Genomic DNA, 64158 nt, shown 5'->3' with positions numbered 1-64158 from the left:
CTGTTTCATTGAAAAGTCTGTCAGACACTCTAGGAGTATAGGCTGAAGATGGATGCCCCAATGTTACAAAAGAACATTGGGTGAGTGTCCAGCCAGACAGCTGCCGGTCATTACTTGCATTTTTCAGAAGTTGCTTACAATGCGTTTCCTGTTTACTTAGGTAATATTATAATACTGTGGGATCTTTGATGGAGTTGAAGACTAGATAGTCATAATTACAGATTTCCTTAATTATGATAAAAGGTAAATTAGAAATAAAACTTTAGACTCACAAAAATAAAATGAATGATAGAATATTTTCTTTAAATTTGCCAAATACAAATAGACTTTAGATATTGTAACTGTAATTCCTGTTGATAACTGTTTTGTTATATGTAGTTTTATTATATTAAAATGAAAATCTTCCTATGTGATTAGACAGAGAAGGAGAAGTGTGGTGGGATGGTCTTTCTGTAGGCTGTGATTGTATGTTGCTACCATTGGTTAATAAAGAAGCTGCTATGGCCTATGGCAAGGCAGAATAAAGGCATGTAGGGAATCCAAGCAAGAGACAATGCAAATCACAGCAGAGAGAAATGCAAATCAAAACGACTCTGAGATATCATCTTACACATGTCAGAATTGCTAAGTTCAAAAACAATGGTAACAGCTTATGTTGGAGAGGATTTGGAGCAAGGGGGATACTCCTACACTGTTGGTGGGAATGCAAGCCAGTACCGCTGTTTTAGAAATCAGTATGGTGCATTCTCAGAAAATTGGGAATCAATCTCCCTCAAGATCCAGCTATAACACTCTTGGACATATACCCAAGGAATGCTCAATCATAATATAAGGATACATGCTCAACTAAGCTCATAGCAGCATTATTTGTAATAGCCAGAAACTAGGAACAACCTATATGCCCTTCAACTGAAGAATGGATAAAGAAAATGTGGTATATATGCATAATGGAGTACTACTCAGCAGAAAAGAAAACAATGACATCATGAGGTTTGCAGGCAAAGGGATGGACTTAGGAAATATCATCCTGAGTGAGGTAACCCAGACTCAGAAAAACAAACATGGTATGTACTCACTCATAAGTGGATACTAGATGTAAAGCAAAGGGTAACCAGATCACAACTCACAACTCCAAAGAAGCTAGCTAGTAAAGAGAACACTAGGAAAGACACAGGGATCACCCAACAACAGAGAAATGGCTGAGATCTACATGAGCAAACTGGGGCTGAGGGGGGCTAATGGAGGGAATGGGTTGGGAGAAAGAGAGCATAGGGGAGCCTGATGAACTAGCTGGATCAGGAAGAGAGTGGGAGAACAAGGAAAGAGAGACCACGATAAATGAAGACACCATGGGAATAGGAAGAAGCAGAGTGCTAGGGAGGTGCCCAGGAATCCACAAAGTTGACTCCACCATGGACTACTGGCAATGGTCGAGAGGGTGCCTGAGCTGACCTACTCTGGTGATCAGATGGGCGAACACCCTAACTGTCATGATAGAACCCTCATGCAGTGACTTATGGAAGCAGATACAGAGATCCACGGCCAAGTCCCAGGCGGAGCTCCAAGAGTCCAGTCAACCAGAGAAAGGAGGGATCATATGAGCAAGAGGTATCAAGATCGTGAATGGAAAAAGTACAGAGACAACTAGCCAAACTAGTGGAAACACATGAACTGTGAACCAATAGCTGAGAAACCCCCATGGAACTGGACTAGGCCTTCTGAATAAGTGAGACAGTATTTTAGCTTGAACTGTTTAGGGGGCCCCCAAGCAGTGAGAACAGGACCTGTCCTTAGTGCATGAGCCAGCTTATTGAAACCTACTACCTGTCCTGAGACACTTTGCTCAGCCTTGGTACAAGAGAGGAGGGGACTGGACCTGCCTCAGCTGAATGTACCAGGCTCTACTGACTCCCTAGGGGAGATTTTACAATGGAGAAGGTGGGAATGGGGGGTGACTTTGGAAGGAAGACTGGAGGTGGTGGTGGGAGGAGTGTGGACAGGGGAATCCATGGTTGATATGTAAAACGAATAGAAAAATCTCTTAATAAAAAGAAAAAAAATTATTCATTTTACATACCAACCATAGATCCTCTCTTCCCTTCTTCCCCTCCAGTTCCTGCCCCCCCAAGACCAACCATCCCATCCCTTCCTCTAAAAGGGTGAGACATCCCATGGGGAGTCAGCGAGGCCTGGTACATTCAGTTGAAGCAAGACTAAGAACCTTCCCACTGCGTCAATGGTATGCAGAAAGCCAGCTCATGCACCATGAACAGAGCCTGATCCCACCACCAGGAGCCCCTCAAACAGACCAAGCTACGTAACTGTTTCCCATATGCAAAAGGCCTAGTCCAGTCACTGTCATTATAGAGCCTTCATCTAGTAACTGATGGAAGCAGATGCAGAGGGCAACAGCCAAGCATCAGGCTGAGCTACAGGAGTCCAGTTGTAAAGAAAGAAGAGGGATAATATGAGCGGGGTGGGGGGTGGGTGTCCAGATCATTACAGGGAAATCCAACTCACAAACTTTAGACTGACAGCTGTGGAATCCATCAATTTTTTTTGACATTTTTTTTTAGGTTGAATTTTTTTTTATTTTTTTATTTTACAACACCATTCAGTTCAAACTAATAGCCACAGATTCCCTGTTCTCTCCTTCTTGCCCCCTCCCCCTCCCCCCAGCCCACCCCCCATTCCCACCTCCTCCAGACATTTTATTTTATTTTATTTTATTTTACAATACTATTCAGTTCTACATAGCAGCCACAGATTCTTTCCCCCCCCTTTCCTGCCCCCCTCCCCTTCCCCCCAGCCCACCCCCCCATTCCCACCAACTCCAGATCAAGGCCTTCCCCCGAGGACTGAGATCGACCTGATAGACTCAGTCCAGGCAGGTCCAGTCCCCTCCTCCCAGATTGAGGCAAGCGTCCCTGTATAAGTCCCAGGTTTCAAACAGCTATCTCATACAATGAGCCCAGGACCTGGTACCACTGCGTAGATGCCTCCCAAACACATCAAGCCAATCAAATGTCTCACCTCTTCAGAGGGCCTGATCCAGTTGGGGGCCCCTCAGCCATTGGTTCATAGTTCATGTGTTTCCATTCATTTGGCTATTTGTCCCTATGCTTTATCCAACCTTGGTTTCAACAATTCTCACTCATATAAACCATCCTCTTTCTCACTACTTAGACTCCCGGAGCTCCACCTGGGGCCTAGTCGTGGATGTCTGCATCCAGATTCCTCAGTCCTTGGATGGGGTTTCTGGCACAACTATTAGGGTGTTTGGCCATCCCATCGCCAGAGTAGGTAAGTCCTGGCTGTCTCTCGGCCATTGCCAGCAGTCTATTGTGGGGGTATCTTTGTGGATTTCTGTGGGCCTCTTTAGCACTTTGTTTCTTCCTTTTCTCATGTGGTCTTCATTTACCATGGTCTCCTATTCCTTGTTCTCCCTCTCTGTTCTTGATCCAGCTGGGATCTCCCGCTCTCTTTCCCTCGACCCTTGCCCTTCATTGCTCGCACGCATGTCCACGCTGTTCATGTAGATCTCATCCATTTCTCCATCATTGTGTGATTCCCCGTGTCTTTCTTGGGGTCCTGTTTTCCAGGAAGCCTCAGTGGTGATGTGAGTAGCAGTCCAGTCATCCTTGTTCCACATCTAGTATCCTCCTATGAGTGAGTACATACCATACATGTTTTTCTGAGTCTGGGTTGCCTCACTCAGGATGATTTTTTCTAGATCCATCCATTTGCCTGCAAACCTCATGATGTCATTGTTTTTCTCTGCTAAGTAGTATTCCATTGTGTATATGTGCCACAATTTATTTATCCATTCTTCAGTTGAAGGGCATCTAGGTTGTTTCCAGGTTTTGGCTATTACAAACAATGCTGATATAAACATAGCTGAGCAAGTGCTCTTGTGGTATGATTGAGCATTTCTTGGGTATATGCCCAAGAGTGGTGTAGCTGGATCTTGGGGGAGTTTGATTCCCAATTTTCTAAGAAAGTGCCATAGTGATTTCCAAAGTGGTTGTACAAGCTTGCATTCCCACCAGCAGTGGAGGAGAGTTCCCCTAGCTCCACATCCTCTCCAGCATAAAGTGTCTTCAGTGTTTTTGATCTTAGCCATTCTGACAGGTATAAGATGGTATCTCAGAGTTGTTTTGATTTGCATTTCCCTGATGATTAGGGATGTTGAGCAATTCCTTAAATGTCTTTCAGCCATTTGAGTTTCCTTTGTTTAGAATTCTCTGTTTAGTTCTATAGCCCATTTCTTAATTGGACTGTTGGTCATTTTGATGTCTCATTTCTTGTGTTCCTTATATATTCTGGATATCAGTCCTCTGTCACATGTGGGGTTGGTGAAGATCTTTTCCCATTCTGTAGGCTGTCGCTTTGCCTAGTTGACTGTATATCCTTTGCTCTACAAAAGCTTCTCAGTTTCAAGAGGTCCCATTGATTGATTGTTTCTCTCAGTGTCTGTGCTACTGGTGTTATATTTAGGAAGTGATCTTCTATGCCAATGTGTTCAAGAATATTTCCTACTTTCTCTTCTAGCAGGTTCAGGGTAGCTGGATTTATGTTGAGGTCCTTGATCCACTTGGACTTAAGTTTTGTGCACGCTGACAGGTATGGATCTATTTGCAGCCTTCTACACGTTGATATCCAGTTATGCCAGCACCATTTGTTGAAGATTCTTTCTTTTTTCCATTGTATACTCTTGGCTTCTTTGTCAAAAATTATATGTTCATAGGTGTGTGGGTTAATGTCAGGGTCTTCAATTTGATTCCATTGGTCCACATATCGTTTTTATGCAAATACCAAGCTGCTTTTATTACTGTAGCTCTATAGTAGAGCTTGAAGTCAGGGATTGTGATGACTCCAGAGGTTGTTTTATTGTACAGGATTCTTTTGGCTATCCTGGTTTTTTGTTTTTCCATATGAAGTTGAGTATTATTCTTTCCAGGTCTGTGAAGAATTGTGTTGGTATTTTGATGGGGATTGCATTGAATCTGTAGATTGCTTTTGGTAAAATTGCCATTTTTACTATATTGGTCCTGCCTATTCATGAGCATGGGAGATCTCTCCATTTTCTGACATCTTCAATTTCTTTTTTCAGGGACTTAAAGTTCTTGTCTTATAGGTTCTTCACTTGCTTAGTTAGTGTTACCGCAAGGTATTTTATGTCATTTGTGGCTATTGTAAAGGGTGATGTATCTCTGATTTCCTTCTCAGCTTCTTTGTCCATTGTAAATAGGAGGGCTACTGATTTTTTTGAGTTGATCTTGTATCCTGCTATGTTGCTAAAGGTGTTTATAAGCTTTATCAGTTTCTGGGTGGAATCTTTGGGGTCACTCAAGTATACTATCATGTCATCTGCAAATAGGGAAAGCTTGACTTCTTCCTTTCCAATTTGTATTCCCTTAATCTCCTTATGTTGCCTTATTGCTCTGGCTAGAACTTCAAGTACCATATTGAATAAGTATGGGGAGAGTGGAAAGCCTTGCCTCGTTCCTGATTTTAGTGGAATTGCTTTGAGTTTCTCTCCATTTAATTTGATGTTGGCTGTTGGCTTGCTGTAAATTGCCTTAATTAGGCTAGGTATGTTCCCTGTATTCCTGATCGCTCCAAGACTTTTATCATGAAAGGGTGTTGGATTTTGTCAAATGCCTTTTCTGCATCTAGTGAGATGATCATGTGTTTTTTTTCTTTGAGTTTGTTTATATGGTGTATTTCATTGACAGACATTCGTATGTTGAACCACCCTTGCATCCCTGGGATGAAGCCTACTTGATCATGGTGAATAATTGTTCTGATGTGTTCTTGGAGTCTGTTTGCCAGTATTTTATTGAATATTTTTGCATCAATGTTCATGAGGGAGATCGGTCTGTAGTTCTCTTTCTTTGTTGTATCCTTGCTTGGTTTGGGAATCAGGTTTATTTTAGCCTCATAGAAGGAGTTTGGTAATGTCCCTTCTGTTTCTATTATGTGGAACAATTTAGAGAGTATTGGTATTAACTCTTCTTTGAAGATCTGGTAGAATTCTGTGCTGAAACCATCTGGTCCTGGGCATTTTTTGGTTGGGAGACTTTTAATGACTGTTTCTATTTCCTTAGGGGTTATTGGACTATTTAAATAGTTCATCTGGTCTTGATTTAACTTGGGTATGTGGTACCTATCCAGAAAATTGTCCATTTCTTTTCGGTTTTCCAGTTTTGTGGAGTAGAGTTTTTTGAAATATGACCTGATAATTCTCTGGATTTCCTCAATGTCTATTGTTATATCCCCCTTTTCATTTCTGATTTTGTTGATTTGGATTCTCTCTCTCTGTCTTTTGGTTAGTTTGGATATGGGCTTGTCTATCTTGTTGATTTTCTCAAAGAATCAACTCTTTGTTTCATTAATTTTTTGTATTATTCTCTTAGTTTCTATTTTATTAATTTCACCTCTCACTTTGATAATTTCCTGGCATCTATTCTTCCTGGGATACTTTGCTTCTTCTTGTTCTAGAGCTTTCAGGTGTGCTGTTAAGTCACTAGTGTGAGATTTCTCCAACTTCTTTATGTGGGCATTTAGTGCTATGAATTTCCCTCTTAGCACTGATTTCATAGTGTTCCATAAGTTTGGGTATGTGGTGTATTCATTTTCGTTGATCTCTAGGAAGTCTTTAATTTCTTTCTTTATTTCTTCCTTAACCCATTGGTGATTCAGTTGAGCATTATTCAGTTTCCATGAGATTTTAGGGTTTCTGTAGTGTTTGTTGTTGCTGAAATCTAACTTTAAACCATGGTGGTCTGATAGAACACAGGAGATTATTCCAATTGTTTTGTATCTGTTGAGGTTTGCTTTTTGGCCAAGTATGTGGTCGATTTTAGAGAAAGTTTCATGGGGTGCTGAGAAGAAGGTATATTCTTTTTTGTTAGGATGGAATGTTCTGTAGATATCTATTAGGTCCAATTGGGTCATGACATCAGTTATGTCTTTTATTTCTCTGTTAAGTTTCGATTTGGGAGATCTGTCCAGTGGTGAAAGTGGGGTGTTGAGATCTCCCACTATTAATGTTTGGGGTTTTATATGGGGTTTAAGCTTTAGTAATGTTTCTTTTACTTATGTGGGTGCCCTTGTGTTTGGGGCATAAATGTTCAGAACTGAAACTTCATCTTGGTGGATCTTTCCTGTGATGAGGATGTAATGCCCTTCTTGATCTCTTCTGATTGATTTTAGTTTGAAGTCTATTTTGTTGGATATCAGGATGGCTACACCTGCTTGTTTCTTAAGACCATTTGATTGGAAAGACTTTTCCCAGCCTTTTATTCTTAGGTAGTTTCTGTCTTTGAATTTGAGATGTGTTTCTTGTATGCAGCAGAAAGATGGGTCCTGCTTTCGTATCCATTCTGTAAGCCTATGTCTTTTTATAGGTGAATTAAGTTCATTGATATTAAGGGATATTAATGACCAGTGATTGTTCATCCCTGTTATTTTTGGTGGTAGCGTGTGTTTACTTCTCTTCTTTGGGGTTTACTGCTGTGGCTTTATCTATTGCCACTGTTTTTGAGTATTTATCTGACTTCCTTCGGTTGGAATTTTCCTTCTAGTGCTTTCTGTAGGGCTGGGTTTGTGGATAAGTATTGCTTAAATCTGGCTTTGTCTTGGAATATCTTGTTCATTCTGTCTATGATGATTGAAAGTTTTGCTGGGTATATTGGTCTGGGCTGACATCTATGGTCTCTTAGTGTCTGCATTACATCTGTCCAGGTCCTTCTGGCTTTCAAAGTCTCCATTGAGAAATCGGGTTTTAATCTGATGGGCTTGCCTTTATCAGTCACTTGGCCTTTTTCCTTTGCTGCTCTTAATATTCTTTCTTTATTCTGTACATTTAGTTGTTTAATTATTATGTGTCTAGGGGACTTTTTTGGGGGTCTAGTCTGTTTGGTATTCTATAGGCTTCTTGTATCTTCATAGGCATTTCCTTCTTTAAGTTGGGAAAGTTTTCTTCTATGATTTTGTTGAATATATTTTCTGTACCTTTGAGTTGGTATTCTTCACCTTCTTCTATCCCCATAATTCATAGGTTTGGTCTTTTCATGGTGTCCCAAATTTCTTGGACATTTTGGTTCATGACTTTGTTGGCTTTAGTGTTTTCTTTGACTAATGAAACTATTTCTTCTACTGTATCTTCAATGCCAGAGATCCTCTCTTCCATCTCTTGCATTCTGTTGGTTATACTTGCATCTGAAGTTCCCGATCTTTTACTCAGATTTTCTATTTCAAGCATTCCCTCTGTTTGTGTCTTCATTTTTTCTATTTCCCTTTTCAGGTCTTGGACTGTTTCCTTTATTTGTTTCATTGCTTTTTCATGATTTTCTTTCAGTACTTTATTATTTTCTTCCAGTACTTTATTGTTTTCTTCCAGGACTTTATTGTTTTCTTCTAATTTGTTTGCCCTTTCCTCTAGTTGTTTACAGCGTTCTTCCCATTTTCTTGTCTTTTCCTCTACACAAGCCTCTACCTTCTTCATGATGTTATTCATAAGGCTGTTTTCTTCTGCTTCTTCCAATTTTTGATGTTCAGGTCTAGATGTTGGAGGCGGGCTAGGTTCTGGTGATGCTGTATTGCTCTTCATTTTGTTGTATGTACTTCTGCCTTGACGTCTGCCCATCTCCTTGTGGTTCGTTCTTGGCCTTATCAGTGCACTTGGTTCAGACAGAGCTGACAAAATCAGGAAGTCTCTCTCTCTTGTCCAGACAGGAGCTCTCTTGTACAAATGGGAACTCTGGGGCAGGATGGAAGCTCTTTTCTGGATGGGAAGTCTGGGGCAGGATGGGAGCTTTTGTCCAGACAGGAAGTCAGTGGTAGGATGGGCGCTCTTGTCCTGAAGGGAAGTCCAGGGCAGGATGTGAGCTCTTGTCCAGAAGGGAAGTCCGGGGCAGGATGGGAGCCCTCTCTGGTCCAGAAGGGAAGTCCAGGGCAGGATGGGAGCTGGGGGCCGGTCTCTAAGTCTCAGGAAGTGGCTGGGGTCTCGGGCAGATGGCGAGGGGGCAGGGCATGGAGATTGCAGGGGCTGCTGGGGGCTTGGAGAAGGGGATCCGTGTGGCTAGAAGGGGACCTGCCCGGTGGCCAGAACCTGGGCCAAGTTGGGCAGGTGTTCCCAGGAGTGGCTGGTGCCCAGGGATGGGGTCCAGGATGGTCCCGGATACTCACCTCTGGTCCAGAAGGGAAGTGGGTGGAATCCTTCAATTTTAATAAAACAATTACTGATCATGAAGTTCAGATGATAAAATCTGTAAGTGTGAATTGCAGTACAGTTTATTTTCTGTATTCACCCTTATTCACTTCTCATTGGAACTATATAAAAAGCTCTAGCATGTTAAACTATTTCATATGAAAGTGGAGTGCAGTCTCATAAGCCCAAGTGTTGTGGACTGATCATCCAGAAAATAAAAAAAGAACAAAGATTATGAAAGCACTGATGGCTGTGGGATGTCTTGCTGTATACTGTGAATGTGTTGCTATGATTGGCTAATAAAGACATTATAGCCAGGCAGGAAATCTGAGCGACACAGGAAGAAGAAAGGCAGAAGTGGAGGAGACATGGCAAAATATAGATTAAGAATTAATTATGGCATAATTTAAGTATAAGGGCTAGTCAGAATTAAGCCTGAGCAAATGGCCCAGCAGTTATAATTAATATAAGCTTTTGAGTAATTATTTTATAAGTGGCTATGGGACCATGGGGGACTGGGTGGGACACAGGAAAACTTGTGGTTACAACTGACACCTGAAAAGTTCTTAATACATCAGATTTCACTCCCCTATTTCTTTTCAGAAAAGCACAGGTATCCCAGGAATATCAATCGAACATGTCCTATCATGTTGTAATAAGACTAAGTACATCTCCTTAAGTTAAGGCTGTGTGAGGCAACCCAGTAGGAAGAAAGGTGTCCCCAAAGCAGGCAAAAGAGTCAGAAAAAGGCCCTATTCCCACTGTTAGGAGTCCCACAATAAGACTAAATGACACAACTGTAACATGTGCAGAGAGCCTAGGTCAGTCCCATGCAAGTTCTCTGGTTGTCACAGTTCAATCTCTGTGAGCTCCAGTGATTCCAGGTTAACTGATTCTGTAGGTTTTCTTGTGGTGTCATTGACCCCTCTGCCTCCTGCAATCCTTTCTCCCTATTGAATTCTCTCTCCACAGGTGCCTGCCCTGAGGAGATTTCTACCAGGGTCCAGAACAGAAACTACAAGAGGCTAGGATACTGATCTGAAGCATATCAAATGAATCTAAGCACAATGAGTACTTTAGTCCATTTGCTTTATTCTTCTCAGTCAATTATATCTACACAGCTTCTTTTCTGTTTTTATACTTAGCTTCTCTCATTCCCTCCTGCTGTTTTCTCATATCTATCTAGTTCTTTCCATTTCTTGTCCCTCTTTGATCCTCCAAGAATGTGTGTGTGTGTATATATGTGTGTGTGTGTGTGTGTGTGTGATATACACATATATAAATGTGTATATATATATATATATATATATATATATATATACATATATATATTCATTAACAACTTGTTAGTAAAAACTACAAAGTAAACTCTCAGGGACAAGTATTCTGATATGAGTCACACTTGGCAAAGACTTGATCAGCTTAATTTGTGACTGACAATAACTGTAAGTTGTAAAAAGTTCTGGCTATCTCTTAAAGGGATAGCTACAAGGGTTACAAGGAAAAGAATTAAACCAATGAGAGATTTAGGAAAAGGGAAAAGAATATATGTACTCTTATGTGATTAATAATATCCAGACATGGTTAGTCAGATAACAGCCTTTTCTGTTAATCACCTGAATCTCAGGACTTACACATAAATAGTCTACTGAGCCTAAAATCTTGCAGAAAAATGGTATAGAAATAAGTTCAAAGTGTATATAGTTTTTTTGATCAGAGTGAGGAGTTGCCAGTGGAGGAAGCTTAGAGCAACACAAATGCTATCGATCTCTTGAAGGACTAAGATATACCAAGGCCAGACACCTGCACTATCACTTCTAGTTCAATAATTGTTCTGAAGGGTTTTGGTCTAACAACGCCAGGCATTTGCAATTCTACTCTGTGAAAGTTCTATGAGGCCAGTGTTTACCTTGTCCGTGGATAAGGATGGAGAACAAGACCTCTAAGTGTCTACAGTCCATATGGCAAAATAGATCCAGTTATGAAGCATATTTAGTATGATTCTAGTCATAAAAATTGTACAGTTAAATAAGAAACCATCTTCTAGACTATCCACAATTATGTGTGCCCATAAGATTAAGACAAGTCATGAGATTACATATACACATAACATGGAAATGCACAATAAAAGAGGCGGTATCACGGTTGTTATTGCACAAAGAGTTTACAATAAGAAATAGCCAATTTATTGAAAGGGAGTAATTCCATAATACCTTGCATGATAGTTTCCTCCAACAGAACCCTTTTTTTTGATAGGTTGACCTTCTGAACTCTAGTTGTCACCTGCTGTATACTCCCATGCTCTTTTGCTGGAAGCAGCTCTCAATACCTACCTGTCTCCTGAAAGATTTCATGAGCTCTAACTAGTATTTCACTGTGGGTCTCTGCATCTGCTTCCATCAGTTGCTGGAGGAAGCCTCTCTGATGACAATTATGCTAGGCTCCAGGCTGCAAGAAAAGCAAAGTATCACTAGGAATCATTTCATGAACTCTCTCACACCCCACATGTTTGTTTCTATCCTAGGTCTCAGGGCTATCAAGCCTCTGGTTCCTGGTTTCCAGACTGTGTTAGGTATGGGCTCCCTCTGGTGGCAAGGGTCTCAAGTAGGACCAGTCATTGCATGGCCACTCCCACAAGCTCTGTGGTAACTACCTTTCTTTACTCAGGACAACTTGCAGGCATGACAAATTGTAGGTCAAAGGTATTATGACTGGACCTGTGTCTCAATGCCTCCACTGGAAACCTTGCATGGTTACAGAAGATTTCCTGTTCAGGTTATGTATCCCTCATTACTATAATTTTCAATAGCTTCACCCTTGTAAATTCCTGGGAGTTCCTACTGTACTAGGTTTCTACCCCAGCAAATTCCCTCTAGTTCCACCATCTCTCCCAGGACTCTCTCCTTCCATCCCCCTGTTCCCTCCTGTTCCTATCTCCACCTGCCTCAAGTCCACCTGTGAAATCTATTCTATTTGCCCTTCCCAAAGAGATCCATGTAACCTGCCTTGAGTCTTCCTGGGTCTGTAGATTGTAGCATGCTTATCCATTATTTTACAGCTCATATCCACCTATAAGTGAGTACATAGCATGTTTGTCTTTATGAGTATGTGTTACCTCACTCAGACATCTGGTAATTTTAAATATAGAATCAGTTAGTAGTGACAGATGGAAGAACTTCCTTAGCAAGAGATATCCCATAGTCACACTGGTTAATGGTAATGTTGTTGATGGAGGGCAAGTGTGAGCATGTTGTCCTCACATCCACAATACCCAATGCTCCGAGTCCCTGTTCCCAGAATTCACTCTCTGTGTAATATACACCTAACATTTGATTTACTATGCACTAAGAAATTATTTTATATGCATGGGTGTGATGCCTGCATTTCTGTCTGTGTAACATGCCATGATTATTGTCCATGAATGGCAGATAGAGTGTCAGATCCCCTGGGACTAGAGTTACAGGTGATTGTGAGCTTCCATGTGGGTATTGGGAAATGAACCTAGGATCTCTCCATGAGCAGCCAGTGCTCCTAACTACTGAGCTATCTCTCTATCCTCAAGCATGTGCATTGTGTGTTACTGGAATCAGAAGAGTGATGTTTAGAAATGCTAAAAAAAAAATACACTAATCCTCTCTTCTCTTCTCTGAAGCATGAGGGTTAATGCTTCATTAATTGACTAAGTAACTCACTGTTGCTAGTCTGAGTTTTCATGCACTTTTCAATGTCTTTAACAAATAGGAAAAAGTGGAATATTTAATAGGGAATGATCAAATAAATCTAATGTTTGGTTTAGCAGTAATTTCTTCTATGGTAAGTAATAAGTACTGACAGTTGTGATTATGTGCAACCTGGTGAATTTAGATGATAAACAAATACTTATTTTAAATATATGTTTATGGTTTTTTATGAAAACAATTGGCTAAAAGGGTCAATGTAGTTGTGAAAAATATTTCAGGTGCATTTGTGTAAAATAAAAAACAGCCTAAAATGGAGATGACATTTTAAAAGAGTAAAAAAAAAATAAATAACTCCCAAGAAGGGGACTGAAGACAGATATGTCTAGAGAATAACTATATATTTTCAACTACTGGAAGGGACAATAGGAAAATTGTATTCTTCTGTCCCTTATAATTTGATGCCAGCTAGGGGACATTAGAGATACTTCACTGCATCCAGCAAATCTCAAGCTTTGTTTACGTAACAAATTTGATTTACAGTGGATACTCTGTTCTTTCCTAAGTGACAGAATTTCAGGAGAAGGAGGATGTGTTAGCTGGAGGAGGTCATGACCCCCCGCCCCCAGTTGTTTCCTAGCTCTATTTGACAATGATTAACATAAAGCTTCCTTTGGGCACTGAAGACAGTAAAGACATCATGGGTATTAGATTTGCTCATCTATCCCAACAGATTCTTGCTTTGCGAGAGCCCACTGAATATCTTCTCGAGGGCCCACAGTTTTATCTGCTAATTTGGTGGAGAACCTTGTCTCATACTGATCTTAGAGGACCAAGGCTCTTCTATGGTATTAAAATACCAAGTGGACAGAATCCTTTTATTTTGTCAACATTTATACATGTTCTCTAAGCACCTTGATAAGTTACATTCTTTTGTGTAAGCAAATTCCTTCTACACCTCACCTGCTTGAATAGCTTACAAGTGCAGAGCAGTCTTGTTTTGTATCTGTGTTATAAGGAGGAAAAATGGTGAAATGCTTATAAAACCAGCTCCTTGGGGAACTGCTATAATATAGTTATTTTAATACAGTAGCTGTATGGGTTGTGTTACTATGAAGAATATGGGATGGGATGTATTCTGCCAGCCTTGATATAGAAGTGGAAAATGTAAAATTTTTTGAATGTTTGATACACAAGTAAGGCATCTTGTTTCTTTTTTTCTGCAGTAGCAGTGTTAAGGTTACATGAGACTTGCATTTTAAACATATTTACTGCTTACATAATAATAGATCTACTAATTCTATTTATGTACTGAGGAAATAGCAAAGATAAGCATATAGTTGTGAATATTAAGTTCTTATTTATCTCATTGATTCACAGTCCATTAAAGGTGGAAACCCTGATTGCAAATTTAGAGTAGTAGCTCACTCAGACAAGGTGCTTTAGCTCCTGCTTGTGACCGTGACTCCCTATTCATTTGACGTGGAACTACAATGTAAATGGAATGAATATTTGTGAATCTGAGTCATAACACAGGCTGCATACTGCTTGTGCTTTGAAGCAGGGGACATTGCCATTTTATGTTATCCTAGTGGTCTATAGGCTACTTTCCACAGCATGGGATGCCTTGGTTATAAATTTGCTCCTGGATTTGTTGCTATTATATCCAACCCTAGTCCTCTATATACACCCACCATATTCACTGCATGCTTTTCTGGGTATTGTTCTTGTCACACTGCCAGGCCATCGGGTTGAAACTGGCTTCATCCTTGGGTCATATTGAGGATTCTAGGCATAGAATTGTGTCTGCAGGGACAGACATGTGACCAACCCAAGGAGGTCATATCGATACTGGAGACTAATTGGAAACCCATAGCAGAGTCGGTAATTCTCTCCCTCTTGAGTTCCTTGATGCACATACAGGGTGAAGCCACCCCCACTGTAGTGTTAGGTTTTATCTTTGTCCAGATGAGGGTAATCTTTGGTGAAAGAATGCTTGCTGCCTCCTGCAGGAGACTAGCACAGGATACTAGCAAAGAGAACATCACATCCTTTTCAGGAGTTATGATATTGTCCCTTTTCTTTTTTCCTTCTTTCCTTGACTTACTTCTTGCATAATTTATAAATCAAGTACTTCTTGAGTTGGAACTTTCTACCAAAATTGAAAATGAGTAAAAAAAAATTTCAAAAATATATTTATAAATGTTGGTTGAGTGGTGAAACTAGTATGAATGATATCTCTCTAGGCTGCTCTTTTTGTTCAGGATTGCTTGGGCTGTCTGGGGTCTTTGGAGTTTCCACATGTATTTTTGGAGGTTTATTCTTCTGTTTCTGTGATGACAGTTGTGTAGGATTGCTTTGAAACTGTGAATCATTTTAGGTAGGTTGACCAGATTCACAATATTATTTATACAAAACTGCAAAAGTGTTTGTGTGGAGGGGCGTGTTTACACATTCTAGTGTCTTCCCCCGTCTCTTTTAGCGATGTAAAGCTTTCATTCTCAAGGTCTTTCACTTTCTTAGTTTCCTCCCACAATTTTGTTTGCTTTTTGAGGCTATTGTGAATGAGAGTGTTCCCTCTTCCCATGATCTCTTTCTCAGGATGTTTGTAACAGCAATATGGAAATCTACTAATATTTGTAAGGTAACTTTGTGTCCTACTTTTCTCAAATGTTGATAGTTTCTAATTTTTTCTGCTGGAATTTACTGCATCTTATATATAATATAATCTCATCAAAAAAGTAATAATTTGAGCTCTTTTCCTATCTGTATCTTTTATTTTACTTCTTTTATCTTATTGTTCTAACTACCCCTTCAAGCACTATGTTGCAAAAGTGTGAGGATAGTGGACAACCCTGCCTTATTCCCAATGTAACCAAATAACTGAGTTTTTCTCCATTTAGGGTAATGTTGGCTGTGGGTTTGTCATATAGAATCTTTATTATATTGAGGTATGTTCCCTCCCATCCAAGTTTACTTAGGACTTTTATCATAAAGCCAGTCAGTTCCCAAATAACCACTGAGAGACATTATTAATTAGAAATGATAAACATATAGCTTAGGCTCATTTTTTTAGCTAGCTCTTATAACTTAAATTAACTTATTTTTATTAATGTATGTGATGCCCTGAGGCTTGTTTACCTCATGTACATACTTCACATCCTGCCTGCTCTGTGTCTCATGGCATCTCCTCATGACTCTTCAGACACTGCTCTTCTTCTCCCTAGCATTCTCTCTGCCCCAAATACTATCTAGTCATTAGCAAGTCAGCATTTTATTAACAATAAGAACAACACATTTTCATCGTCTACAGAAGGATTATTCCACAGCACTTCCCCTGATTTGTCTAATTACAAAGGAAGGTTTTTATTTTAACAGAGTAAATTTATATACCACAAAAACAGTTGTCAATTAAGAATTATAATTACAATATCCAGTCCTTTTGTCTTAGGGAAAATAGAGAAAATACTCCATCAGCTGTCTTCTGAAGAGTCCAGAGTTTCGTACCTAATTTACTTTCTGCAATGATTAGGAAGAACAGTAACAGTAACTATCTAGTCTTCAACCACATCAAAGACATAAAAAGGATAAAATAGTACTTCTGAGTAAACAGGAAGTGCAGAGCAAGCAATTTCCAAATTAAGACACCCTAGTTTCTTCTGTAACATTGAGGCATCCAACTTTGTCCTACAGGCCTAGTAATCTGCCAGACATTTTTGAGATGCAGGGAGTTTTGAAGGACTGTTCTAACCATGTCTTGGCCAAGCTTGGCAGCCACTCTTTTGTACATCTTGCTGGTCCAGTTTGAAATGAATACTGTCAGAAATTGAGGCAAGTTTTCTTTGCCCAAATGACTAGTTTTTGCCATAAAGAAAGCAAAATACGAATAGAGGTTATTTGAGGCCCATGATTCTCTTTTGAAGTAAATTGGTACTGTCTGGAGCAGACATGACTCACTGTCATGAATAGCCTTTGGTTATTAAACATCCTGAATGCCATATTCTGTAGATCTTTGAAGTGTTTGAAGACATCTACCTAAACATATCTGTTTAACCTTGAAAACATTCTAATATGACAATTTTGGTTATTATAGAAGACTAATTACTTACTGTATATTTAATTTTAGCTAATTATAGTATAGCAAAAATAACTTATATTTCTATAAATAAACCAAATCCATACCAATGTAAAATATTTTGAGATTAATATTTGTTTTATGGATTAAAGTATATTCAATAATTTACCATTTTCCTATCATTTCTATATCTATATCTATATAATGCACTTGTTTTTTCCTTTAGAAAGAGATCCTTGAATTTAAGTCTTTGTTTAGCATTTTCTCTGACTATGATCAATAACAATTTGTAACCAACTTTCATAAACAATGAGTAACATCCACAATCCATTGAATTACCACACCCAATTATACTCCATCTCTTGGGAATTTAGGCATCATTTTTTAGACTACCTTCTGTTATTTGTAGGTGATGATATCTTTGGAAAAAAATTGAGAAAATCAGGATAATTGTTAAGTTTTGACTAGAGAAATTTGTGAGGTTGGACCATTCAGCAAGCAGCCTTGAGGCTGTTTGAGATGCAGAATTCTGAGAAGACTGTAACAGAGGCATTTTGAGATGCTTGTTCACCTGGGCCAAATATTTTCATTGGTGTCTGGTCTGCATGTTCTGATAATACACAAACTTTTAAAGATAACCTGCATGTCTGTATTAATGCAGTATAGACTGTATGTTTTACATAAGTTATCCAAAGATTACTTTTTTGGTTTTATATTTGAGCAGATAAAATATACATTACATGCTTTGTAGTTTTTCTAGATTTGTTTCTTTATGTATGTAGTGAGGATTTTCAGGGAGACCTGCCTCTATCAAACCTGATCCATATTAACCTGGAACAAATCCACAGCATCTCATTTCCTGTGGAAATAAAAGCATAACCTCTTTCCCAAAGCAACATATATCTAACTTCTATTTTGAAGTCAAGATATTTTTAAATACATAGGTTGTTTTAATATGACAGCTTTCATAATCAAATGTCTCTTAAGTGCTATTGCCTCTTCATCAGTAGTCAAAAAATTATTTAAAGACAACACCATAGCATATAGGATCCAGACTACCTGTTTATTTTCTATCTTGCATGGCTTTTTCCTTCATATTACTTTATTCTTTCTTTAAAGACTTTACTTTATTTTTAAACTCTTTTTATGACTGTCTATACCATTTCTCTTTTCTCTCCCAAGCCTATGTACATTTTTAAACACACTTAAGAGACTTTTTTCATCTTAATTTGTCTCTAATGCATATCTGTAAACTTTTCTGTGTGCATGAGCAAAACTTAAATTCACCAGGCATTTTAGTTCATAGTGTTCTGGTGGAGCTCTCTCTGGCAGCGCTTACACTGGCAGCTCAAGCCAGAAGGCAGCAGCTGGGAGATGTATCTCTGTACTGAAGTTGGCATGAGAGACATGAGACAAGGAAGCCATGTTTGGCTCTAATTTTGTGTTTAGGATCTTTTTTTTAAAGCTGTTTTCAGGTCTTATGGGGATGTAGGTACCCTAATTTGGGTGCCACATGTAGGCAGACTTATCTGTTTTCCAAGTCAGTTGCCAAATAACCACACAGAGACTTATTATTAATTGTAAATGCTTTTTCAATTGCTTAGGCTTATTTTTTGCTAGCTCTAATAACTTAAATTAGCCCATTTTTATTCATGTATGTGCTGCCCTGAGGCTCATTTACTTCATACACATACTTGCCATCCTGCTCACTCTGCATCTCATGGCAACTGCTCACGACTCCTCAGACCCCATCCTTCCTCTCCCCAGTATACTCTCTGCACCAAATATCCCACCTAGCCATTGGCCAGTCAGCTTTTATTAAGAATGAGAGCAACGTATCTTCACAATGTTCAAAAGGTTTATCCTGCAACAATGTTGGATTTTGTCAAAGGTCTTTTCTGCATATATTGAGCAGATTATATTATTTCTTATCATTTGTATGACTTATTGTGTTTATTGGCCTATGTATTGAACCACCTGTGAATCTCCTACATGAATCCAACTTGATCCAGGTAGATGACTTTTTTATATATATATATGACCATATGCAGTTTAGAAGTATTTATTGAAGTGATTTCCCTCTATGTTTATTAGGGATATTGGCCAGAATTATCATAATCATCCATATCATTAATGTTATTCTCCTTTTCTTTTGCTTTCTCCCTCCCTCTCTCTTCTTCTGTTTCTCTTTCTCCTCTTCCTCCTCTTCCTCTTGATATTGTTTCTTTTTTATTTTATTTTATAATTTGATTTAATTTTACATATCAGCCACGGATTCCCCTGTCCTCCCCCCTTCCCCCACTGCCTTCCTCCCAGCCCACCCCCCATTTTCATCTCCTCCAGGGCAAAGACTCCCCTGAGGATTCAGCTCAACCTGGTAGATTCAGTCCAGTCAGGTCCAGTCCCCTCCTCCCAGGCTGAGAGAAGTGTCCCTGCATAAGCCCCAGGTTCCAAACAGCCAGCTCATGCACTAAGGACAGGTCCTGGTCCCACTGCCTGGATGCCTCCCAAACAGATCAAGCCAATCAACTATCTCACTTATCCAGAGGACCTGAACCAGTTGGGGGTTCCTCAGCTATTGGTTCATAGTTCATGTGTTTCCATTAGTTTGGCTATTAGTCCCTTTGCTTTTTCCAATCTTGGTCTCAACAATTCTTGCTCATACAATCCCTCATCTTTCTCACCAATTGGACTCCTGGAGCTCCACCTAGGGCCTGGCCATGGATCTCTGTATTGCTTCCCTCACTCATTGGATGAGATTTCTAGAACAACAGTTAGGGTGCTTGGCCATCCTATCACAAGAGTAGGTCATTTCGGGCTTTCTCTCTACCATTGCCAGTAGTCTAGTGTGGAGGTATCTTTGTGGATTTCTGGAAGACACAGGGATTGCCCAATGACAGAGAAATGGATGAGATCTACATGAGCAACCTGGACGTGAGTAGTGGTAATGGAGGGCAAGGGTCGAGGGAAAGAGAGCTTAGGGGAGCAGGAGATCACAGCTGGATCTAGAACAGAGAGAGAGAACAAGGAATAAGAGACCACAATAAATGAAGACCACATGGGAATAGGATGAAGCCAAGTTGATGTTTCTTTACCTGGTTTCTGTTTTAGGCAATACCAGCTTTGTAGATGATGTTTTATAGTGAAGTTTCTGTTCGAATGTTTTATTATTAATTTTTACTTCCTAGCTACTGTTTCTTCTTCTCCATCTCCTCCCAGTCCTTTCCCTACCTCTCTTCTGCCCCAATATCCACTATTCCTCTCTTTCTCTCAAGAAAAAGGGAGATTTCTCATGGATATCAACCAAACATGGCATATCAAGTTGCAGTAAGTCTATACATCTACCTTTGTATTAAGGCTGGATGAGGTGATCTGATAGAGGGGAAATGGTCAGAAAAGCAGGTAAAAGAGTCAGAGACAGCTGCCGCTCCCATTCATAGGAGTCCCACAGGAAGACCAAACTAAAGGGTTTATAAAGATTGACAGTTCAGTCTCTGTGGGCCCCTATGAGCCCAGGTTAATGGATTCTGTGGGTTTTCTTGTGGTGTCCTTGACCCCTCTGGGTACTATAATCCTTCCTCCCCCTCTCCCACGGAGTCGCTGATCTCAGCTTAATGTTGGCTGTTGGTCTGCATCTGTTTCCGTCAGTTGCTGGATGAATCCTCTCTAATAATCATTGGCATCAATCTATGTGCATAATATAATATCATTATGAATAACACAATATTATGTCATTTAATATCCATGAGTTTATATAATTACTAGAGCATTGCTTGCTGTTGAATTTAAGCTTGTAATTCATGTGATATGTAAAAGACATGAAGTTATTTCAGTTTGTTTGAACCTGTTAAAATTTGTTTTGTGTCCCAAGCTGTTGTCTATTGCAGAGAAGATAAATAAAATGTGCATTTTTTGTTTTTAGTGATTCTACAGAAATCCATTAGGTCTACTTGATATTTGATATTTGATGCCATTTAATTCTGATGTTTCTTTTTTTTTTTCTACCTGACTTTTCTATTGGAGAAAGTATGGTATTGAAATCACCTCTTATTATTAGGCTTGTGTTAATCTATGCCTTTATTTCAACTAGTACATTATAAAAAGATTTTATGTAATTTTCTATTATCATTATTATTAACCAACTGTTTATGCTTTAATAAAAAATGTATTTAAAATATAGACACAACAGGGGGTTTGATCATTTTTCTAGTAGAATGTGTTTTCAAAACAATAACTCAAGTTTCAGGAGATTTAGGTCTTCATCAGAGTAACTTATACATACATTCAGTATGAAGTTTTCTGTACCTTAAGTATAAGGTAATCTATAAAAAAGAGTATGTTCTGAAGGGATTTTTTTATTTATTTATTTGTTGGTTTGTTTGTTTATTGAAAGCAAGAAAGTGGACAGAACATAGGAGGTGCTTGGTCAGGTGGAAGGTTAGGGAAGGAAGAATAATCCAGTTCAATGGCCTAGACCATATTTCCAAAAAGATGATAGAAAACTTTTGCCAAATTGAGGGTAGACATACTCAAACAAATGGAGAAGCACACAGAACTCCAAATAGACAAGACTAGAAAAGAGACACTTATAAAGTAATATATTTAAAACACTAAATAAATAGAACAAAGTGAGGATCCCAAGAGCTGCATAATATAACCACAGGTCAGTATAAAAGAAAGTCCATCAGATTAACAGCTGATTTCTGAATGGAAACTGTAAAAAGCAGAAGAGCCTAGAACAATGTATTTCACATTCTAAAAGACCATGAATGCCAACCTAGACTACTGTTCCCAGTGAAACAATCTGAATAGCTGAAGGAGAATAGAATATTTTCCCTTTTCTATGCCTAAAAGCCCAAGATTCAGTGCTTCCATGGTATACCACAGTTTTGCACATTGCTTTTCTGTATGTGCCTACTTACATTTTATATTCTTTACTTGATTGGCCCAGTTCTTTTGACTTTTCTTCAAGTCCTGATATTCTATCATCTGCTTCATCCATTCATCTGTCCTTCACCTGATCTTTCGTTAACTTTCAATCCCATCTTCATTTCAGCTGGAGTTCCTTTAAACATTTCTTTCTCTTCCTGAATATTGTCTTCAAATTCTGAATTGTCTTCATCATCATCATTTGGCAATATATATATATACCTAACATCATTCAAGAACTACTTTATGTTATTTCAGATGTTTGTTCATGTCTTCTTTAAACTCTTCATATTTATTGATAAAATTTTGAGATGTTTTAAAGTTTTTGTGTCCTGAGGTTCATTCTCAATGTAAAATATTTCTGTAAATGAAGTGTATTTGGTGGGATGTGGTCACACTGCTAGGCTGTACAAATCATGTTTTAGCAATGAGACCAGGGAATGTGGGTTTCTTTCATTGATTGTATGTCTGATGTTAGATTCTAGGGTGCCTCAGAGTTATACCAGCAGATAAGATGTCTTATAGTTAGGATAATACAGGTGATCTAGGTTCCACTGCACTCACCAGTCTGTGAGGGCATAATGGATATATGATCTGGGCTAGGCCTGAAGGTTGAATATGGCTTGCCAGGGTAGGGTAAGGAATATTTATGAAACTGGGCTCCACTATTACTTATTAATTGAAGTGTGTACTGCTTACTGCAAACTCTTGTGAAGGTTAAGAACATGAATGTAAATAAAAATTAAGTAAATGGTATCATAAATATTGTAATACCATACTAGAATAAACAAACTCCAAATCAGAAATTCAAACAAATACTAGGGGAGGATTAATATGCAAATAATAAGATTTATTTAAATTTTTTTAAAACAATCAAGGTCAGTGCAATCACTTGGACATGCAAATTCTATTCATTAAGTTAAATTTCTATAAGGTGCTTGAAAAACCCAAAAACTAAAATGTAAATTGAAGTTTAAAATTTGAACCACTAATTCCGGTGCATGTGAAGAAGAGCAAACGGTGAGAAAAAATCAAAGAAAGCTAATGTGGACGTGGTTACAGATATAGTTAGCTAGGTAGAGCTAGGAAAGATGACTGACAGTTACAGTGGAAGTATATGCTGTTCCTTTACTCCACTGTGCTCTGGGAACCTGATTCTTATTTTCAGGATGGAGTTTCAGTGACCTTAGTCATACAGATATTGTATAACCTTAGGCTTGACTCAACTCCATAAATGTATCATAGAATTCAGAGGTCAAGGTCCAAAGGTATTATTGATTATGTTATTTCAAAATCTTTGGATGTAAAATATTTTTACTAAATAGAATGATACAGAAGAAAGGAATGTTTACTGTGTGGAATCATTTCATTGTATCTATACCTCTAATTCCTAGTGGAATATGACTAGCCTAAGTAGAGGAGGTGCTCTTTCTTCACATGACCCTGTTCATTTGTACTGGAAATTTAATGAATTTTGCCTTCACAGTTGCATGTAGCTTTGCATTCTTGTTTAATCTTTGGATATTCACAGGTTGGTGAAGCCTTCAATTCTGCACAGATAGAAAACTTGTCTTCATATTCACATTTACTACATATTCAAGTATTCATAGTTGCTGAAAGAAAGAAACAAAGATATTCCTCACTTTGTTATTATTTTCCTCTATTAGCAGTGAAAAAATAAAACAAATGAAATAGGAGGGGATTGAGCAAATGTATGAATATCCTTTAAAATTAGAGCTTTATGAAATATCTTTGATATGAATTAATGTATTTCTTCACTCAAAAAAGCTTGAGAAAATTAACTTCGTTGGTTCTTTGAGGAACTAAACTATCTAGAGGCTAAAAAAACAGCTCAGTTATTAAGAGTCCTTGCTCTTGCAGAGAACTGGTTTTGATTTTCAGAATCCACATTGTGGCTTAGGACCACCTGTAACTGCAGTTCCATGGGACCCAGTGCTCTCTCCTGTCCTCCATGGTCACTGGGTTAAAATGTATGTGCATAAATACCTACATGCACATCAACATTTATAAACATAAAATAAAGATAAATACTAAATAAGAACCTCACTATTTAAAATGTCAGCCATTATACAAGTACTTTCTAAACTTGAGTATGGTTAATATTTCAACTCTATATTCTCAGCAAACAAGATTCATTGATATGTTGTATAGCTACTGTGCCTTGCAGCTAGCCTCTTTATGTAAAAATACTGACCATTAAATCAATCTAGAATATTCTATTGTCCAAGATTGCCCTAAACTCTGATTCTGTTTTTCATACCAGAGGAGATAATTTTATGAATACAAAGATTTGGGAAAGTAGATAGTAGAGAGTTTTCCTCTGATAATTAAATATTTATATTAAAATGTCCAGCAGTGGCCACAAACTCAAGAAAACTCATTTGAATTTCATGACCCTACAGTCTTTGTCATGTCTTTGATGTATATCGACAGCTCATGAACCTCCATTCAGCTCACCCAGTCTCAGTGAATTGTAAACTCATAATTACCAAATCATTCAAAATAACTTGTTTTTACCCTGTACTTTTGTTCCTGTTTATTGAGACAGAGTCCTATTTGTTGCCTAGGCTAGAATCTAGCTCTTACAATAATGTACCTCTGCTAATTTCACCTCCAGAGAAGCACCACTCAGGCACATGGCTAGTCCTCTTTCACTTTGTGTGGTAGTTCTCTGCAGGCTTTACAGCTAGCAGGAGGAAAAATAACATGATCCATGATGAGATAAGAATGAAAGTCAGCCCAGACCATGTCACATTAGCCATGTTTAAGTACAGCATAACTTTGGGGAAAAAAAGTTTTCTGATAGCAATTAACTCAGTCACGTGTACACAGCAATTGAAGACATGTTTACATTGAGGATCTTTACAAAGTACCTGAGTCTTCCTTCATAAGAGTAGGTACTGTTGACTCAGAGATAGTACCCAGGATTTAAGGTCTAGGAAGATGACTGATGTAATATAATCCCAGCGGGTGTCAGGATTAGCCAGTCTCTAAGATAACATAGAAGTCACTAAGGCTGTTGAAATGCACAAGTGACATCATTTGTAAGAATGGGTTTGATGACCTAATATCACTGCTGAAGATTTACAGATAAAGGGTCTAGGAAAAGTAAAACAAATTCTGGGAGATACGATGGAGCCTGTCTCATCAGACAGCAAAAGATCACCAGGATGTAAAACCTTGTAATTCCTGACATTCCAGAAAGAGCAGATATGCATCTCATTCCACTGAAGAGATAAACTCTATGTTTAACTTTCCTGACTTCCCTGTTTCTTATCTGTGTTCACAAGGCCTTTTTGCCCTTTACACTTGTCCGTGTACATGCCTATGTATATCAGCCCTGAAAAAACACAATTAGCAAAAAAATATTTTTATTCTACCTTCTCTCTCTGCAAGCCATTTTCATAACTTTTAGAGCAGTAACACAAAAATAACTAGTTCTGTATCTATATTTCCTAGCTGGCTCTTTCAATATGCTTTTTCTAAGAGCTATTTGGAGGATACAATTTCTGTAACGCGTGGGAAATGATCGCTGGAAGTTCCAGACGATTGGGATCAGACTAGACTACATAGTGAGTTCTGGGTCAGCTTTGGTTATGTAGTGAGACTCTATTTCAAACTGAAAATGGCCTAAACCACAAATAAGTAAATTTAAAAACTACAAAAATAAAAATAAAGATAATTTTCTTTCTATTCTGTTTAAGTCTTTCTATTTGTTGTTTGTTCCTGCTAGGATAGATCAATATTTCAAACTGGTTATGAACTTCTGATGCTCCTTCCTCTGCCCTTGGAAAGTTGGGATTATATTTATTTTTATATTTATATTCATAATAATACTAAAAACAAGATACTATGACATTCATTTCACTCCCTGTGATGAAATACTAACATTTTTAAAGTACTCATAATATGTATAGACTTGATTTAGACTCTAATAATGCACAGAAAATGGCTTAAAAATCATGTAACTGATGACTGAATGGAAGGATATTCAAATAACAATCTAGGACCAGTGAGATGGATCAAGGTAATAGAACTTGCCACGAAGCCACTTGAAATCGATCTCTCATACCTTTATCGTGGAAGGAGAGAACTAATTCACACATGTTGTCCTCTAATCTCAACACACAATCACACACAGAAGCCATTTCACACATTCGTGTGTCTGTATATATAAAGAGAGACATAAATACCCATTCACAAATAAATAAAAATGTAATACAAAATTCAAAAGATGCTCTAGAGGAGCTTGAGAATTTACTGTGCTAAGCTCCTTAGTGGGTGAAGAATTGTATATTTCTTAAATCTCTGGGCTGACCTGTGTACTGCTGTCTCAACCACTTAGATTTATAGTGATTACTCTTCTTAAAATGCCAATCTTAAGTTCCTAAAGTCATTGATAATAAGAAAATTCACTTTAAATTTAGTGAATTATAGCCACAGAAATATTTCTGTAGACTCCAATAGCAATAATAATAATATAGTTACAAGCATGCACTGATTTTAAGTGTTTCCTTAGACAACATAAATTATCATGTTTTTCAATTTCAAAAGTACATACATCCTAAACAAAGGAAAATATGTAATTCCAAAAATTATATTAAGTACATATTTGTCTCTTGATAATAAAGCCATGCTATTAAATCTTAAAACAGATTGATATTTTATATTATTATATTAGTATGTTAATAAAACTTACTGCATAGTCCATCATCACAGTGATCAGAACAAAGGGCACACGGTTGTCCTATTGTGTAAGGTATGTATTGCCTTCTTATAAAATTACCACTGAAATTGAAATGCAAAAATCAAATACTTTTAATTTTTCTCTGTACACTCTAATGCTTGCATATATCACCAATATAAATTTTCATATACATATGGATTCTTATTAAAAGCTTTAGCTATGCCATAAAAAAAACCTAACATTTCCTAAGAGTATTCAGACAGAGATGTGAAAAAATGGGATAATTAACCCATTCACTCTTTCCCTCAACCATCATCTCAGAACCTGAGCAACTGAAATAGAGTAAATAAGAGTCTAAAGGTTATAAACGTTTTAATGTTGAAACACTCTCTTTATTTCTTGATAAACCTGAAAAATAATTATGTCAGGAATGCTCCTTAGGTATAAAAGCTATTTCCTATAGAGAAAAATAGATACAGGTATATGCTGTGATTCCTATAGTGTGGAGGAGGTCCCATTGATGATGTACTGAGTTTCAGGTATTTAAGTGTATAATTGGGAAAGTCCTAATGCTTAGGAATGTTTGGGGTCTTTTGAAGGTAGGAAGTGGGTTTGAGACTTCTATGCTTATCAAAATGAGAATATCAATGAGAAAAACCTTTATACAAACTATCTGAAGGGTGCAGTACTCTGAAGGTGCCAAGCCTACCCCTCAGTAGGAGCATCACTTCCCTGATCTTCCCAGGAAATTAGAAAAGTCAGACTCTCCTTTGCACTAAGGGTGGCAAGGGTGTGTGTGCAATGCCCAAGGGCTTGCAGCAGAACCTCTCCTCTATATGCAGAACACAGCTCTAAGTGTATGAACAATGTTAAGAATGAAAAATCAGAAAGCAGTGTAAAAAATCTGTCACTTGCTCCTCTTCATTACTCATCTGACATTTCTAGGTGCAAGGCTCCAGATGCCTACTTGACCAGGTAGCTGGATGGAGTCCAGTGCCTTCCTTCTTTGTATTACTTAATGCCAACAGAAACATGCTTGAAAATTCTTTGAGGATCCTACTATTCAACCCACAAACAGATTAGAAATGAATCATTTAAAAGACTTGATTTGAAGACCCTCAGCCTCTTGTTGTATATGTTTCTTGTATTAAAAGGATAATAGAGGTAGAGAGATGTCTCAGTACTTAAGAGGACATTCCCCTTTAATAGACTTGGGTTTGGTTCCCAGCTTCCACTTCTGGTGGCTTGCAACTGTCTATGACTCCAATTACACAGAATTTGATGACTTTGGTGTCCACAAGTGTTTAGGGTTGACAACCTGGCACTGGATAACTTATCAGGAGTCTACTCCCTGAAGAAACTGATCCTTTCTCAACACCCATAGCTTACCCATAGCTCCTTATCCAGGGCAATACAACCTTTTGTTATCACTCTTGGTTACGTCCCCAAATCAAAGATAAGAGCCTATTGTTAAAAACATCACCAACTTCAGACACAGGAGTTGGAGAAATTGAGCTGGAATTGACCTGGAAAACTCTTTCTTCCAGATTAGCTCTCATAGTATTAGAAGATGCTATGTAAGCTGCCAAGGGAGATAATAACCAATAGTTTTATCTTTCTGCAAAAATGTAACAATGACTAGCCTGGTTGCTATTTTTCCAAGCTTAATTTTTGTTGCCTTAGTTATGCATGTGAACACCCACACACCCACAAAGGCCAGAAAAGGTCCTTAGTCCTAACATTAAAAATAGATATGACCTACTTGACATTGTAAGGAACCAATCATGGATCCTCAAGAACAGCAACAATTCTACACCACTGAGTCATTTATCAGCCCTGTGTTGCTACATTATACTTCTAAGAATTTACTAAGTCTTAAACTTCAAAGGCTCTTTGAGAGGTCCTTAATGTATTTCAAATAGTTTAGAAAGCTAAAATCTTAAATCTTTCTCCTAAGAATTTACTAAAAATTCTGAAAAACTCATTCTCTAAATCTTGATTTTAAAGCCAGAAATTCACTTCCTTTGTATGCTGTGTTTGAGCTCTTAAAAAATTTTCATGAGAAAAAAAAAGAATGTATTTTCATAATTTGTTAACTTAATTTGTTTTTTAAAATATTTTAATTAAATCTGCATCTACATTTGCCCATGTGTGGCTTTGTGCATGTACAATAAGAAAACTGAGATCATGAATTTGCCAGGGAGTGTGAGGTATGAAGGTTTTGAGTAGAGGGAAGTGTGGAAATAATGGAAATACAGTACTCCTATATGAAATTCACAAAAAAATCAAACAAACTTTTTTTGGATATTTGAGACAACGGTTCTCTGTGTTGCCCTGACTGGCCCCAAACTCACAGAGATTGCCTGACTCTGCCTCCCAAGTCCTTGGATTAAAGGTGTGAACCACTACTGGGCCTTAACAATTAAATTTGAAAACAGATACAACAACCTATCAGGGGTAGGATCAAATAATTAGAAGCCCCACAATCACTAACCTATGTCATTCACTCATGTTTACTCCTGGTCTACTATTAAAAGTTTGCTTTATAGCCTACAAACATAGCATGAACAGAAAATATGAATTCACAATCTTTATACTTGGGTCTTTATGAGGTCAACATTAGTCCAGAAAACAGCAATGGAGGATGGAAGAGAAATCATTTTTAAAGATAAGGAAAATGTGGCCGGGCGATGGTGGTGCACGCCTTTAATCCCAGCACTGGGGAGGCAGAGCTAGGTGGATCTCTGTGAGTTCGAGGCCAGCCTGGTCTACAAAGTAAGTTCCAGGAAAGGCGCAAAACTACACAGAGAAACCCTGTCTTGAAAAACAAAAAAAACAAAAACAAAAAGATAAGGAAAATGCTTCTGAGGGTGATTCATGGAAGTGATTCAAAGATTTAGGTAAATAAGTTTCATCTCTAGGGAATATTTAGAAGTTTTTTTATTTTTCTCTCCATGTGTAAAATATATCTTTAATTTGTTTTTATACCATGATAATTTTAAAATGTCAAGTTTCATTTGACGTTGTTGAAAATGAACTTTGAAATGGATACTTACGGAGGACAGTAGTGACAAACATACATGAACTTCATTAATTCCCCATAGCACTTAGCAACTCCACAGGCAACTTGGTAAGATGTATTCCAAACAACCTATACACCCAGAGAAGAAGACAGGGCACAGGTCAGAAAGGAAAATAATGCAGAAAAACAATTTCAAAATTTAAAACACTACTGGTAACTTTGTTTATATATATCTTATAGATATATTTATGATTGAATCAAGGTACAGATGTGAGAACCTCCCTCAGGGGTGGCTGTTGGTCAGGTAGTCTGGCAAATCTTTCAGGAAGTAGAGTTCATGAAGGCTGAGAGTGGCTTCAGCCCCATCTCAGAGAAGCTTTCTTCTTCTTTGTCATCTTTGACAGTTTCCAAGATGAGCAAGATGCAGAAGCCTGGGCTGAGGCCAAGGTGCTTCATGTCAAAATGAAAGGCAGCATCAAAGAATCTATGGACACCAGGAGGATCCTGGTGTGATGTAGAATTTCAATGCTTCCAATTCTACAGGCATGTGACCATAAACAGCTAGAAGGTAACCTGGATATCAGGTCAATTCCTGGTCAGACATCAAACTGACCAAGATGTTCCTGGTGACTATTCTGAAGTGCTTTTATGAACCTTGGCTTGAGAAGGTGAGCCAGAACTTCCTCCCTGCATCTCAGAAAAGACTTTCCAGTTTGATACTAAGCTGTGATCATGAGTATCTTCTTTTCTAGGTGGGCAGGGATCAGGAGTGGCTGCAAGCCTTGCTTGGTGGAAAGCTGATACTCAGCATATTTCTTTTTCTTTTTTTTTTTTTTTTTTTTTTTTTTTTTGGTTTTTCGAGACAGGGTTTCTCTGTGTAGCTTTGCGCCTTTCTTGGAACTCACTTGGTAGCCCAGGCTGGCCTCGAACTCACAGAGATCCGCCTGGCTCTGCCTCCCGAGTGCTGGGATTAAAGGCGTGCGCCACCACCGCCCGGCCAGCATATTTCTTAGAAGTTGTATGTGGTAGTTGTTTCTGTGTGGAGCTTTGGGCTTGAATATCCTGGTTCCCTGCTGAAACTGTGTTTCAGCTCAAGTCTCTCAGACTGCAGGATATGATCAGGCCAGTGATTTGGAGCTGCTGCATGCCTGTACCACAACTGGATCTTCTCTCCATACTGCCAAGCAGGAATCCCCACATCACCTTCTTCCTAGGTTTGGAAGGCCCTCTTGACAGTGAACAGGATGGAGCCACAATCTTATAATTCTTGCTAAAAGAGTCATTTGTTTGATAGGAAAGGACCCAAGGCCCTGGCCTTTAGATCTTGCAGGAAGGTAGCTGTCAGGGTTTCTGAAATTCTTTATTGAAATCAGTCAAGTAATTAAAAATATTTCCTTGCCTAGAACTTACAGAGTGTATTTTTTCTTACCTGAGTATAATGTCCAATTAATGCATTAGGTGATTTCGGGCCTGAATTAAACCTGAAATCTTTGGCTTCATCATACCAGGTTTGGATTGCACGAGACCATGATGCTGGGTAACTTGACATGAAGATATTCTCACCACATATTAAGTCTAAGGAAAAAGACAGAAAACTCTAAAAGACAGTAATAAAAAAAGAGGAATGCACACACACACACACACACACACGCACACACACACACACACACACACACACATCCACGCACGCACACAAATCCCTACTTTTTAAAGTCATTGCTCACAGTTTCTTTTGTTTGTTTGGGGTTTTTTCTTTTCTTTTTTCTTTTCTGTTATTTTGTCTTTTTGTTTCAGAGCTGAGGAATGAACCCAGGGCCTTGCAGTTGCTAGGCAAGCACTCTACCACTGAGCTAAATCCCCAACCCCTCACAGTTCCTTTTGAATATTGCATAAGAAACATGATTCAGACCTGACGAACCTTTAGCTGCAGAGTAGCCATAGGTATTCAACATGTGTGCTAAACACCATGAGCACTAAGTAGATAGAGAAGTCTTTTTTTCAGTAGCTTCTCTCCTTGAACTCATTCATCCACACATTAAATTCTCCACATCTGTGTGCACATGTGTATGTGTGTGTGCATGCCCGTGTCTCATGTGTACCAAATGTGGATTTGCAGTCTTAAGACCAAGACGAACTTCATTCATGCCTTTCCTGAGTAGCTAGATATTTTTTATAACAATTTTACATATTTCCGATTATTGTTCTGTGTGAGCCTTTTTATAGTCATCCTTTAAAAACTACAAGTACAGAGCAAACAAAACAGAAGGGATTATATTTTCAAAGTTTATAGGTCATGTATGGTGATATTTTATTTGTGCTCTAATAAATAAAGCTTTCATGGAGATCAGAGGAAAAAGATAACCGCTATGTTAAACATAGAGGCTAGGCAGTGGTAGCACATGCCTTTAATCCTAGCTTTCTGGAGGCCAAGATTTATCCAGATCCCTGTGAGTTCAAGGTCCCACTGGGAACAGAGCCAGGCCTGGTGCCACACACCTTTAAGACCAGCACTAGTTAACCATAGAAATCTAGAGGATTATACACACAGACAGGAAGTGATAGAATAGGACGGGAAGAGGAAGTGATGTAGCTGGGTGGAGAGAAGAGGTAAGATGGCTGGGCTCAGAAAGTTATATAGTCATTAGTGTACAAGAAGTAGTTCTCTCTTTGCCTGAGGATTTCCTAGAGGTAAGACATGGCTGGATCCAGATATTTTATTAATAAGACCATTTAACAATTCATGTTACAGTCATGTCTTAACTAGAAAATTAAAACTCCAAGGGCCAAATTTTCTTCAGAGAATGGGAAAAAAGCATCTTTTAACCCACCCAAAATAGCTTATTATTTTTATCAAGCTCTGTAAATAAAAAATTACTATAAAGTGTAAGTGAATATTGTAGCCTTTTTAATGAATTTTTAGTCATTTTATTATTAAATTAGAAGTGTCTAAGAAGTAAATCTTTAAAAGAGGTTATTAATTTATTAGGTTCAAATTGAGCCAAAGGTGATCATTTTTAATATTTCAGGAAATATTTTGTCTCATGGCCCATTTATTAATTTTGTTATAATTTTACACTTCTCTATGTCAATATTGTTTCATAGATTATTTTTAATTTAACATAATATGTTCTTTCAGGCACTCAAAGTGTACAAAAGTTGATCTCACAAAAAATGAAGGAAGAGCTGGGTGTACACTTAATGGTGGCTTACACATAAAATCCCAGTACTTAGGAAGCTAAGGCAGGAAGGTCAGAAATTTGAAGATGTCCTGGGCTATACAATGGGACCTGTCTCCTCCCCACCAAAAGTAATAAACTAAGTAGTAAAGGTAAATGCCAAAATATTTGGTATTTCTTAACAAAAATGAAGAATTAGTCGATCAAATTAAATATATTTTGTATAATTAAAAATATAGTTTGGAAACACAACAAGCCACATCATTAATAATTGGGTTAAAGATAGAAATTCTAATTTCAGAGTGCTGGAGAAATGGCTGAGCATGTAAGAGTATACCTTGCTATTTCAGAAGACTTGAATCCAACTCCTAACATCCATATAGTGTGGCATACCACCGCCTGTGACAACACTGTGACAACCACCAGTAACCTGTAAGCTCCCGATGGTCTGTTGCATCCTTCTGCCCTCTAGAAGCATTCTTAGATACATGCACACATGCATAAATATGCAGAGACACACAAACACTAAATAAAACCATTATAGAATAAAATAAAATAAAGATTCTAATTTCAAATTTCCTTTGTAAGGCCATAATTAGTAATTATTTTCATCCAGACATCAGTTTCTAATTTTCAAAGCAGAGAAAGAGATGATTCATACCTTGCTTCACTTGTAAATCTGATTGTAAAGCACAAAACTGGCATCAGGAAAGACAGTTTGTGTAAAATATAAAACATTCAATAAGCACAAAGTGGAGCCTTTCAGAGCCATTTCTGTCCCACAGATATTTAACATTTTAAAAAGGCAGTATCAAAATACGTATTCATTTACGACATTTTGTCGACATAGTATGAGAAAATGACTTTCTTTTGTAAGTCTCCATTCCTTTGCAAGTAATTTTGAGTTTACATACTGGTGGTCCTGGCTTCTAGAGCACTGTGTTCATAAGTGCACTGGCTTGCCCATCTCTGTGCATTCACTCTGGCATCATTGCTCCATTGCTAAAGAGAAAAAGAAGAAGATAGTCATAGAATAACTCAAACATCAGAGCCACATGATCTTTGCAGACAGGCTAATATCATTGCAAAATATCTGTAGGCGTCTTCTGATTTTCATCATAATCAATATATAATATGGTATATGTCTATATTTTTGTGTTCACATATATATTATCAACATTTATATTGGCATTTATAAATAAGTTTATTTTTGCATATTTTCTCCCCCTATCTTCCTGTTCCTGCCCATCCATCCATGCATGGCCCACCCACAGCCTCTATTTGATGTCACACATATTCTCTTTTTTTTGGGGGGGGGGGGTCGAGACAGGGTTTCCTTATGTAGCTTTGCACCTTTTCCTGGAACTCACTTGGTAGCCGAGACTGGCCTCAAACTCACAGAGATCTGCCTGTACACATGTTCTATTTCCTTCTACTTCCCATGCCTTCTATAATCCCTTGCCATCCCCCAACATTGATCTTCTTACTAGTTTCATAACCTATGTTCAAAGTTAATCCAACTTGTATATGGCCTCTTCTGTACCAAATAAATACAAATAGTCTATCTTCCCAAGGCCACCAAAAATGCTAAACCTTTAATGGTCTAATGTCTTAGTGAAATCACAATAGGAATCCTTAAAAATTGAGTAATTGCTGTAGAGTGAGTAGCATTAACCATGTTGATGTACTAAGACTATTTTTACACCTGAAAGAAGTTGCCTCATTAATCCTAGCTTCATTTTTTTCCCTCATTAAATGAATTTAAGAGACACAAGGATGTTGATTCTGGATCCAGAGAGTAGACTATTTAGTTGAAAGCTCACTGGACCTTAAAGGGGAAATGTTCTGACCCTGATTAGAAGAGAGAAGAGTGAGCCAAAATAACTTCGTGGCATTTCACTGGAGACCAAACTCAAAAGATTTGATTTTAGTTCAGTCACTATAATTGATATAGCTCCCTAATACCAATAAGTCACTGTTATAGAAGAAATTTAATAAATTCTACTCTGATCATTGCACAGCTAAAGACATAGAAGTAGAGAACCAACTCTGATATAATGGGCACACACCCACGCACATGCACATAAACAAAACAAATACATTTGTATATTTTTTTAAGAGAAGCTAGAATAGAGGCAGACACTCTTAAAGCACACAGGAGAAGCCAGATACTATCCTCAGGCTCCAAACACAGCACTCCAAATGCACTGTCCTGTTGTGAGCCCTCACCATCTTTAGTAAGTCACTACCAGGTGGAGAAACCATTCTTCTCAGTTGGTTGTGCTTGTTTACAATCTCTTCTTGGACTGACAATTTAGTGGTTGCTAAATCCTCAAAATTTTTATTCTGAAAGAAAATAAAATTAAAGTCATGTTAGTGTACATTAATGGCACAGCCATATCTGAATGGAATGACAGAAGTCATAAAGCCAGCACAGCTGCTTGACAAAGATCTAGCAAAGCTGAGCTGCATGATGGCTGTCATGCCACTTTTGGTTTTCATCTCCACCTGTTATGTACTTGGGGCACTTTAAATATTTCTACAACTTGAGGATATTGGGTTGATGGAAAATTCCTTATGAATTATTTATGCCTTCTCCCAGGAATTCTGCTTCTAAGCTTATCCAGGAAAGTCCTTAACATTCCCCGCACACAATTTGAGGGAGATACCCTTATCTACTTGAATGTGTTCCTTATGCCTTGGAGGTTGTGACACATAAAGAAGAATCCAGAGGTCACTTCATGAGGCATTCTTGAAACATCTGTTCCTGCACTTACACTGAAAAAAGATATTCAAAACAAAGTAAAATTAGAAAGGTCAAGAAGATTTAGTGGGCTAGAGGAATTGCCCACAGTTCAGATTACAAGCTTCTTCCCACTGTACACTCAGACAATTATGTCACATACAACTCTGCCCTACATAGAGACATGCTGATGAACAAAGTATGAAGTGGAAAGAGTATAAAAGAATGAGATATTAGGACCTCCCTGTGTTAGAAGTTAGCTCATGTAGAACCACCATAATGTCATATGACCAAGAAACAACAGAATGCCAGGATTAGACATATAGACCAATTCTATAAGGATATTAATGTGAACATTGATTGTATTATGCCAGAATTTAAATAATAACTGCAGCAGTTTTAGCCTGAGGAATTTTCCTGGGCACTCTGATCATTAAAAGTTAATAATACATTGATTGAAACATGGCAAAATGCCCAGGGTGTTTGAAGATTTTGTTTTGGTCTAGTGTCCTTGAAGCAACCAAAACAACCAACCTGAGCACAAATTCTCAAAAATTGGGTTATGGAGTTAATGATTAAGAATGATAACTCTGCTTATTAATGATATCAAAACTTGAGGGGAAATGACTGGAAATGATAACTCTGTTCTGTCATAGTTTATTAATGATAACAAAAAGATGAGCAAAAGAAAGTGAAACACATGTCCAAAAACAAAAATGATATGATCTATGTTTTGGAACATCATGACTGTATCCCTGCTAAGTAAATTCTGTATAAATAAACACTCTGGCTGCTAGTCAGTCAGGCTGCAATTTTCTCCTGACCAACATGGCCTGACTGACTTCTTTCCCCGCTGACTCTTTACACCATCTCCAGGACCCAAGCATCCCTGGGGATGGCTCCCAGCACATTAAGATATATAAAAAGGTGAATAAGCTGTCTAAAGTAAATGAAAGTCATTTTAAAGTATTCAGACTAATGTTAGTCATTAAGACTTGATAATTAAGAAAATCTATGCCTTTTTATTAGAAACACTTTAAATAAAAATTTGGAGAATAGAATGAATGTCTGACATGTCAAAGTAAAAACTCTTCTGAGGCTACAAATGTCAATTTTGATTTAAGAGAGATCTATAATAATAGCCATGAATGGTAGAGAGCCTTAAGTCATTCACACTCAGTTAAGCTGTAGTAAGGAAGTGCTAAGGATGAAGAAATATAATTTATGATAGATCTTAAGAGGCAATAGCCATCTGACCAGGAGTTTGAAAGCTTGTGAGATAACGTGTAGGCCCTTAGCCAATACATGTGTGCATTAGAGAATTTTATATGTAACACGGTTTTGTGATCACTCTGAAGACAGCTTTATCTAATAGAACATACAAGTCAATTTGGAGACAATGAGTTCTTGAAATAGGTTAGCATTACTGACTTTACATTTCACTGCACAGCAATAAGCCTGCTAAATTAACTCAGATGCTGATATTTAAATTTACCTTTTTCATTTGTGTGGCACAGGTGGATGGAGTGATATTATGTGAATTGGCAGAGATATAAGAGCCACTTGCTGATATAAACATATTCAAAAATGTGCTGTTTTATAGTGTAGAGCAAGATGTTACAGCATAAGTATTCATGGACTGACTCTCACATACATATCTCAGTGCTGGGATCAGTTTCTCCATCCTGCAGTCTTACTTCCCTCAAGTCTCTGTGGACATTGCATTCATGGATCTAATCACACTGCATTGCCAGTGGCTGCGACATGTCCATCTCTCCCTGTTTTATGTTCTGTAGGCACTATGAAAGCCTTGTGCAAAGAAATCTCTCACAGCTAGTGGTTTCTAAGGCAGAAAGGATATACATGTTAAAGTCATTGATTGAAAATCCTCACATTTTATTTTAATGTAAAGTAACAATATCCCAAGATGTTTATTTATTGAGGAAATGGCATCATTTTCTAAATTTTTTTGAAGTTAAGGGTATATGTTTGAGTTGAATATGGGTTTGTGGAGAAAAGTGCAGTGCTAGTGGAAGTATTAAGAGAATATCAGATGCCCTGGGGTGTGTGTTACATGTGGATGTAAGCCACCTGAGGTGGATGCTGGAAACCAAAGGGTCCTCTTCAAGAGCAGTAGATGCTCTTATCCACAAGCCATCTCTCCAAGCTCCACCCCCAGATGTTTCATTTTAACCGGAAAACTCTACCTAAGAAGGTTTTGTTTCCAAAGACAAAATATATGACTTCTGAGAAAGCCGTTATTATTTTCTGCTTGTTATGCTACCTTGCGTGGTAGCTAAAAATTCCATGAGACAACAGTGTGCTTATATTTTCTTAGCAGGAATTTGTGCAGATTTAAACTAAATCACACTAGGAACACTGAAATGTGAGAATAAAATGTTTAAGGGTTTGTTTTGGATAGAAATGTGACCTAATAATTACAACACCACAGAGTAAAATGAAAGAAACAACAATAAATGACACTTAGAGATGAATCAGTTCTCCATGGTTGTGGGGCGTTTACCCACCACCCCCACAGCTTCCCAGAGTTTTCTTGAGTGCGATCAGCAGGAAATATTAGAAGGATTTATAGCGGAGAATCTTGTGGAGATAAACAGATAGAAAATAAAGGATAGCCTCGAGAGGGCCTGGAACCTATTCCAACGGGCCCGGACTGTCTCTGGTCCAGGGTTTTTATAGAGACGCCAAGGGGTGGAGCAAAAGACCTCCTCCCCCAGCACAGCCAAGTGCAGGCCATCTCAGACACCTGCACTCAGGCCCGTGGTTCTGATCATCCTCTATTTGGACCTGCTGGGTAAAGCCACGAGGAACCCCAGAACGGGCTCCCACAATGGTAACTCTCAAAGAAATCTTCCTTCCTTCATAAAACATGGCTTGAATCTCTCTGCTATTAGATCTTGAAAATTTATAAAGAAGTATCAATAGACCAAAGAGAGAAGGCAGGAAGAAGGGATGAAGGGAGGGGATAATAGATGGTTCAAGGTGCCTTAAAATACAATCATTTTCGGAAAGAAACTGGGAAGGCAAACAACTTTAAAGAACACCTAGATAATTGTCTCCATGTTACTAATTTGATTATGGTAACAAAAGACATATAACTTATATTCCAAAACAGGTTTAACCAGATATTTTCACTCCATAATTTTGAGGAACTCTAGTAATCTTCAATGCAGAAGCCAAAGAAGAGAACGAAGGCTACAGCAATAACCAATGCTTCTAACTTTTAGTAGCTTTTTAACTAAGGGGAGAGAGTATTTTTCTGGTACTACACATTCCATCATTAAAGAAAGTGACTGAGTTTCATCTGGGATTTGCTAAGTATGAGAATATATTATAAATAATAAATACTTGGATCATGTACATACTTATTGTTTGCATAGTAGATATATTAAACACTCTGGTGTGTGTGTGTGTGTGTGTGTGTGTGTGTGTGTGTGTGTGTGTGTGTGTGTGTGTGTTTGTATTGCTGAGGATCAAAGTGACTTACTCCACACTCTGGCCTTCTAGTTACCTAAATTGTTCTGAAAAGACACTAAAGCTTACCATACCTCATAGTCATCTTGAGGAAGGGATGGGGGCAATACAGCAATCAGGAACAACAATAATGTGAATAATGTCATGTCTAGAAAACAAAGGAGAGGAAAAAGGTCTGCATTTGAATGTTTAGTACATGGAGTTCTGAGTAACACAGAAGGTATGGAGGAAGTGATGAGAATCATTTCCTAGATTTACTAACAATATAACAAGGAGGACATACTATTTATATCATCAAAATGATAATAAAATCAACTGAGGAATCCTACCGCCAGCTGGTGCAATAAGAAATAAATCAAAGTACCTAATGAAGCTCTCCAAAGCATGCACCCATGAGTGCACCAGGTGATTAGTGTCTCCTCCCCTGTCGCACTCTAATCCATGGAGGTCCTCTCTTCAGATTCTAGAAATTTAGGAATTCTTCATTTGTCCATTCAAGAGCAGCAAAAGCATCCAACTATTGCCATGGCCGGGCAAGACTACAATATGATATATCCTTGTTGGATATTTTAAGCTCTGTCTACTCTATTGTAGGATGTTAGTTTGTTATTCATTCATTAAAAGTTTTTCTTTTCTTTTTGAGACAAGATTTTACTATGTAACCCAGTCTAGCTTCAAGCTTACAACTTTGCCTCAGAATCTGAAGCACTGAGTCATATCTGTACATTACCACACAATTCTGTCATATTTTTACATCAATGTCCATAACTTGGCTCATGTGTACAATGTATTAACACATTTATTGTCAAAGTCTGGTCCATAATACCAAGACTGAACCTTGAAAATCTTAAACGTTCAGCATCATATTTTACATATAATGGTAAATGTATGATAAATAAATGTCATGTCCAATAACAGGGAAACCATTTAAATAATTTGAAGCACATTCTTTTATTAAGGATATTAAGTAAAACACACACATGCATGGACACACACTTCATATATATATATATATATATATATATATATATATATATATATATATATATATATGTATGTATGTGGATACCTGACCTGAGGCAGACATTAGGTGTTCCCAGTTGCTCCCGACCTTATAAGTTGAGACAGGATCTGTCAGGGAGCCCGGAACTCACCATTTCAGTTAGTCTGGCTACAAAGCTTGCTCTGGCTAATCTCTTTCTCTACCTTCTGCCTCCACTGAAGTTATTAGCATGCAGCCACACCCACATGGCTTTACATGGATTCTGGTGATTTAAACTTTGGCACTCATGTTTGCATAGCAAGTGCATTTTCTACTGAGACAAACTGCCAACATCTACAGCTGGATTTTAATGATTTCTCCTAACCAGAAAGAAGTCTGTCTTACTCTACAATTAATAAAGACAGAAGGATGCAATGCATAAATAGGTAATGTTCAAGAAACTTTGCTAAGCACCCTTTGACCCAATGTAGACACACAAAATAGCATAGACTATGTTTGGTGTCACTTGTTATGTGACTCTCTATGGGCTTCGTTTAAAATTCATAAAAACCTAGCAGTTAGATACTGTGACTCAATATCCCACTTTACACATGAATAATATCAGTGTTAGAGATTTAATACTGACACGTCATAAGAATTTTGGGAGCACATCTGAAATCTCAGTACCGGCTTTGTGGCATCAAAGCATTCAGTTCTGAGAGCCAGAGGCTCTGGTGATTTAGAAGATTGTGTAGACAAGGAAATATGTCAATCGAACTCCAGCAGAGGTGCCTGGGGTGAGCGCATTACTGGAAGAATCACATGGTAACCAGTCACATTCTTCTGAGTATCTACTGCAATATTTTGTAAATTCCAATGTCATATTCAATCATCACTCAGTTTGCTTTGTTGTGTTTCTCTGATATATGAAGCAGTTAGCACAGAACATAAATTCTATAGAACTGCTAGAAGTTACTGTGGACACAATCGAGACAATATCTTGTAAGAACAACAGTGTTGTCAGTTCCTGAAAAGCATTCTTTTTTATGTTTTCATTTCGAAGAATAAATACCCCTGCTTCTTTGAACTTGCTAAGCAGTAGCACTGGAAATCTGAGCTATGCCTGATCTACAATACTTGAAATTTCTGACACGCACTTATGTAACTTACCCCTGTTTTTTGTAAAATGAGCTGTCTCTCCTGAATGATTGAGGTCTACCAAATAGCAGTCTATTATCAAATAGCTCTTGGAATTGACACTTATCATAACTTTGACTGATTTTTAATACAACATCACAAGTTTAACCAGATTGGCAGACTCTGTAAATTCAGATGTCGAATCGTTGAGTACATTATTGAAACACAGGAAGAAAAGTATCAATAAATCACTTTTGGAATTACAATCTTCTCCAAAGTCATATAATTCCCTATTAATTGATATTAAGTAGTATCATAATATCCTAATATTCTCCAGAACCATTTCCTATCTGACCCAAACACAAATATCTATGAGGGAAACTGCTTTGTCATATAAGATATCCACACAATTTATTATGTACAGAACCTACAAGCTACCTGAGTATATTCACCTATGATCAGAATAATGAAATATTTTGTTTTCTGCTTGTCTTGAGTGTATTTTATGGACCAAATATATATTCTGATGATCACCAATAACACATTTATTTCAAGATCAGTGCTATAATGTTGAGTTGGACAATTTAAATAATTAGCAAGGCTATCTTCTCATCCATAATCTAATAATATCTCCATTATTGCACAGAAAATTTCTTACACTCCTAAATCAAAGTTCTAATAAAGGTACCTCTGATATAACTACTTTAGAAAGTCACAGACATTATTTCTGATTTTACTATAAAGAAATTCAATCCAATATCTCTTTAAAAAAGCATTTTATGGTAACAAATAAGATACTTATATCATGTATACTTAGCTTTAGAGTTTAAGTAAAAACAATTGTACTCAATAAATGTATCATTAGGGTTCTGACAACAGTCCAGATGGGCAATCACTAATTACAACATTTTGCTGCTGATGAGTTATAAATGCACAGGCATCAGGAGATTCATCTTCAAATAAAACAGTGCTATTTACTAGTGGTGTCCAAGCAGAATAAAGTGTTTGTTTGCTGGAAGAAGAAAGGTGGTGACAGACGAGAGTCAGAACTGTCTATCTGTACTCTACCTATTTCCTGCTTTGACACAATCTGATTGTGTAAGAACATCTTGGATAACAAGGTATGACACAAGATCTGTCATGGTAGATTTGTGTAGCTGGTCATCTAACTGAAATTTTGGCATCATATGGTGACTCTGTATATGGCTATCAGAAACAAATTATTAGAGAAGTTTACTAGCTCTTGAGTGCTCATCTAATGTTATAATGTATCTATATATTTGTCAGTAGATGCCCCTAACCAACTCATTTTCATCTTATCAGAGCTGTATTTCTTTCTCTCTTTTAAGGGGGCTGCAGAGACGACTCAATGGTTAAGAGTAACTTATGCTCTTACAGACAACATTGAGTTCACTTCCACCCATGTCATTTGTCTCACTACTGCTTGCAACTCCAGCCTCAGGGACCTGACACCTTCTAGTCTCACTGAACACTTTATTCACACGCATATACCTCTACACAGAAGCAAATATATACATATATATGCATAATTTAAAAAAATCCTTTGATAATAAGTGTTAGATTATATTATTCATGATCTCTAGAGAATTCAAGATGTCTTCACAAAAATCCAAAGCATCTCTGATTATTTGTTGGACCATATAGATATAGAAAATAATTGTGTCCTTTACCTTTGTAAATTCAATGTGATAGTGCTTTACACAGTATATTGGTAAAGAATCCCAGAGCCCTCTGATATTTTTAAGATCCCTAGTATTAGCTTTTATTTTCTGGTCGAATGAAGTTGAACACATATTGAGCAACATATCAAATTGCTATCATTTGAGTATTAAGATCCACACAAGGTTTCATGATTTCTAAGCTTGTTTCGACAACATAAAGTAAAAGCAGGATAGACTAATAACAAGTTTCCTAGGCAATGATGTTAAGAAATCTTTTTTAATAAATAAACAAGAATAAATAACACAATCACAAGTAGTACATACATAGCACTGAGAGGCATTTGTGGGGCACATGCTGTCATATATATTGAAATATATCATACATAATTCAATAACCTATTCTCATTTTCTTATTTATCTTTAAGTTCACTGATTTATGTGAAAAAGATATACCAGGGGAAAGATCTACTCAACACATGTTTGAATTGTATTTAATAATAGGCTTGGGCTGGAGAGATGGCTCAGAGGTTAAGAGCACCTATTGTTCTTCCAGAGGTCCTGAGTTCAATTCCCAGCACCCACATGGTGGCTCACAACCATCTGTAATGAGATCTGGCTCCCTTTTCTGTGTACATAATAAATAAATAAATTAAAAAAAAATAATAGGCTTACCTATTAGACACTGTTTCAGACAATCTTTAAAGGTCAGGGTGGACTTGACCATTAGAAATTAAAGGCTCACAGCTTGCTTAACTCTCTTTCATCAAGTCCACCTGTGTATTTTTTACTATACAAGTGAGAGCTGTGTGTGGTTGGTGCACAAATATAATGTAAGCACTCAGGAGGCAAAGGCAAGTGGATCTCTGTGAGTTTGAGGCCAGCCAGATCTACAGAGTGAGTTCCAAGAAAGCCAGAGCTACACAAAGAGAAACCCTGTCTCCAAAATAATAAATAAGTAAATATAGATATACAAGGGAAATATGAGCTCTAAGTAATCCTGAATCGCATTACCTTCGGATATGCTGTCTCTAACCTCCAGCTTTCTATGAAAGAATGTGTCAAGAACATGTTCAGAAGGGTCGCTACTCACCCTGAAGGCTGCTTAATGGTGTGCAAATTTGTCATAAGCTTGAGATTTCTGTTCTCATGAACATTGGTGAAATTTTTATAATGATATTCACTTTAAAGTATATGTGGGGAAATACTCTTTAGTTTACTTGTGATAAGATGATAGAGTACATGTCATCCATTGCTGTGTAGCAGTATTTTCAAGGCCTTCCTTTTTGTGTGTTGAATACTTCTTTTCTTTTTTACCAGAATATAAGTACTCTACACTTCTGTGAATTATGAGAGAATAAGTTGACTTTCCTAACTAATGAGAAGTAACTGGTTTTGTGGAATTACAATAAATATCTGATATACTGAAACATAATTTCAAAAAAAGACAACCTCTTTACTAAAAAATGATAAATAAATGACAGGAATTGTTTCCCAATTCTGTTACTCCACCGCTAAGAAGTGTCCAGCAGGGCAATCTAAAATGTATAATCTGAGAATAATAGCATTTTTCTTAATATATAAATTTTCAGTGGATTTTCTTCCACAGTTTCACTACATTTCCCATTTTACTCATTCAGAATCATTGAGTTACAGTTAGTCAGAGCATTTTCACATATTGGTTTAAATATGTAATCTAAATGATGAAGAAATCATTTTTATATTTACAGTTTTTTAATCCATAAAATTATGCTCATTAACCAGACTGAGAAATAAGTTCCTTCTCTGGGTGGATGATAACTGATTCAAGATACAAGATAGGCTTAAGTGCCTATACCACTAAATCACCTTCTATCATTTTTCTCAGTTTACAAATCTGTAGAGAAAACCACTGCACAAATGATATTTCTTTTTCTGTATTTTTTAGTACATAGATGATTGCTTGTAACTATTTAGGGGAAATAAGGACCCATGGTTTTTTGCATTTTGTAACTTGTTTGTTAATCTTTGATCTTAACTTTTATGCCTTTAAGCTCTGTTTTTTGCTATTTTTAAAACTATCAGGAAGAACATTAAGGTCACTGAAGAAAACAAATACTACTTTCTGGATAAATAAGCTCCAATCAGCTGGCTGTCTAATGGAACCATGTAAGCATAGCTCATATATTCGTTTAGAAATACATACCAGAATGACTAATTCATGCCATATTGATATTTTCTCATCTATGATGAGAAAAGACATTTTTAAAATATAATAAGTCACAATAAATATCTGTGTATAGATATGTCTTCCACAGGATGATGAGACTTCCTGGGAAGGTGGCACTTGTGACCCAAGGAAATCACTTGATCAGAGCCATAGATCAACACTGTTGGTCAACACATACAACAGTCGAGGAAACAGTCTTCTCAGAGTCCTTCTTCCTGCTGTTCTCGGCAATCCCAAAGGGATACAGAAACAGACTCTATCATACTATGATATTTGCAGTGTTACAAAAGAACATATCACAAAGGTGATGTTGAATTTTTAAGACAACTTATGCATGACTCACCCTTTATCATATCCAATGTTGAGCACAAACATGTTTTCAATAATGCATATTTTTTTACTGAATATCTAAATCAAGAGGAAATGAGAAATAAGAGGAGGGAGAAGCAGGCCAGTTTAGAAGGACAAGGAGGGAGGAGGGACAAATAACAGTAAGGATGTTTGAAAAAACTCTAAAGAATTATGTTATTTTGTGTTTTTCTATAATTGCATATAATACATATAAGCATATGTATATATGCATACACATATACACGCATATATACACACAACCTATATATATGCATATATATACATATGTATATGAAACTTAATCATGCCAGTGAGGCTATAATACTCCCTCTAAGAGCCATAGATTATTTAACAGAAGCTGTAGTACCCTTCATTAGAAAGTTCTGTTGAACTTTTGCTTAGGGAATCCAAGTGAATCCTAAAACAATATAGACTTTTTGTTGTTTCCTTTTGATGCAGCCTAGAAGTTAAAGGTAAGTCCCTGTTTCTTAAGACACCACATGCTTCAGATACAGGGCTCTGTCTCACTGGCTCTCATCTGACAGCTTCCTTCTAGAAGTTGCTGTGCAAGGTGACAGTGGAGAATAGCAATCAGTAGTACTAATCAGCTGTTATGCCTATGAACTACAATAATGACAAGCATGGTAAGACATTCTCAAAAGTTCATAGTAGCAGTCTTATGTAGGCTGTAACCAACAACATCTAATTGTACTTAATGAACCCTCAATAATGGGTAAATTATGCTTGGTACTAGAAACCTAGCCTAGTTAGAAACCCAGCGCTAGTTAGGTCATGGGTCTTAGAGGAGAATTTAACATCACTTTACTAGACCAGTATAATTCCTGCTTTGAAAAAGCACCAACTATACAAATTGTTCAGAACTGCTGTGGTATGAGTAAGGCTTATCTATGCCCTGCTGGGGACCAGTTTCAGCAGAGATCAGACTGGAGAAGGGTGGATGCACCAGGCAATATAAAGAAGTTGCACCAGACAACAGTTTGAATTTTTTTCTGAGTCTCTAGGATGATATTTGATACTGTGCTCAGGTGGCAGTATATAAAGAGAATATATATTGCCGGGCGGTGGTGGCGCAGGACTTTAATCCCAGCACTTGGGAGGCAGAGGCAGGCGGATCTCTGTGAGTTCGAAGCCAGCCTGGTCTCCAAAGCAAGTTCCAGGAAAGGCACAAAGCTACACAGAGAAACCCTGTCTTGAAAAAAAAAAAAAAGAGAGAGAGAATATATGTGTATCTCTCTCTTCCCAGGGCCACAGAGTTTACTTTTTTTTTTTTGTTTTTTTTTGTTGTTGTTGTTTTTTGTTGTTTTTTTGTTTTGTTTTGTTTTGTTTTTTTGAGACAGGGTTTCTCTGTGTAGCTTTGCGCCTTTCCTGGAACTCGCTTTGGAGATCAGGTTGGCCTCGAACTCACAGAGATCCGCCTGGCTCTGCCTCCCGAGTGCTGGGATTAAAGGCGTGCGCCACCACCGCCCGGCCAGAGTTTACTTTTTTATCCTACAACAATGATCACATCAGTCTATATTTGCATTTCAAAAGTAATGAATACATGAGTATTTTCCCAATGTGAACCAAAACATCCTTAAAAAGACATCATCATAAAATTCAAGGATAATAGTTACTGGAGCAAGTAGACAGAGTTTAACTGGGCTGGGTAGGAGAGTCCTTTAATTTTTTCTCATGGTCACTGATGCCAGACCATTTGAATATAAAAGGCTAATTTTTAACATAATAAGCAAAACAAAAATTCTTATCAAATCATACCATAATCTATTTTAAACCATTGTATACAACCTAATTTATACATCTATGTAATTTCTACAACATTCCTGACTTTGTATTTTTATAATCTTCTAATGATTAACACATAATGTGAAATAATAATTTTTCTTGATACATAGTTTTCAAATTTGTATTTTATATCTATAAAAGCATTAATATCTTCACTACAAAATAGGCAGTAAATGTTCCCAAACTCATTTGTGGGTTTTTTGTACTTTCCCAATCTTGATCTTCATCTCCATCTCTGGAGTTTAGTAAGAACATACTGTTCAGCTATTTCATCAATATTAATACTTTCAAATGCATAGGTTTAATATTACTTTTCTCAATAAAGTTGTTCATCTTAACTCCTTTCCAAGCGCATCTCAGACCATCAATATTTTGAGGGCAAAAATGAGCAAGTCAGTGAATCCTAAAACCACTACACAAATTACTTTATTTTTTAAGTAATAAAACTAAAGGAGGAAGTGGGGCTGTATCCACTCAACCAGAAACCGGACTTTGTCACACAGTTTCTATCCAAACACCAGTCCTACAGTCTCCTTAGCTAAGTGATGAGAACTGGAACTTTGTCACACAGTCTCCTTAGCCACACAACAGTCATACATTCTATTCAGCTAAACGGTGAGTGGAGCCACCATCTTCCCCTTTTTTATTTTTAGTAGATCCATTTGAAATTTCACTGACAGTGTTCTGATGCCTCATGCTAGTCATTGTAAGATGATTTGGAAAAGAAAAAAATAAGGAAGAAAATAAAAATTATCAATCCCAAATTAATAAAAAAAAAATGGCCAAATAGTATTGGAACCAATGGCCTAAACGAAAGAAGTTGAGAATTCTTCCACTTTGGAAGAATCAATATGAGCTTTGCACATAACAGAAATTTTTTCAGATAGATTATGAAGATCCAAAGAAAAGTTTGAATAATCCCAAACTCCCTTAAGTTGAGCTTGAATCTTGTCCCAAGAATGTTCTGAAGCATTGTATCATAAAGGAGTATCACAAATCCAGTGGTTTTGTGAGTGACATTCCATTGATAATCTAAACTTAATATTTTGAATTTGATTTCCTATATAAACCATTGCTTCTTCCAAAGCATTAAGTCTTTCCTGAATACCTCAATCTATGTGTTCCTGAATCAAAAGGGCAATAGAAACATTTTTTTGATAATTTATTCACATGATGAGCTGCATGAATATGTTTAACCAAAGGAGCAGTAGAAAAAACTAAACTATCTGCAATAGCAATTAATGCAGTAACATCTAAAATTAATGTTACCACAAAACGTTTACCTCTGCAGAAAGAATATACAACTTTATTCATAACCTGTTACCAGGATTAGCATACCAATTTCCAGTAATATTAACAGGAAGTACAACATAATGTGGTTGGCCTAATATAACAAATCCTCATCTGTTACATTAGAAGTAATACAATTGGGACCTGGATTACTGAATGTACCAGACTCCGCTGACTCCCCATGGAAGACCTTGACTTTGAGGAGGTGGGATTCAGGGATGGATAGGGTGGGGAAGGCTGGAGAGTGGGAAGAGGGAGGAGGGGCATCTATAGTTGGTATGTAAAGTAAATAGAAAATTTTGTAGTAATAATAATAATAAAGAAGGAATAAAATTAGAAAGTACTTAAAGCTTAAAAATTATTTTAAATGAACTATTGTTATTTTCCAAAATATATAAAGAACCAATGGATTCACGATGTAAAATTGCATAAGGAGCTCCAACATAGGCATCTCTTGAATATTTGTATCAAACATTACTGGATAACACCTAAGCAAAGGTTCCCCTGCTCTGTCAGCTTCTCTAACTGCTACAACAAAACCTACAGGCTCCTTTTCTATTTTTGGCCTCTTTTTAGGTTTCCTTTGAAAAGGAAATACTAAGGTGGGCAATCCTCCTTAAAACTTTAAATTTCTTCTTACTCTCAGTCACTTTCTGTTTGAAAAGACTCTCCATTCTTCTTATATCATTTCTCCTCATTACTAACCTGCTTTCCTAATGGATCTTTAAAAAGAAGGGGAGCAGAGAGTTTTCTGTAAATTTTTTACATTTAGGTAAATCCCCAACTTCCACTGCAGTCAAAGCCTGCTTTATTAGTGACCAATAAGCTAAAGCATCTACAGGCATGCCTTGTGGCCCATTGGATTCATACCAAAATCTAATCTTCTCCTACTTTATCGCAACTATCAATATCGAGGGATCCTTGATCAGGAAACCAAGAACTAAACTCATGCACAAACTGTAAAATCTCACAAACTTGGTTGTCATCAACTTTTATTCCTTTCTCTTTCAAGTATGTTTTAAAATATCAACAAAAAGCCTCTTAGCCTCAACCTGTCCCATTGTATCAATTTTTCTTTTCTCTTATATACTCTCCTAGGCCTATTCAATGACCAGGAGATCTTTATTAATTCTTTCATATTACCCACTTTCACCCAGCCCACCTTTTTGACAAGGAGTCAGCAACACCCTTGTGGGATTCTCTCTACACCAGAAACACCTTATTAATACTTATCCTACTTCAAGTCTCCTGTTCAGGCACCACTTATGCTGGCCACCAGCTGCAGCAGAGATCAGGACTGGAGAAGAATGGATGGAGCAGGTGATAGAATTTGTGCTGGACAGCAGTTTGAACCTTTTCTGAGGCTCTAGGAATATTTTCTTGGATATTGTGCTCAAGAGGCAGTGTATAGAAGAGAATATATGCCTCTCTCTTCCCAGAGCCACAGAGGTTTTTTTATATATCTTACAACAATGATTACATCAGTCTGTATTTGCACTTCAAAAAATATCGAATATGTGAATATTTTTCCCAACATGAACCAAAATGTCCTTAAAAAGTCATAATCATAAAATTCAATGATCACAGATCCTGGAGCAAGTAGACAAAAAATAACTAGGCGGGGGAGGCAAGGCCTTTAATGTTTCCTCATGGTCACTGTTGCCAGACAAAGGAATCTAAAAAGCTAATTCTTAACTTATAATAAGCAAAACAAAAATTCTTATGAAATTATACTATAATCTATTTTAAACTTTCATATATATCCTAATTTATACACCTGTATAATTTCTGCAACATTCCTATCTTTCTTATTTTTATAATTTCCTAATGATTAACTCATAATGTAGAATCATATCCTTTTTCTTGATTCATAGTTTTCAAATTTGCATTTTATATCTGTAAAAGCATTAATATATTCACTACAAAATAAGCAGAAAATGTTCCCAAACTCATTTGTGGGTTTTTTTGTACTTTCCCAACTTTGATCTTCTTCTACATCTTCACGGTCTAGTTTGAACATTCTGTTCAACAATTTCATCAATATTAATACTTTCAAATGCGTAGGTTTTATATTACTTTTTCAATTAATTTATTCATCTTATTTCCTTTCCCAGACCATCTCATACCATCAATATTTTGAGGTCAGAAGGGAACAAGTCAGTGAATCCTAAAACCATCATACAAATAATTATAGTTTTTATGTACTAACAAAAGAAGGAAGTGGGGCTTTGTCCACTCACCTGTTAATCTCAAAATACTTTACGTTGATATGGATTTTGTTTATTGATATAAATTTAAGGTCAATTTTGTTATATGCTGTGGGATGTTAATGTATGTCCTGTGGGAGCCCTTCTTGGGTTCCTTGTGGCGTTACCCAGCAGGTTTGCATAGAGGATGATTAGGACCATGGGCCTGAGTGCAGGTGTCTGAGATGGTCTGCACTTGGCTGTACTGGGGGATGGTCTGTATGTCAAGTTGCTCTGATTGGTCAATAAATAAAACCTGATTGGTCGTGGCTAGGCAGGAAGTATAGGCGGAACTAACAGAGGAGAAATAAAAGAACAGGAAGGCAGAAGGAGACGCTGCCAGCCACTGCCAGGACAAGCAGCATGTGAAGATGCTGGTAAGCCACGAGCCACGTGGCAAGGTATAGATTTGTGGAAATGTGTTACTTTAGGATATAAGAACAGTTAACAGGAAGCCTGACACGGCCATACAGTTTGTAAGCAATATAAGTCTCTGTGTTTACTTGGTTGGGTCTGAGCGGCTGTGGGACTGGCGGGTGACAGATTTGTCCTGACTGTGGGCAAGGCCGGAAAACTCTAGCTACAGTTATATTGTATGTATATTTCTACTCTTGCTTAAGATATTATGTTTATGTAATGCATTTAAAATTGTATTGTATAATTAAGAAATACAGATTAATATTTAGTCATCTATCATAATCAAACTTATAGCCTTGTTAAATATTCTAGATATACAAAGATATATTTTAATTAGGTACTGTGGATGATTGATTGATAAATAAAATGCTGATTGGCCAGTAGCCAGGCAAGAAGTATAGGCAGGATAAAGAAAGAGGAGAATTCTGGGCACAGGAGGGCTGAGTCAGCAAATGCTGCTAGCTGCCACCATGAGAAGTAGATGTTAAGATACCAGTAATCCATGAAGCACATGGCAACTTCTAGATTAATAGAAATGGGTTAATTTAAGATACAAAACTAGATAACAAGAAGCCTGAGCTATGACCATATACTTGTAAGTAATATAAGCTTCTGTGATTATTTTATAAGTGGGCTGTGGAACTGCAGTGGTTTGGCAGAACCAGAGAGAAACATTCCAGCTACAATTAGGTAGGCAATCTACATATACTTCAAAAACCTAAAGTTATGGCATTTAAAATATTTTAAGGACCTAGACTTTTCTGGACAGGGAGACACGTCTGCTCCTGGCAGCACAAATTACTTCAGAAAGGTTGATGGTCATTGAAGAAACTCATTATAGAGTTTGCTTACAATGTGGAAAAGGCTAGCCGTTTGGGCAAGGAACTGCTCTTGCCTGGACTGCTTGATAAACTGGACATGCAGGACCCAAAGGAAGGTGATCAATGAACTTTGCCAAAACAAGATGAGATGGACCTTCAGGTTCCTACTTCACAGAAGAAAAGGCCAGACATTCTGCAGGACACAGTGAAAAGTGACTGATCAACTTTGCCATTAGGCAGAACAGTTCTTTCAATTTCCTGCTTCACTGGAAAGTCTGCCAGATACTCTAGGTACATAGGCTGCAGAAGGATGCCCCAATGTTACAAAAACACTTTAGAGAGTATCCAGGCAGCTGCCTCTCTCATTTCTTGCATGCTTTAGAAGTTGCTTACAATGCGCTTCCTGTTTTACATTATTATGACATCTTTGATGGAGTTGAAGACTGGGTCATTATAATTATAGATTTCTTTAATTATGATAAGAGATAAATTAGATATGAAACTCTAGACTCACAAAAATAAGGCGGATGATAGAATATTTTCTTTAATTTTACCAAATCCAAATAGACTTTAGATATTGTAACTGTAATTGCTTCTTGATAACTGTTTTGTTATATGTCCTTTTCCTTTATTAAAATGAAAATCTTCCTTTTTGATTAGATAGAAAAGGGGAAGTGCTGTAGAGTGGTCTTTCTGTAGGCTGTGAATACGTGTTGCTACCCTTGGTTAAAAAAGAAGCTGCTATGGCCTATGGCAAGACAAAATAGAGCCATGCAGGGAATCAAAGCAGAGAGACAAGGAGAAAAAGGCAGAGTCTGTGGATACAAGATGAAATGGAACACAGGTAACACCATAAAGCCCTGTGGCAAAACACACATTAATACAAATGGGTTAGATTAAGTTGTATGAGCTAGTTAATGATAAGCCTGAGCCATAAGCCAAACAGTTTGTAATTAATATAAGTCTCTGTGTATTTACTTGGGACCATGCAGCTGTGGAACACAAAAAATCTTCAATCAACAATGAAAGAAATGCAAATCAAAATGATTCTGAGATACCATCTTATGCCTAAGTGGGAGAGTATGTTGAGTAAGAGGGTTACTCCGACAATGCTGGTGGAAATGCAATCTTGTGCAGCCAATCTTGAAAATCAGTATGGTGGTTACTTAGAAAGTTGGGAATCAACCTACCTCAAGTACCAGCAATACAACTCTGAGGCATATACCCAAAAGATGCTCAATCATACCACAAGGACACTTGCTCAACTATGTTCATAGCAGCATTATTCATAATAGCTAGAACCTGAAAACATCCTAGATACCCCCAAACAAAGAATGGATAAAGAAAAATTGGTGCATTTGCACAATGGAATATTACTCCACAGTTAAAAAAAGTGACATCATGAAATTTTTAGGCAAATGTATGGAACTAGAAAAAATTATCATGAATGAGGTAACCCAGACCCAGAAAAGCAAACATGTTATATATTCACTCAGAAGCGGATATTAGACACAAAACCAAGGAAAACCAGGCTACAATCCATAACCTCAGAGAAGCTAGGTAAAAGAGGACCCTAAGGGGGACACACATAGATTGTCCCAGGATAGGAAATAGTTAAGATCTCTTAGGTAAACTGGGCCAAGGGAACAGGGGAGTGGTTTGGAACATAAGGGATCAAGATGGCTGAGTTGGAGGAGGGACAGAGAGGAAGAGCAATGTATAAGATATCTTGACAGGAGGAGCCATTATGGGGTTAGGGAGAAAACTGGTTCTAGGGAAATCCCCAGGAACCCACAAAAAGGACTCAAGCTAAGACTCCTAACAATAGTGGAGTGGGTGCCTGAACTAGCTTTCTCCCCTGTAATCATATTGGTGACTACCCTAATGGTCAACATAAAACCTATAACTGGTAACTGGTGGAAGCAGATTCAGAGACCCATGGCCAAACACTGGGCAGAGCTCCTGGAATTCAGTTGAAGAGAGCAAGGGGGATTATTGGAGGAAGGTGTTCAAGATCATGGTGGAGAAAAACACAGACAGCTGATCTGAGGTAGTGGGAGCTCATGGACTCTGGACTGACAGCTGTGGAACCTGTGTGGGATGGAACTAGGCCCTCTGAATGTGAGTGACAGTTGTGTGGCTTGATATGATGTCGAGGCCCCTGGCAGTGGGATCAGGTCTTATCCCAGGTACATGAAGTGGCTTTTTAGAGCCCATTTCCTTGGGTAGGATACCTTCCTCAGCCTTCATGCAGCAGGGAGTGACTTGGTCCTCTTCCAACTTGGTATGTCAGCCTGTGTTGACTCACCAAAGGAAGCCTTACCCTATGAGGAATGGATGGGGGGGGGGAGGTGGAGGACAGTGGGAGAAGGAGAAGGAGGGGGAACTGTGGTTGCTATGTAAAATGAAAGTAAACCTTTTAAATAAATTTATAAAAAGAAAATTGACAGTGACCCTGACAAAAAAAACCACACAAAGAATCAACAATGAAAGAAAATTGCAAAACAATTTCCTTTATGAACATAGATGCAAAATGCTCTATAAAATTCTGCAAACCAATTCCAAGAACACATCAAAAAGATCACTCACCATGTTCCAGGAACCATGGAGTTGCCCTGGCCTAGTTGCCTTCCAGATATTTCCAGGTTATAATCAGGAGCTCCTAAGGGCATTGTGAGTTTTTCAGTTCCTGAGAAACCAGGGTACTTCATCAAGCAGTGAAGCATTCAGGCCACTCTGTGTTTTTCTGTGTGTCTCATAGAAGTAAAAGAATCATGAAAGATTGACAACATTTTTTCCTAGACATTAACCTTTGTACCATGCATAGCATAGAAATATCACTGTATCCTGGCAACTACAGCTGTATTAATCCTAGCAATTTCCACTATATGTATTTCTGAGAAATGTATAAAAAGTCTGATTTCACCCCATAAAATTGTCACAGCCTCATTCTTGCTGTAGTATCTCCATGCCAAGACTATTCTAATTTCTTGATGAACCATATCTCATAACTTTGGCCAGTTACTAAATGTGGGGTATTGGTGAAATTATTAAGGCCACTCCACATAGTTAAAAGGATATTTATTTAATGGCATAACTTACAAATTAAGGCATAGTTAGGTCGTGGGGTCTGAGGAAGGTGTATCACAATCCAGCAGTGTTCTCTGGAGCTCTGCTTGGTCCACCTCCACCGTCCAGGGTCCTGGAACAGAGAGAGCACTGGACTATCCAGATCTCGGGTCTCCAGGTGCATCCCTTGGCCCCTGCCTTGTAGGCGTGACAGTTGCCAAAGTCTCAATGGGGGTTGGAACTTCCAGATCAAAGCTGAAATGGCTACCCACTACAATGGGGCACTTGAACCATGCTCAAATAGACTAAATCCCAGAGATGCAGGGATGGTTCAATATACAAAAATCAGAAATGTATCCCACTATGTAAACAAACTGAGAGAGAAAGAACACATGATCATCTCATGAGATGCAGAAAAGGACTCTGACAATATCCAAAACCCGTTTATGATAAAAGTCCTAGAGAAATTAGGGATACAGGGACACATCTCAATATAATAAATGTAGTTTTCAGCAAGCCCAAAGCCAACATCTACTTAAATGGAGAGAAATCAAAGTAATTCAGCTAAACTCAGGAACAAGAAAAGTTTGTACACCCTCGCCATGCCTATTCAATGTACTACTTGAAGTCTTAGCTGGAGTGTTATGGCAAGTGAGGGATATCAAGGGGATACAAATTGGAAAGGAAGAAGTCCTCACATTTTGATAAATTGAATTTCATTGAAGACACAGACGTAAATCCACATACCTATGGACACCTGAGTTTTGATAAAGAAACCAGAAATACAAAGTAAAAAGACTGCAATTACAATAAATTTCAATGAACTTTATGGCTGCAAGCTGAAAAAAGCAAATAGATCCATGTCTATCAACTTGCAGAAAACTCAACTCCAAAAGGATCGAAGACTTCAACACAAAATCAGATACACTGAACCTGATAGAAGAGAAAGTAGGGAATACCCTTGGACTCACAGGAAAAACACAGGAGAAGACTTCCTGAACAGAACAACCATAGTACAGGCATTAAGATCAATAATTAATAGATGGTACTTCACAAAACTGAAAGATTTCTGTTAAGGACACCATCATTTGGAAAAAATGACAGCCTACAGAATGGAAAAATATTTTCTCCAACTCGATGTCTGAGAGAGCAAATACATCCAAAATATGTAAACAACTAAAGAAACTTGCTTTCAAAAAGCCAAATAACCCAATTCAAAAATGGGGTACAGATCTAAATAGAAAATTCTCAATAGAATAAAACAAAATAGCTGAGAAATACTTTTTAAAAAAAAGGTTCAATAGCTTTAGTAATCAGAGAAATGCAAGTCAAAACTACTTTGAGATTCCATCTTATACATGTTATATGGTTAACATGAAATACATGTTGGTGAGGATATGGAACAAGGAGATTCCTCCTCCATTTCTGCAAGGAGTGTAAAGTGGTACAATCACTATGAAAATGAATATGGTGTTTCCTTGGAAAAATGGGGCTCAATTTACCTCAAGACCCAGCTGTACCATTCCTTGTCAGATGCCCAAAAGGAGGCTCTATTCTTCCACAGAGACATTTAGTCAACCATGTTCATAGTAGCTTTATTCATAATAACCAGAAATTAGAAACAACCTAAATGACTGTCAACTGAAGAATGGATAAATATTACATTTACACAAAGGATTATTCGCTCTTTAAAAAAATGACATTGTGAAATTTGGTGTCAAATGAATAGAAATGAAAAGAATCATCCTGAGTGAGGTAACCCAGACCTGGAAATCAAACACAGATTATATGGACTTATAAGTGAATATTAGCTGTTAGGTCAATGATAATCATGCTACAATTCACAGACCCTGAGAGTCTATGTGTGGTGATATTTTATTTGTGCACCCCTATAAAGCTTATCAGGGGATCAGAGGAAAAGTCAACCAGTATCTTGAACATAGGGGTTAGGCAGTGGTAGCACAAACCTTTAATTCTAACATTTTGGAGGCAGAGATCCATGTGGATCTCTGTGATTTCAAGGCCACACTGGGAATATAGCCAAGTGTGGTGTCACATGCCTTTAATCCCAGTACTAGTTAACCATAGAGGTCTGGAGGTCTGGACAGGCAGACAGGAAGTGATAGAGCTGGGCAAAAACAGGAAGTGATGAAGCTGGGCAGAGAAAGAAACATGGCAGGGCACAGAAGGATATGGAGGCATGAGTATAGAGGAAGTAGCTCTCTCTTTGGCTGAGGATTTCCTAGAAGTAAGACGTGGCTAGCTCTCTCAGCTAAGTACCAAGAATGGTTGTATGGGGGATGCATGGATCTCCTTGGAAAGGGGAATTGTATGAGTAGAATGGGTGTGGGTGGGAACAGGAACAGGAGTGATTGGGTTGGGCGGGGGGATAGAAAGAGAGAATATGAAGAGTGGCAATTTGGGGGCACTTGGGGTGCAATGTGGAAATCAAGTCCAGTAGAAAGTCTCAGGTTTTTAGGAGGGTGACCCAAGTGAGGACTCCTGATAATGGCACCCCAAATGATGTAACCTTGTAGTTTTTACCTGAAAAACTGAGCTTGTAGAGGGGCGGGCACCTCCTCCAGCCTCCACTGTGTCGGGGTGCTCAACCAAGGTCCCTGCCATGGCTTGAATTGAAATAAACCTTGCTTTTGCATTTCGGTGAGTTCATGTCTCTGGTGGTCTCTTTGGGGGTCTCTTGCACATGGTACGACAATCACTACATCATGACAAATAAGAATTGGGTACAAGATATAGTTGATAACAAATTCAAACAGCAAATGTCCACCATCAAAAGCTGCATAGGAAGCAGTACCAGACTATGAATCTTTCATCTGCTTTGAGGACTTCTGTGAAAAGAGTGTCAAGGAGATCCATTCTCTGAGGAAGATCTCAACACTTTCATAGCTTTCCTTTAAGTGCTCTACTTGGTATGAACAGTGAAAATTTATGGGGAAAAATTCCCACCAGACCTCCAGAAGAAGTTGGTGGTGGTGGTGGGGTGTCCAGCAATTTCGAAATATAAGAGTAAATGGTGTTCTATTTACAAAGGCCTGACTTCAAGAAAAAGTACTTGACCAGTCCCTTATCTGAATTTCCTAAATGCTTAAATGACTTGAATGTATATGAACATATAGCTCTGCCATGGTCCATGGCATATTACAGTAGATGACAACTTACATACATATGGTCAACCCACCAGATGAACAATTCTCTGATGAAGAAGCCTTATGAAGCAAGGCTTATGAGGACACAGACTCTGAAAACTGCTTGCTTCTGTCTATAACTTCTCATGTGCAAAAACAGTCATGGAAACTCCCCATTACCATGCATTTTCATGTAATGTGTACATGTAATCTCATGATTACATCTCAACTTTGGGAATTTATTCTGTGGACTGCCTAAGATGATTTCTTCTTAAGCTGTATAATTTGATGAATAGAAATAATATTATGATATTTTTGATAGCTTACGCTGACAGGAAAATAACAGTATACTCAGCTACAAAGACAGGTTATTACACAATTAGCTGATTAAAGACTCAGAGCAAATTCAAAATACACTAGTTGCCTTTGCAAATGAATTGCACAAGGACAGATTCCCAGGTGTCTGGTTGTTGACCCAAGGTCAGGCATAAAGCAAATTTAGGGCCAGTTCTTCCCTTGAGAAACTCTGGCTAATAACATTAAAGACATAACTCCCTGAACATATTCTCTCAGCAATTGACTCTCTGCATGAACTCCTAAATCTCAGTTTTATGAAAGAGGACTCAAAGTTCAGCCAACTAACTATTTATTCTTTAGGCCCTGGGATGCTTTTAAGGTCACTGTCCCTCAAGAAAATGTGGAAAACTTGAGTGCTATGTGCATCCTGCTGGCTCACCAGGGAGCTTGGCTGACAGCCAAGCATTGCTATGGTTATGGGAAGTGTAACATTTCAATCCAAGAAAAAACCATGTGATTTCATGTGTGTTATCAGAATGACTACTTCTTATTGCTTATTCCATAAATTAAATGTCACCCTCAAATGTAAGCTTTCTGTTTGGACTATATAGAACTCTGTAAAGAAAAAAAACAAAGAGATTAGTATTTACACAATGAGCTATTTTAAAAAAAGATACCATCAAAACACATGTGTTTCTTGCCTAATACCCATCAGATAGAAGTTTGGTTCTTGCTGACATTGTGGGGTTTTTTGCATACCATAGGTGCAGTTTTGGAACAGGTACTCCCAAAGACTTTGATAAAGCTCAGACTTACTCTTCTTTTCAAACAGGAAAAAAGGGACATATGTTTGTCACTACAAGACCTGGACAAGACAGGGATTGTAAACATTTAGTAATAGATTGGAGGGGGGGGTCTTCATAGGAACTGGATGCTCTCTAGGAAGAAATTGGCAGTTGAAAGCTGCTGAAGTGGGGAAATCATTGTCTTAAGTGGCTTAGCCATTGGTGATTACCTCTTCATACATATGATCATGTGTGTAGCCCTGGTTAAATCCAGTGAGCTCAAATACAGCATGAGACATGAAACAGGAGAGTGTATTGGGAAGTGAGTTTATAGTTCATGGGAGATAGAGGGAAAAAGAGAATCTGAGATCTGAGCATAATAAAAACGTATCATATACTTGGATAAAATTACCAAAAATAACATCAAACAAAAAACATATTATAGTTACTGTTTGTAATCACAGTGTTCATAGTCTGATGCATAAAGCATTTCCATTCAAGTGTGTTCAGACTACAGATAGGAAGAATGGGAGGCCCATGATAATTTTACTGGGAATCCTGCCATGAAATGTCATGTACATTTAAGACAGTGGTTCTCAACCTGTTGGTCAAACTCCTTCGGGATTTGAACAACACTTTCATAGGGTTTGCATATCAGCTATCCTTCATATAAGATATTTACTTTATGCTTTTTAACACTAGCAAAATTACAGTTATGAGGTAGCAAGAAAAATAACTTTATAGTTGGGGTTCACCACAATATGAGGAACTATATTAAAGCATTGCAGCATTAGGAAAGGTGAGAACTACTAATTTAAGGAAAGAAAAGTTAGACCATAAGTTCTGAAGAGATGCTAGTTCCATCCACAACTTGTTCAGAACTCCTTTTCAATGCCTATAGGCAGAGAGACTGATTAGTTTAGTTTATTATATTTATTTTCAGTCTCCATTCCCCTATTACTTAACTAAATAGGACTTGAATGAGAACATAATAATGGGCACAGTGAATAGGTCACCAAGTGGCTCCTAGTTAACATCTGGAAGTCAATACAGTACTTACTAAGGTCAAGAATTCCTGAACATTGTTATATTTTGTTTTGTTCTGTATTGTTTTGTTTTTGTGGTTTTTCCAGAAAGGGTTTCTCTGTGTCCTGGAACTCACTCTGTAGATTAGGCTGACCTTGAACTCACAGAGATCCACCTACCTTTGCCTCCAGAGTCCTCGATTAAAGACATGGGCCACCACTGCCTCCAGTTAATGAATGTGGAAATCAAACTGTCTTGATGTTATCTAGCTCTAGTTCCTTGAAACCTAATGGCCACACTCTTGAAACTTATTGGGTGGACTTGAGGCTCATTAGCACAAGGGTTTCTCAGGACATTCAAGACACTCTATCATGTGTTGCATAACATTAGTCAGGATTTCCAATGATGTTTAGTCTTGGTAGAATCCCCAGAACATCATTTTCAAGATCTCTAAGATATTTCCTGTGCCTTTGTCATCAACCTTGCTCAAGACAGCCTTCCCATTTGTCTTGTCTTTGGCAGATAGGATAGACTATTTCTGAATCTGTCAGAAACCTGAAGTAGAAATGACTTTTCTCACAAGAATTATAGTTAGAAATATAAGGCCTAACCTTTGCATGTGCACTAGATTCAGTAAGATGGAATCAGCTGGGTGCTCATGGAATACGCAAGATTTTATAGGGAATATTGCCTCCATATCATCTACATTTAGAGAGTTTGGCTCAGGGCAAGGGCAGACTTTCCATGCAGTACTAGGATTATTTCACATATTTGGAGTACATTTTTCTGGACTGCTCAACACCCAACTTTCAGATATTAACCCAATGAAATTCTTTCATTTTATTTGGGGAGAATAATTGATCTACTGAAGGGATTCTCATTTGGTTCAGGTTAGTGGTAGAAATGCAACTGATGAGCTATTAGCACTGGTCCAGACTTACACACTATTTGTAGAAGTGTGTATGTGAGCATCAAGTGCAGGTGTAGAACAGTGATTGTGAGTTATTGGAACACGATGTAAGTTGGATTTATACAGCAGTATGATCGTCTATGGCTGAGAGCTATATTTTAAGCACATGTAAACAAATACAGTGTCATTATGTATTTTCTCTGATATTTCTAGGGAGTTATTTACTCCATCATAATAAAAGATTGATTTATTTAGATTCTTGGGGATTTAGCCTCATAGACTTCACCATAGAGTATGGCAATAGTCTACTCTCTGTATATATCTATCTCTTATTTTATGTTCCCAAGAAGAGGGACCAATAGTGAATGCTTGAACAAATAGAACCAACACACTTGCCAATTCCTTGTTGAAAGAGTGCACATGCTAACCATTTAAAACAGTGAATCACAGTATTTTATCTAAGCAAAAGCTGTCACTCCCATCCTATTTCTATTAAACTCAAAACCAAGTATAAAGAAAAATCACTTCAAAACTGAAAAATGAGTTTTCTTATGAGAAAAAGCAACAAATTTTCTGTTTCTTATGCTATTCTGTTTTGTATATAAAATGTCTTCTGAAGAAATGTAGATGTTTTCTAATGGGTATTTTTGGAGCTTATAATAGGAGTCCCAAAATTTTAAAAAGTTACTGAGAATAATGTAGAAAATATAACATCTTAAGAGTTCAGGTTGAGTGGACAGTATGTCATCAAACTTAATTAGGAACCATGTTTATGTTACAGAAGGAGGAGGGGTTATAATTCTCTTGAGAGTAAGGCAGTCTTCATATGTTATAGAGGTTAATAAATACTTTCAGCTGTTGGTCCTCAGATCCAACTTAATTTGTATAAGGACCATTGCTAGCTGCTGGATTCCTCAGCCCCCACCTCACATTTGACAATGGGAACATTCCAATTGAAGACAATTTTCATATCTGAACTCAACTCTTCATGCTGCACTGACTGGCATGCATCCCAATCCCCTTAATGTGCAATTTGATGTCTGGTTTGGACCATATCCTTGTGCTGCACCTCCCTCAAATGTCCTGTTCCCACATGTCACTAGTGGGTACTATAGGTGCCAGTGGTGAAGAGTGTAGCCTTACCTTTTATCTCCATAACCCTGTTTAGTGTTCCTAGACCCCATGCAAATGCTGTTACATACCAGGCCCTCTGGACTGCTCTACTCTCAAGTAGTGTACCATTTCACATAGTTATCAGGTAGATCTGAGATAATTATCATTTTTAAACTTACCATTCCTTCACTGAACATAGATGACAGCAGCAGAGTTATGAGAAACAGCATCCCTGAGAAAGAAGCCATAGATGAAACCAATTAAAGAAAAAGGCCTGGTAGAATTAAGCAGTACATGGGACACAGACAGTAACTGATAGAAGTTATGCCAAAGCAACTTTGGCTGAAAATTTATTAACAATATAAAAAGGGAAGAGTTGCCATGTGGGCTCACAGTAGTGGCTATCTTGCCTCCAATAGGAACAATGCATAAACTAAAAAAGTTTCCTGATGTTCCCTGATGTGTAGTTGCATGTGTTGAGCAGATAGATTGATCTATGTATGTGTATAGGACAACTGAACTGATGGGGCCAGAAGTGGTAATATGTCTGACATTTGTGTTTTGTCCACCACCAAGTCAGCATACTTTAGATATGTCCGTCATGCTTTAATGATTTCATGTCCAGTCTTCCTATGTACCCAAAGCTGCAGATGCATTGTTTATGTCAGATCCAATACATTCCTCTAAGCCAAAGCCTATGTCTAGAGCTTTAGAGAACCAGGTTTCCCCATGAACAGAAACATCGTGTTGTTAGTTGTAACCCTGGTTTATATCAGCAGTCCCACATTTGAGTCCACAGTTTGGATCCCTGTAGTTGCATCCTATGTAGCTATATTCCTTCCTGCTATTATGCCAGTGAAAATGCAATGTACATTATTTAAATATTAGTAACTATTCCATAGCCATGACTCATGAGTCATACCAATATGGTTCATAGATCTTTGGCTGCTCTGAATTTTTCCTGTTTTTCCAGTCCGTGTCAGTTGCAATAGCAGTCCAGATATTGTATCATGTGCCATGTCATGGATATGATTCATCTTATTTACATCTTATTTACTCCCAGCAGCACAGAGTCATTCTACATGTTCCATGACTTTTCACTGAGCACACCAAAATGTGAATTAAATATGAGTGACACTTAAAATTTCAATTCCCTATGATTTGTTTACCTTTTCTCTAATTAAAGGATATCTATCTGGTATTTACTCATCTCCAAGGAAACTTAAAGCTAACACAAAAATATCTTATTTTGAACTTGGAGTCAAATTTCCAAAATAGATCACCAATGTATAAAAATATCCATCTCTAGAACATGTGAGAAAATGCAGATATTAGTACAAGTGATGATCAGGCATAGTGTCGAGATTATTATATGCAATAAAATTTGATTTTCGAGAGAGGTCTCCCCCTCATAGACATCAATAAAAGTGCAGGCCTGGAAAATATCTTGGTTTATTTCTGTCACCACACATTTCGTTGTCATATCATCCAGAATGATGACATTCTTCTTTTTCTCTTGGTGAACTAGTAAACAATGAATTATATTGCAAGTGACAATGTTTTTCTTTTCTTTCTTTCTTCTTTTCTTTTCCTTTTTTTTGGCACAATCTTTATTGTGATAACACCAGGAGTCCATTGCTTTTGAGGACCTCTGTGAACCTGCTGATTTTCTTCTCCATGTTCTTTTCTGCCTGTTTCTGTAGCCTTAATTAGCTGCTTTTTCCGATAGTGGATATTGGCCTTTAACTACCATTTCTCTTCCAGAGTGGCTGTCATTGCCTGGTACTTTCCCAAGACTTCATGAGCCAGACATCCTAGGTAAGCTAATTGCAGGA

At 37.7% G+C, this 64158-nt stretch overlaps 1 protein-coding gene across 2 annotated transcripts; it reads right to left on the bottom strand.

The window, feature by feature from the left end:
- Window positions 1–22727: 22727 nt before the first annotated feature.
- LOC102918155 (cysteine-rich secretory protein 1-like) lies at window positions 22728–49946 on the bottom strand. Of its 2 annotated transcripts, XM_076557871.1 has the most exons (8): window positions 49732–49946; window positions 39117–39190; window positions 35034–35150; window positions 33719–33806; window positions 31058–31203; window positions 29663–29757; window positions 26619–26707; window positions 22728–23511 (listed from the first exon to the last, which is right to left on the bottom strand). In XM_076557871.1, exons 2-8 carry the CDS (start codon window positions 39186–39188, stop codon window positions 23495–23497), a joined length of 624 nt encoding a protein of 207 aa, XP_076413986.1. In that variant the 5' UTR covers window positions 39189–39190; window positions 49732–49946; the 3' UTR covers window positions 22728–23494. The 2 variants fall into 2 exon arrangements, with proteins under 2 accessions (XP_076413986.1, XP_076413987.1); XM_076557872.1 differs by lacking the exon at window positions 26619–26707.
- Between the last annotated feature and the right edge of the window lie 14212 nt (window positions 49947–64158).

This window comes from Peromyscus maniculatus, chromosome 21 (genome assembly GCF_049852395.1).
Source record: "Peromyscus maniculatus bairdii isolate BWxNUB_F1_BW_parent chromosome 21, HU_Pman_BW_mat_3.1, whole genome shotgun sequence".
Taxonomy (NCBI): Eukaryota; Metazoa; Chordata; class Mammalia; order Rodentia; family Cricetidae; genus Peromyscus; species Peromyscus maniculatus.
The sequence above is the reverse complement of the archived record's forward strand: the minus strand, read 5'-3'. Positions and strand labels throughout refer to the sequence as shown.

Excerpts from the sequence above, each read along its gene's own strand:
- LOC102918155 (XM_076557871.1), bottom strand. The coding sequence starts at position 39,188 with ATGACATTATTCACATTATTGTTGTTCCTGATTGCTGTATTGCCCCCA. Across the intron at positions 33,807-35,033 it reads GTAGTGACTTACTAAAGATG|CAATGGAGCAATGATGCCAG; the intron begins GTGAGGGCTCAC and ends TTTTCTCTTTAG. Across the intron at positions 29,758-31,057 it reads TAATTGGACATTATACTCAG|GTTGTTTGGAATACATCTTA; the intron begins GTAAGAAAAAAT and ends CTGGGTGTATAG.